The 72089-nt window shown below is 39.2% G+C and overlaps 1 protein-coding gene across 1 annotated transcript; it reads left to right on the forward strand.

Moving 5' to 3' along the window:
* Positions 1 to 16687: 16687 nt before the first annotated feature.
* On the forward strand, positions 16688 to 50776 carry SLC25A36 (solute carrier family 25 member 36). Its single transcript, XM_068406703.1, has 7 exons — positions 16688 to 16830; positions 27444 to 27614; positions 32213 to 32290; positions 35061 to 35161; positions 42744 to 42810; positions 45362 to 45651; positions 46396 to 50776. Exons 1-7 carry the CDS (start codon positions 16790 to 16792, stop codon positions 46587 to 46589), a joined length of 942 nt encoding a protein of 313 aa, XP_068262804.1. The 5' UTR covers positions 16688 to 16789; the 3' UTR covers positions 46590 to 50776.
* Positions 50777 to 72089: the final 21313 nt, after the last annotated feature.

The following is a 72089-nucleotide window of genomic DNA, read 5'->3' on the forward strand; positions in this document are numbered from 1 at the left end:
AAACTGAAGAGCTACCTCACACTTTATGTGGGGCGATAGTGCACATATTGGAAACTGTGGGTGGCAACAAACTGAGCAGCCTCTCTATGGAGAGGTAGTACGCAGGAGCATGCTACATTGGTGTTACTGGCATTCTCTGCTGTCAGTGCCTGCAGAGTGATTTCCAAAGAGCTAGTTTCTCCCACTGTCCCTATGAAGTTTGATCACTTAGTTGGCCTTCAGAGTATAATTCTGTCAAACATATTTCTGTTGAAGCATGCAAAGAGTACTGCAGGTGACATAACTGCTGACTGCAAATCTCCGAGTTGCTTGAATTCACCTACCTCCTTAAGCATAATTAAAAACTCCCATGACATTGTTGCAAATCTATTGCAATACATTTAGGCTGAAATATATTGTTCAGTGTTTTGAAAATGTTTCTTACTCTGCATCTCGTAGCTCTAGTTACTCTGCCTTTCCCATTCTTCTGGGCTGGCTCCAAGCAGGGGGCCTTGCTGCTGGTGCAACAGCTACTCAGCTCGGCTACCAGTAAGGCCAAGTGGGAACAAATATGACAGCTCTTCTGGCTCCTACTGTCACCACAGAACCACAGCGGTAAGCAAAAGGAAGCCAAAAGGGTAGAAAGCAAGAATAGAGGTAGGTGCCAAAATATCAGGTGTTCAGCCTCCTATCTTTTCTGTTACAGGCTAGAGTAAAGGGAATCATATCTTTTGCGTAAGTATCTCCCTACCAGCTCTTCTCCAGTAGTGAGAACTTCATATATCTAGAGAATTTATAGTATAGTCTCTATCTAATATTAGGCAATTTAAACAGTGCTTGACACATCCTGATTAGAAGTCAAGTCAGTTAATCTACCCACAGGGGTAATGCATCATTATATCTGGTCTCTTATCCTCAGAAGTACTTAGTAAATCATGTTACAGGATATAGTGAAAAAAAGAATCTAGCTTGCTGGTTCTCTAGGACAACACTGCAATGGAAGAAAGGGTCCCTACAACTCCCAAATCACCTAACACACCCAGTGTGTAATGTCACATAGCAGAATCTGTATTCTCGTATTTGTTCATTGGTTGTTGTTTCTAGTATGGCTGTGCCTGGAAGGAAGGCACAGCTAAACTGGGACGCCACTGCCTAATTCATCTGCCTGAACTGTGTCTCCACTTTTTAACAGTACTTACTAATAAGCTAGGTATGCTAATATTTACAGCCTACCTCAAATAATTTTCAACCTCTTATCTGGCCAGTAAGCTTTCTTGAACATGTTTTGCAATACAAGCAGAATCCCTCAGCCTATAGGATCCCTACTTTCAAGAATTATTTTTGCTGATAGCATTAATATCTATCCCTTGCAGACTAGCCTTAGCCAAGACAACACAGCCTGCTTTTTAGCAGTGCCAGTTATCTGCAGCTCTTCGATTTCAGCTTGAACTGAAGATATGTTTAGTATTTCTCAAGACTAACATCTCTTCAAGGAAGTGCATATGATACATGAGAGAAATAAAAACAAATTATAGATCATATGCATGTGATTTGTTCTAGGATTAATTATATAAGATAAAACATCTGTCCTCAAATGTTATATTCTTTTTAGACGTCACTTTGGAAATGACTGAATAGCCTAGGAATGGAAGCTTTACAATTATGATTACTGATAATTGGCTTTCTAAACTTTACTGTCGTCTCCCTCATGTGAAATTCTCTATGCTTGCTTTAACCCCAGCAGTGATTTTTCTTACTCATAAAAGGAAGAAATAGTAGTCCGGTACCTTAGGCTGACTGTAACAGGGGAGGGGGATTTGTTAGGAAGATCCAGATATGTATCTGCAAATTACCTTTGGTGCCCTCGACAGTTCCTAGCTGTATGCACTCTGGGAGCTCAGTTCTCCGCAGCACGGTTCTAATTTTATGTTGGCATAAGAGGCTGTTAATAGGGCTGAAACATGGACAAATCTTTTTAGTCCTATTGTCTCCAAAAAGACAAAAGATTAAAGAAGGAAGTTATAACAGAGAACAATTAATCTGAACACTTACTTTAAAAAAATCTACTTTATCTGACTCACACTGAAGACAGCACTCCTTTTGTACATGTTGGGTATGAGATGGCAGGTACTCTAGCTGTCCTGGGCAATACTGGCACTCCCTGATCCGCCTGCTTGTAGCCCTGACCAGCACCCAAGGGTACTGCTGACTGGAATCAGAGCACTGTTGAATAAACTTTCTTCCCTGTACTTGAGGTTACAGCAAACAAGTGGGAGCCTGGCTGGCGGCTGTTCTCTGCTTTCCTGCCTCCACAACTCTTCTGTGCTCTGATTGATCTAGGGGAGAAAAGAAGGCCCCACAAATAAACAAATAATTCATCCTCACATTCAGCTGACCTGAAGGCTCAGCACAGCAGCAGCTCTAATCTCTAATCTTGCAGAGCTTTTCAGTGCTGCAGCAAGTGAGAGAGGAAAAGAACGTGGCATCTCTTTTCACACTAGACTTTTCTAGGTGGTGATAGTGGCAAGGTGCCATTGGTTTTGGGGAGAAGGAGGAAGGTTGCACAGCCACCTCCAGTTTGGAAAAGAGAACACATACGTAAGTCATGCAATATTATTGAATTCAGACTCCTGACCAGAATAATCTCCAAGTACTTCTTCACTATTTACTACTTTGTAGACTTAAATGCAAGAAAAACTCTATTATAGTCAGAAAGTTAACACAAACCCAACCAATCACCCATACAATCCAAGTGAATTTATCTACAAATCCAGACATCTCTGTATGAATAACCTTTGGTATCATTCACTCAGCCTTATTCCTGACTGTAGCTCTGTACACAAACCTCCCTCTTGGGTGTGGAAACATATGTGGCTCCATCTGTCTCACAGTTGGCTATGCCTTCTTGCACAATAATTGTGCAGTATCAAAAACAATGTAAGAAATCACCATCAACTACCAGAGGGTGCTGCATTTTGGCTCACTTTTCTAATAAGATGCCTATAAGTTTTCTGAGCTACAGCCAAACGACCACATCTCTTGTGGAGCAGAACACAACCCCATAGAGCAAGCCCAAGACTACAAGCCCTTAGAATCAGAACAGCCAACCTACTTTCTAGTTTTGAGGACAAACTCACTGCCAAACCACTTCTCAACAGACATTCTCATTCAGCATATACTTTATCTGTTAAACAACAGCCTCAGTGATGGCGCCTCTGACTACTGACAGCATCATTGTTTGGGGCTTATAAAACAAGGCTGGGAACTAAAATATCGCATTTGCCCTAAAAAAAGTTACACACAACCAAGCCATATCTGAGGAAGATGAAACCATGGTATTTACCAAGTCTATTGGATTACAAGGCAGTGTAAGAATAAAAGGATATTTACATGAAACAGCCTGGATAATAAAGGTCAATGGATAAATATTGTAGTTTCACCCCACAGAAGAAATTATCATTGTTGACAAAGACACTTGGGAGATAGCACACTTAGGTTCCATTTAGAGCCTGAGGAACTGGAAGTGGCACATTGTTTGAGGATTGCTCAGTTTTATTCAAACTGAAGTATTTCCTTCACACATACGTGCATCACAACCAGTTTTCATTCTGAATGTTGAAGTCATGATGATATAATTGGAACAAACATTGGAAAGTGAACGAGATTGAAAAAACCACTGCTTTCTGTAAAGCAGGTTTGAACATTGATGTTTTCACTCAAAATCTACACTCTGCTTTCTATAAAACAAGTTTGAACACTGAAGTTTTCACTGGCCACGTCTGTGATATATTGGATGTAAACATAACCAATGACTTGGCAGCTTGCTCTAAAGCTAAATTCACACTCCCATTTGAGAAAGGAAAAGGCTATTGCACTGGAAGAAGCCTGATGTTTATCCTGTTTTTAATTGATGTCTCCATTATCTGACCTCTCAAAAAGACTACAAAAGCAAACATCAGTACATGTTTCTGACTTGCCTAATCTCTCCCTGTCCAGGCTGATTTATTGATTTCAGTTGAAGATTAGCCAACACTGAACTGTAACTGATAACATTCAGTGTGAATTAGGTTCCATGCAGAGTCTGAGGAACTGGAAGTGTCACATTGTTTGAGGATTGCTCAGTTTTATTAAAACTGAATTATTTCCTTCATACATACATGCATCACCTCCAACTCTGTGTGAGAAGTCGTGTGGTATAGCCAAAATCTGGGGTGTTTAGTGCCTGGCAAAAGATCATTAAAGTCAATTAAGTCAAGCCTGTATTGAGATTGCAACCCAAATTCCAACTACTGAAGTTCTCAGAAACTGTAGTCAAAATAGTGGATATGCTTATCTGACCTGTGGACATGCTTATCATAAGCCTGTCTTCTGAATAGTTTTTTTTACAGACTGCTGCCTAATTGCATAGTGTTGACATCACGGTACATGCTCCTTCACAGCATTCTACACCACTGTTGTTTAAACATATATGAGTAACATACTGTTTAAGCAATAATTTTTTTTCTTCTAAGCAGTGACAAAAATGAGGAAAAAATAGGATCTATATTTCTAAGTTATTCTTCTATCTATTTCTTTCTAGAACTAGGCTGAGATTGAAAATTAACTTCCATAACTACCCATTCTGACATCACAAGCAAAACTAAGTATGTTTCTGAAATGATATCAGCAGCTGACAATGCTGGAAAATTCTTCGTATACAAAGGTTTCAGGATATATTTGTCATGTGATTTTGAAAACACAGTTCCTCCTTTTAGAAAATCTCACTAATAACTACAAGCAGGAGAATGCAAAAAGCGCAGAAGAGTTGAGATTTCAATAAGTATATGTTGATATTTGCCATGACGTATCAACAACCCTTTGTTAGTTCCTCTATATGTTGTCTTTTAAAAGAAAGAGAAAAAGTCAAGTCTATCATCATCATTCACTGGCAATCCAGCAGTTTTCATGATTTATTTTCTGTAGTTTTTCATTATGTTTATAGAAGAAAGTTGCACATGCATAGAACAATTTATTTGCTGTTCTGTAAAATTCTTAAAGGAAGTGAAAAGTATCAGCATAGCCTCAGATCTCCAGTCCTTTCTAATATGGGACTAAGTTACAGGAAAAAAAAAAAAAGGTGTCTTAGACTCACTCTAGGATGGAATTCTTAAAGGCAACTCACAGAATTAGGGAACAAAAATCCCAGCTGTTCAAACTAAATATAAGTTAAGTGAAATTGCAAGTGTCACTTCTAACATTTAACATATGTTCAGATCTCAGGATTCCCACCCTCCACCCCCCCAAACAATTTCAATATATCACTGCAATTTGCTTTGGTAACTCTGTTGCATAATATGGAATGACTCTTTCCTGTAAATGCCACATACCTTTTTTCTTGTAATGCTCACCAGTATATTTTGAACTGCTTTTCACATATATTTGAAAGGTAGTTTGGACATACTCTTTATGAGGGTTACATCGATAGCTCTTTTATAGGGTCTCAGCCTGATAACTGTAGGGGAGTTGTATTATAACCTAGAAGGTTTGTTTCATTGTTTTTTTTTTAAATGACCGGCAAACAGCGTTCTTACTGTGATAAATCTTGTTACTTGCCAAGCTCTGAGAAACATACATTATTAAATTAAGTGTATGTTTACCTTAACGAAGAAGCAGATATCATAATCTTAGATCCAACTCACCATTAGCTTACTGTTCTGGAAATAATTGTTGCTGAATGGACAGTAACTTTTCCTCTAAACATTATGAATTCAGTTCTGTAAGAAGAAAGCCAACTACATGAGTACTGTTATTCAGTGCTTGTTCCTTAAAAAAAAAACACACTAGAATATAAACCCATTCAAAAGAGATCTTTACACATTGCTAAAATACAAACTGCCATTTTATTATTAACATTTATCTCAGAACAAAGTCAAAATGAGAATCCGCTGTTTATATTCTCCACCACCATCCAACAGATGCAAGGTCTACGTATAAATTTGACAGTTACTTGAACAAAGTTGTATGCTTCCCCCCTCCATCCTCCTTTACGTATCAGAACAGATCATATTGATTTCTGAGGTTGATTCTAACTTCCAGAATGATAGCATTCATCATTTGAGTATTCTTGACACCATAAAAATCAGTAAAAGACTGTGAAGGACAGTGGGATGAAGCCGTAAGAGCTGGGCTGCTCTCTAAGGGAAGGCTGGGGGGAGCAAAGGACAACCACAACACTGGCTGGGCAGCAAGCTCGCCACAGGGCACAGTCCCACAGCACCCAAGGTGGATGATGACAGGTCCTGTCAATGGTCCAGTGATTGTCAGGCAAAAGCAATGTAACAAATCAGATCCAAGGTCAAACTGGGAAATACAAACAATAACACATGAACAGGATGGGGAACAGGTACAATTATCTGTGGTGTAGCTCAGGCCAGGATTGAAGGCCCAGGTCTAAGCTTAAATAAGGCTTTTGGACCCCTGGGTAGGTGGTGGGTATGCCCTACAGCTATATCCATGCCGTCTCTTCTAGGACCTACTGCTGAAAACTCAAACTCATACTGGGTTCTCCAAACTTCAGCCTTTTCTCTGACATTCTTGTCCACCTCTAAATAAAATAAAGTTGCAGTACAGAGGCTGCTTTCACCCACTCTCATAAGTCTGTACCATTATTATAGTGGGGCTGTCCCTTCCTTTCTTTGCAATGATAGGTGGTTGTTATTTAGTAGAGCTTGATTTATAGTAACTGTTAGTAACTTACAAAAAAAGGATAATTCAAAACCTCTACTCGAACGGAAGAAAGATATAAACCTCAAGTTACACAGCAAACCTCCCATCAGACTCCACCTCATGTAAAAATATGGCCAGCTATCTCAGAACTTCGACCTTGTGCTCTAGTCTTGATAAAACACATTAACAGAAGAGGAACCAAACTTCTACTGATCTGTCCTCAAAACTTGAAGGACAACAGGAAACAAAGTCAGTACTGTACTACACATCTGGATTTAGGAACATTTGAATTCTGTTTGGACATGCTTGAAGCACATGTGTATTACATAATCACACACAGACCTGGCTTTGTGAACATATAACTGCTACTTTGCTCACATGGCAGACTCAAAATAAGAATCAAATGCAACTGGAAGAACATTGTGGGAAAGAATAAAGAGTATATTCTTAGCCAGAAATTCTTATCTTTTGGAAAATTTCATAGTGTAATTAAAAATAGGGGGGTTGAAATGTAGGTCACCAATCATGTGGGTTATACAGAATTTCTGTTTCATTTATGGGGAGAAATACATTCTGTTAGACATATGTTTTATCATGCAGTCAAGACAATCAATGAAATTTCCTCATCACTTTATGTCATAGATAAAAATTAAATACAATTCTTCCTACCACAGTTACTAACAACCTAACTCCAAATCCATTCAGGACTTGAAAGATGAATTTGTCAAAACCACCTCCCCATCAGATCTCACTGGTATCACATCACAAAACCCACTGCTGTTTCCACAAGGCTGATAAGACCAAATTCATCCAAGCTGTAATTTCACCAAGGCTAAGGAACTTATAGGACGATATGAATGCAGCTACTTGAGATTCGTTGTGTCTAAACTTACAAAAAATGTGCAAAATGTTTTCCAGAGTATTTTCAAAGAACTAGAGGAAGATAACTCATTTGATTGTTTGTTTTTTTTTTTATTAGAGAACAGATTAAAAAAAAAAAAGGTTTGTGCTCCACAGGAGAGGAAATAACAGCTCTGAGAAAGGAAGAGTCATGGGGGCTTTGTGTCTGGGGCTGTGATATATCCTCACAACTTACACAAGCCTACATGTGCTGTGTAAACTCCAGAACAAGTAACGAATTCATCTGTTTGACCTGATGCCCTGTCCCAGAGCTACTATTAATTGCTCATCATAATCTTGTTAAGATGTTCTCAAAGGTCAAGTAAATCAGTACTTCATAAAGTTTTGAATAAAATAGGTCAACTTGTAAGTTTCCTTTTTTGCACCGTTAATTAAACTGGCATTGCTTACACTATGAGTAGGTGCTCTAAATTTCTTATAAGTGCCTTTTCTAGGCAAAGGAATCACTCCCACATGTTGTTCAGGGGCAGAAAAATCAACTACAATCTGATAACATATCACTCTCTTTAAAGAAAACAAACTTTGTTCCCCTTGCCCCTCATTTCTGGAAGTAAATGAAGAGACTGTCAGAAGAATCTGGAACATGACAAGCCATTTCCATAGCCTACAGAAAATAATGAAAACTTCATATATTGAAAATAAAATTTGAAACAATATTTGCCTCATTAGGATAAACTACCTATTAACAATGCTCAACATCCTCCATTTGTAGCAACAGCTAATCTAACAGTTTTCATTTTAGTTGTGGTTGCTACACTTCAAAATTGAGGCTGTAACTGAGCTTTGTGTCATATGCATAATATCCAGGGTACAATCCAGGAAACAAAAAACTGTACTGTACAGCTACGCACCAAAACCTCAAATGCATTATCTCTTGAAAAAAAGCAAAGCCTCCTTGCAATGCTTCCTTAATTGGTTCATTAGCAATAATGAAGCTTAACTCCCTGATGTGCACCTGAGTCAGCAAATTCCTCATCCAGGCTTAGATAAACTAGAGATGTAACATCTCTTCCAGATGGAAATTAATTATTAAGCCACATTTATCAAGTGAGAGCAGCAAGGTGGCTGACTCCCTAGGCAACTGCTAGTGGCCTGAAAACACTTCTATAGCCTTCATGCACATCTAAGATGGCTGGATTTGCTCAGTTGTCCAAATCAGGCTGCTTCATTAAACTCTAAGGCCAACACACCACAGGGACCAACATGTGCTGCTCTGATCCCTTCTCTCCACTTACACCCAGCCTTTTCCAATAAACACAACAGTGAACCACACTACTACTGAGCTCCCTGGTTTTGCTTACTCCAGCTGTGCAAAACCTATGCAGTCACACATTCACCTTTTCTAAATGAGTTGTTCTTCCTTCTGCCTTTTGATGAAAAACTGCAGAGGCTATGCTTCATTCTATTTATGAGTAAATTTCTCAAATCTTTGAAAACTTTCACATCAGGAGACTCATTTCCAATCAATGGGATGTTGTTTACGCACCGCTCCCAAAGCTAAGGACCAGAAGCCTTTGGAAGTGGGCTGAAACAGAACCGCATGATGGATTCGCATCTTTCAAAAGCAGGATGCCTTGACAGGGTAACCTACCCATCTTCTCACAATTTGACACTCATCTGACTACAGGGTGCATACAGTACTTTAAATCTTCCATTCTAGACTGCAGGTGCTATAGAAAACCACATCACGGACTCTCACTTCTTATTCTCAACCTGAATTTATTCATGACCTCTGGTAACTCTGCTAATATTGACCTTTAGCTTATGTAGTATTTTACTTTTCTGGTCCCTGTAGTTTATTCCCTTGACGTATTTATAGGCAGTAATTATATCTTGTCTTAGCCTTTATTTACCCAGTCTAAACAAACCAAATCTTTTAAGTGTTCTCTGAGATAAGCCATCCGTTTTCCAGATAACCTAAATGGCTCTTCTGTACACCTGATTCAGTTTGAATATGCCTGTCTTGAAAACTGACAGCTTAAGTCATGCAAAGTGTTCTCCACAGCTCTCACAAGGGACAAGTACAATAGAATTAACTACCTCCTTGTCTCTCCAGAAAGTGTCTGGATGTTCTCAATTCTAAAATCCAATTTTCAACACATAGGCCTTATACCCTCCTTAACAAGCCCCTCCAGGTATTGATATGGCCTATCTGGTCTTCACTCTTTCTTTGCAAATGATCCTGCCTTCTGTTCTTCCTCAATCTTACATATACCACTCTCCCAGTCCTTGTTTCCATGCTATTGATACCCCCGCCACTTTTTTAAAGATCAGCTGCTCCTCTCTTCTTCTCTTCCTACATATTATCCTTCTTCCTTGTCCTTTTCTGCATTGTCTTCTGGATATTTCCAAAGAGATTCTGTAAGGTACAAACTTCAGATAAACAATCTGTGAGCAATAGGCATACAAGTATATGTGTCCTCAAGGAACACAGGCTGCTCCACTCTCAAGAAAAAGATTCTGTAAGGTACAAACTTCAGATAAACAATCTGTGAGCAATAGGCATACAAGTATATGTGTCCTCAAGGAACACAGGCTGCTCCACTCTCAAGAAAAAGAAGGCCTACACAACATGTACAGGAAGTTGTTTAACACAATGTCCCTGCTGGCTTTCTTGATCAAAAAGTTGTTTCTAAATTCATCAGTGATCTGTCCAATGATTTTGGTTAAAATCTGACTTGTCTCATTCTGCTTCATTATTTGTGAAATGGAGTTAAAAATATTTTCATACACAGATTGATAGAAGAGTATTAATAAAAATCACAGCATTTTTTTAATTTCTCAGAGTTAAGTGGTCAGCTTTTGCTAGGATGGAGTAGAGGTCCTCCAGCTATTGGACTTTGCACCATTACACCAATTCACTTCTACCATTTCAAAAGAGCAGTACTAACACACTCATTTTATTCACTTTCAGCTTCAGTACACTTTATGAGCTAAAAACATTCGTTGTAATGTCTTGTTACAATTCCAGACCCACAACTTAAAATATGCCCAACTCCCAGCAACAGAAAACCTATTCCTGTCATTTATGCTGATGGTATTTATCACTCAAGTCTGAGTCGCACAAGTCAGAAAATGAGTTTATAGGACAGTCTTAAGATTTTGGTTTTTGTATGTCTACAGTTCTTTCCTCTTCATTGAAAGGCTCTCTGAACATATTAGCAGAGCAAAAAGGAGCACTATGTGAAAGCACAACCATCATCTCCCTCCATTTTGAACAGTTTATGGAAACAAACTAGATAAAACATCAGGAAAATGGTATTTAAAAGAAAAAAACCTGTCTTGATCTCGTATCCCACATACTAAAGAAAGCCATCCAGTTTCTTCCCAGAGGCTTAGTTTACATCTAAATTTAACCCTTGTGCCAGGTCTTCATTAGTAGTAATGAAGCAGTTCAATTTCTCAGTGTCATTAATAAATGACAAGGTCAAGCCTCATTTCTCAGCCAGACTTACAGTGAAATTAATGATGACTGTTTAACAAGCTATACTTCATCCCCCCACAAATGTTGAATCAAATGACTTTTACAAACGCACTTCATAGAAAAGAATATGAAAACAGGAAGCCTTAGTCACCCACTATTCCTTTTCCAAAGCACAAAAGTTGTAATTGGAAGTCTCCTTTCTGACTTCCTTGTGAGAGCAGCTCAGAGTTTTCCCCCTTGGACTAACACTCCCCTCGCACTTTGTTGCTGCCAAGTCCTAGGGCTTTATCTCACTTAGTGTGCTTGTAACAGGGCCTCATCTGAGCTGCAGATGACCCTGCAGTACCAGCTACCTTTAGCCATTTTTGTTCCTCCTACCAGTTTCCTCCTTTGCTTTTAAGTAGCTTCTACTGTTTAGCATTTTACCATGCAGAACCGTCTACAGTCTCTGCCACCTTAATTGCTAAACTGTCTCCTTCACCTCCCTCTTCTCTTTGATCTAGGACTTTTGCACTCTAAGGCTCCAAGTTTATACTGAGCTTAGGGTGGACCCTTCCTCCACAAAGGAACTACTCAGTTTTTAAGTTCTGATACAAAGCTGATAAACCCTTTGTAGAAGCTGACAAAACCATGCCCAAACAGACCTCAATGGAAAACTCTTGAACACAATTCTTGTCTTTCATCTTCTACTTATAATTAATCTAGTTTGTAATCCTTACCTTGTGCTTTGCAATTCTTCACCTTACAGATGACTACTATTCACTTTAAATGAATTGAAAGTAAAGCAGGAAGGTAGCTGTTAAACATGCAGGTGATAAACATGAAGGGACCCCATGAGCTCAAGGGACCACTGAAAACTGACTGGATAGAAAAATTCATTCCTAACTTGCACAAAGACTTGCAAGAAAACAAGTTATCTGTTATTTTCACCAACAAGGCAGTGAAAATAGACTTGAATGTATATAAACCTTCAAGCCCATCTTAGCTCTCACTGATACACACTTTCATCCTACAAGATACTGGCTTTTTGCTTTGCCGAGCTGATTTCAAGGGTAGTTGGAGGAGGCAAGTAGGTAAGTACAGTGCTGGGGAATACCTTTTGGACATGCCTGCTCTGTGCTATATATGTTATAGTGAAAGGCAGGAGAATAACTCTGGGCCCAGAAATGCTATACATGATTGAAATTAAAATCTGTTGCATTCAGATGGAAGAATGAATACATCACAAATAACATTCCTGATCATATTACTGCTCAAAGCAGTAGAGATTCAGGCATAGCCTCCTTCTGTAATGACATCCACAAGAGGGGAACATTACCAAAGTTCAAATGTGAGGATTGCCTGATGGGGTATCTTCCCAATACTTAATCCCCTGGAAACCCTAAACCCAACATCTGTGATAGCTCTTCAGGCATAGACACATCGTAACTCTGCACTAACTCTGGCCCTGCAACAGAGTAGCTGTGGCTGCAAGCCCTGGAAAACTGTGCCTTTCAGCAGGCATATTCCTTTCCCACTCCCACCTCACTGTCTGTGCAGCGTGTGATACACTCAAATATTCCTTCTGAAAGAAATAAAGGAGAACCTCATGTATCCTCAGGACAGCCCACACCACGTGCAATTACATAAAGTATTAGTTTGTGAAATTTAAAGAAAATATGCTGTATGCTACCAAATGAAAAGTGCTCTGACAATTTCTCAAATCATATGGGTTGAGTTCCTAGAAATAAAAAATATTTTAAAAGGAGAATATTAAGTTAGTGGCCACAATTTTGTGAATAGTCTACGTTCATTCTTCTATATGCTCTTGAAATACTAGGAAGACTAAAGGAAGTGAACAAAAACTTAACTTTATAGGCTTGAATTCTGAGTATTCATAATTTTTAATTCTACACATCTTATCATTCCTGAATACATACATTTAAATGGAATACCTTAAGACATCTCCTCTAGCTTTTCATGATGATTGGAGAAAAACAGAGAACAGAGCATCGGATGGTCATTTGAAGAAGGCATAAAAGAGATCAGGAAATGGTAGTTCCTAGGAAGAAGAAATGCAGCATACAGCTGTGTCTCTCACCATGTTTTGAGTGACTTCTGTAGATTGCCTTGGTCAAGGGAAGTTAGTTTCTTCCATCTCACTACTCAACAGCTCAGGGCTGGCAAGTTGATAACATACATCGTGCTTCACGAGGCCTTGAAAGTGTGGTTGGCCTCTGCCTCCAGCTCACAGGAGCACCACAGGCCGTACACAGCATGCTTTATTCAAGTGAGATTCCCTGAGCCAGTGCTTTAGGTGAGATCTGTATCACTGTCTTCTGTTCCTCAACCTCAGTTCTCCATTCATCAACATAACAGGGGTTTTGTTTTCTGTTTATTTTTCATTCACACCAACTTGGGAAATTTGTCAGAGACTGAAGGATCTCACCCACTTTTTGAGTCCCCTGGGGATACAAGTTTCCCTCTCTCCACATGAGGATGTAATACATACATCCATTACAGCATGATATCAACAAACAATTTTATCCCACAGCAGGAGAATTTCATAGGAGAAGGACGTGGATTAAACTGGTTCAGAATCAAAATTCCCAGCTGAATAAACCTTGTTTTCACACTTCTTGAAGGAACAAAATCTATTTCTGTGAGCTTGGTCAGGAAAGGGAATAATGTATCACTTAGGTAAACAGAGCATCTAAGAAAATTAAATATTTTAAAATGGGTGGTTAAGTACAGATATTTCACAGGGGAGTTGTTTTCTATTGTTTTATGAGGGTTAACCTTGGCACTGGCAAAAGATAGCAAGTGCTTGCTTAAGAACACTAAAGGGCAAACAAAGCCATGACTGCACTAAATCTATGTTTCAAATGCAGAGTTATAATCTCATTTCCTTTATATTTTAAACTTGTGTAATGTGGTCATATAAATATTAGAAAAATAGAGGGTCATTATAACCCTAATAAGAGCAAGAATCCAACACAGTAGTTCAGAATAGAAAGAGAAATGCATTTTTTAGAAACCTAATTGAAAAATAGCAGTAGAAATTCTGCTGCATGGGAAAAATATATTATCCCACCTGAAGCTCCCATAAAAGAGCAGGAAAAAACAGCTGTATCAAGAAAGGTAGGAAAGTTTTTCTATTGCTCTTTTTTACACAGAAAGCTATTGATGAAGTTTAAGAAAGGGTGTTTTCTGTTCCAAGGCTACAAGAAGACAACTGCAGCACACGCTGTGTGGATGGTACTCTGAGAAAAATACAAAGCTAGAAAACATAGTAACAAGGGCTTAATTTTTTTGTCACACATTTTCCTCCTTATTGCAACTTTGTTGAGTCCTATTTCACACGTTAGTTACAGCAGACAGGAAAAGTAAGTCCAACACCCAACAGAACATACTTTTTTTTTATTATTATTTCTAAAGAATCAAGAGGCAACAATGACAGAGGATTCAGTAAGAGAGTTACTCAGATATTGCAATAAAAGTATGGAAAAAAAATAGAATCTTACAAAGAGTCAGATGAGTAAAGTCTTTTGAAAATGGGACCTCATGCAATTTGGATGCTTTTATTTATGTTCTGGGCCCTCAAGTGTGATCCCATGTGGTACTTCCTCTCCGCACTTACCTCTCCCTGATGGATGAAAGGGGAAACGCACTGTAAGAATCCATATCCATCAAACATTATGGGATATGCAGTCCAGCCAGAAAGTCCAACCTAGCAAGGAGAACAGAAGAAGCAGCAGTGTTAAAGACAGCTCTCAAAAAATGTTGCAAGATCATTTTGAATCAGAGTGCTTCAGACTCCTAATAAAAATTGAAAATATTTCAATTCGGGCCTTTTAAATGGGTCAATGGACTATCTGAAGTTTCTATAAAAAGATACAATTTTCTAAAAATTACAAAGTATCTAATAATGTAAATAAAATGTTTCAGTAGCTCTACTTATTCTCACTACACAATAAGGATTCATAAAAATAGTCAAATCACATTTTTTTCATTTGTCACAGTGCAAGTCATAAGTGCCAGATGAAGTTCATAGCTCCCAGACTAGGAGTTCACCTATACAGAGACAGAGTAAAGCAGAGTCTTAGTTTCTTCTTTTGAGTTTACTGGGACATGTGAACACTGGAATGCATTACATGGCCTGCAGAAAACCCATCTTCTGTTCCCTCTTAAACTACTGAGAAAATTGGGAAAAATTTGGACATATGACCTCAGATGAAGTATTTGGCATATGACCACCTTTCATACAGCATTTAATAAAATCACTGGTAAAGTTTTCCTGTACTCTCAAATGAATTTAACTGTTCTAATTAATCTGAATATATTTACTCTTTCCTACTTGACATGTTGTGCCAAGCTGCACATGATTCTTTCACTTCTTGAATGTTAACATCTCTCACATACATATACTACAGGTTTCTGAAAGTCTTGCCTGTTTTTCTATTTTGGAACAGTTCTCACTCATTTGTTCACTAGTTTCAACTACATACTGTGTGGAGGAGCAATGTAAAATCATTGTCCTACTTTTACTTGTCTCAGTTCACTGTAACAACTTTTTCCCCCAGCGTCTCCACATCTCATTTCTCCAAGCCTTCTTCCCACCCAACCTCCTCCTCAACTCCCACCACTGTTGCAGAATTCCACATTAAGCTTCTAGCTTATTTGTGTCTTACACATCAGCTCACCTTCTCAGAGGCTTTTTGTTCTAAGAAACGGCTGCTTCAAAATGCATGATTTTTTTAATTAATATAGAGATTAAGAGATGTTGTGCTATTACAAAATAGCTCTTTATATTTTGGAAAAATTCTATATTTATTATGTGGATATTCATGAAGATTTTAGCTAGACAGGTGCTTGGATTGTCAGAGTGTTGACTCAGACACCAGTTTTACACATAATGTTAAGAGTTTTCCTGTGTAGCATTATTTATCTTCCTTATCCATGTATTTTTTGAAGAAAACCAGCAGTCATCCAATAAGCCATAATACTCACTTCAGAAATGCTCTCCAAGGAGCCAGTGCTTGGGTGCCTCTTTGGGGAGATGCTTCAGTAGCTGAGGATATGACCCATAACACAAAAAGAAGAGGAAATAAAACTAAGGCCACAACATGCCTTGGTAATACCACTGCTTTTGGATACTGAGAGCACGGGGTGGTTTTTCATGTCTTTCTTCCCCACAGTTTCTGTGGCTGCTATAGGTGACCTTCCCTCAGGACCAGCACGCACCTCAGGAGGGCAGCCAGCAGTCGCCACGGGCTGTATACCTCACGGAGCTACGCGTAAAGCTCGCCCAAAGGAAGGCAGGGAGAGAGGAAGGAAGAAAGGGAGGGAGGCTCCCAAGGGAGACATTTGCAGCAGGGACCCCAGAGAGACAGACCGAGCCCGCTACAGCAGCGACACACAAACGCAGCCCCAGGGCACGCGGCAACCGCCTCCCCGCCCCAGCTTATGAGGGGAGCGCGCCGGTGACGTCACACGCCTTCAGCCAATAGCGGTCTATGTTTACTTCGAGGAGGGAACTCGTTGCATATTCATGAGGGCGGCCCCGAGCCTGTGGATGCCGCAGCGGCTCCGAGCGCGAGGCGGAGCCAGGCCGCCCGCCCCGGCCCCGGCCGCGCGGCGCGCCCCGCCCCCCCCGTCGCAGGAAGCCGCGCGGCCGCGGTGCGTATTTATGCGGAGCCGCGCAAGAAGCGGCTGGGCCGAGCGCGGGGTGAAGGCGCCCGGCACTGCTCCCTCCCCGCCGCCCGGGCGCAGGCGGCGAGAATGAGCCAGAGAGACACCCTGGTGCACCTCTTTGCCGGCGGGTAGGTGTAAGCCGCCGCCCGGCAGGGGAACGGTCACGGTACCGGTCACGGTACCGGTCCTGGCTCTTCCCCGCGGGCTGTCAGGTGGGGCTGCCCACCCCTCTTCCTTCCCCACAGGCTCCGCTGCCCTGGCCTGCGCGTGGTGTGGGCGCTCGGCGCTCGGACGCGGCCTGGAGCGACGGCCCGGTGGCGTCGGGAGGGGCAGGGCAGGAGGGCTGCACAGGCGCCCCCAGAGCGCTGCGAGGGGCTGCTGTCCCTCTGCTGTGCCTGAGGGGGCGCGGGGGAGGAGAGCGGGGGTCACCGCGGCGGGGCGGGGGGCGAGGCAGGCCGTGCTGAGGCGCTCCCGGCGCGCCGCTTCCCGCCCGCTGCCCCGAGGCCCTTCCGGGCCTGCCCCGGGCCGGCTGCGCGCGTTCGGGCCCAGCCCTGCGGGGGGCTCCGCATGCCCGGGCGGGCGCCGCGGGCCCTCTCCGGGAGCCTGGGCACGGCGCGGGCGTGTGGGGCCTGCCAGGCCCAGGCCCGGCCCCGGCTGTTGCCTTTTGTCACGGGTGGCGCGCGGGTGGTTCGTGGGCCCTTGGGGGAAGCGGGGGTGAAGGTTTCCCGTAAAAGTAGACCTTTCCCTCTAATCGCTGTTCCAGGAGTTTGTCCCTTAGCTGGTTATTCCGTGGAGAAACACGCTGTGTCCTCCGTGCATGGGCTCCCCCACCGCATCGGAGGGGCTGCCCGAATGTGCCGTGCTCAGCAGTCTAGAAACGACTAGCTGGTAACGCAGGCGTCAAAGGACTGCTGCGTTACCTGAATGCATTTCAACAGTCTGGTGTGTACTGTGTTTAGGTGTGGGGCTTGACACGGCCCTGTAGCTTTCTGCCCATGAAGACAGATGAAATCGCAGGGAAAAATATAGCTAGAAGTAAAGATGTGGCCCTTGTAGCCTTGGTTAGGTTTGAGGTAACTCTTGTGTCTCTGCAGGTATTAGTCTGTCTTCATCTTTTTAAGCTTTGTAATGCTGGGGATGTATGTGGTTACACAGCCTGTGGTCCCTCCAGGGATAGAGTGGGAAGAACCCCTAGCTTAAAAGAGAAAGCTGGGCATCCTGTTTGACTTAACTATAAAAGTGTATTTGGGTAGTGAGCATGGCTGAGCGGAACTGGGAGAAGTGGCAGATGGAGAACATTCTTTGCATCCCATGAGAGAGCTCGAAGCTTGGATTTCCATTTGTGCTCTTCCTTGCCAAAATGAACTTACTGCCTCTGGACTGGAGTGTTTGTGGTGCAAGAATAATGTGGTGTTTACTCTGAGCAGGTCTGGGTGAGTTGGATACACATGAGCACTTTCTCTGCTTCCAGCACACTTTGTACGTTATGCACATGATTTAGTGCTTATGTGGGTGCTTTTTCACCCCCTTAATTTCTGGCACTCCGTTTAAGAGGAGAGTGGTTATGCAGCAGGAGGCCCATGATGTAGTAGTGTGTGCTTTTTTTCCTTCAGACTTCACATCCTTATAAACATTCAGAAAAGTAGTAGAGGGACGGCTGCCTTATCGTAGCACTTTAACTTGATAGCTCTGCATAGGGGAGATTACTAGGCAGAATCGTGTGTAATGATAGAGACAGACCTGAAAGTTGAGACCGGATGAAGATTGCTCAGCTCAACTTGTTCATTCCTATTTTTGCAGAGGAGTCTGGTCTATGGCTAGCTGCTGGCCAGTTGGGTCAAGGGTTATATTGTGAGGAAAAGGCCGAACACCATTTCCTCCTCTGCCAGCCACGTGTTTCCTGTAACCTGAGTTCAGCAAATTGGGAGCTTAGTTCAGCAAAGCTAACAGTGTATATTTGGTCACATTCAGCAGTAGAGAAGTTATTCAGGGTCATCTCATATCTTCTTTGCGAAGATGGTGGGCTACAGATCACCTGAGTGATCTTTAGTCATGAAACTTAAAGAAAAAGGAAAGAAGCTTTGTTTTCCTTTAGGTTTCACTGGTGACTGTGTGGAAACAACATGATTATCTCAATCTGCTGGTCTTTTTTTTTCTTTTGTAGTGTCTAAGTTCAGTCTTCAGTTCCTGCTTTCTGTAATGAAACTGTAACTGATGACATGACTATTTTAGTAATGGAGGTGGGGCCATCCTGGGATTTTTCTGTAGCTGCCTAGGTTGTTGCATGACCAATTCAACAATAACTCAAACTGCAATACTTCTGGGCCATTAGAAGTTCATGTTGGGAGTTAGTTTCACATTTCTAATAATTTTTTTTCTCCCTCATTCCTTTTTTCCTATCTCTGCATCCCTTTCTAACAGGTTTGATAGGCTCTTAGCTGTGCTGGCCACTATGGCAGTGCTGGTGAGGGAATTACTCAGCAATTACTACTTGCTTTGTTTTTCTAAAATAATTCTTACTCAAGTAGTTTCATTTTTAAGAATCCCATCTCTATTTCATAACTGCATGTTAATGGTAAATACAACCAATATTTTGTGATAGACATACTAACTCTAAGTAAGAAATAATTTAGTACTCATTTTGGAATGGCTTTAATGTAGTTTCTAGCACCATCATTGAGTTGGTGTATTTTTTTCCTAGAAAAGAAAGCTCATCTAAATGATTTTGCTGGGCTAGTTCATGCATTAGCCAATACATCAACAAAGTACTACTTCATTTACATGCAACCCCCTCCATGTACTACTTGGACCTTCTTGACTTCCTTAAAATAGGATATTCTCTGAAGTTCTGTATGTAAAAGTAACAGCAGTAACATTTAGAAGTAGAAAATACAGAGCATGAGAAGAGCATCGCACTTACAAGAAAAAAGATAAGGTAGAAAAATAAAGAATTCCTTTTTAATGAAAAAAGGTTACTTTTAAGAACACGTTCCTTAAAAAAAAGGAGTTTTAACTGGTAGAATTTCTAAGCAATTGGTTCTGTGCAGTAACTTCACTGTCACCTAAAGGCACTTAAGCGTAGTTTTCTAGGTTATATTCAAAACTGCCACTGTGCACTCTGTAGTGAAGAGTAATTGCAGGGAGCATACCTGGATGGATCGATAGTGTACCTGGAGTTCAGTTTCATGCTGTGCCACATTTGAAATCACTTACTTGGCTCATATTTTGTCATGATGCCCCTATTTGTCAGGTTCTGTTTCCACAAACTGTGTAGTTACTACAGCTCCATTTGCTAATAGTATCTTGTCCTTGTGGGAGCAGGAACTAGCTGGATGCCTGTAGGGCTGGATCGTGGTATGAAACTGTGCTTCAGGTGAAACTCTTGATATTATTTTTTTTTTTTTTTTTTTTTTTCCTTCTGAGCTACTCAATTGCATTGCTCAGAACTCTTCTGTTTCAGGAAACAAACTGTAGATTTTTTTGCATATCTTCTGTTTTTCTATCTGCCAGTCAAATAGTAACTATTGTCACTGTAGACAGCATGTTGGTAGTATAAACTCAAGTGCTTTTATTCCAAACCAAGATGAAGAATCAATTGAACATTCTGCATCCTTAAATTACAAAGTCTTGTGATTGAAATGTAGGCTTTAGATGAACATTTTAGTTCAATTATGTAAGCTACACAGTTACATGGTTTTCTAGTTATTAGACTACTTAAAACAACAGAAAAAAGTAGTAGAAAGACCTGTATGTTTTGCTACATAGGGGAGATTACTATGTTTCGGATGTACCTGCTTGCTATCATAATTGGCACATAGAATGAAAATTCAGGTGTTGGCTACAAAAATAATTTCCAGGTTTTTGTGATTTATTCTTCGTTTCCAGAAAGCTTATGACAGTAATTCTGTATCATACAAACTTCCATCAGGGCATGGGAACTTGTCTGGGCTTTGTTTCCTCAGCAAAAAGGAAGGGACTGTTTCGAGTTAGGAGGTGGACAACTGCTTTTCTGAGTTTGGGGTTGGACAGTCTCAGGTTTACTTCTTAATTCTTTCTTTACTCTTGGTGTTTCTTGCAGAAAGTTGGCTGTTTTCTAATTTAATATGTGAGGGAGTATAGGAAGGAGTCTGTGTTTGTTTGTCCTGATTATAGAACTGTCTTACATTGATCTGTAATTTAAATCACTCTTTGTCTGACAGAGGTTCTTAGCAAATCCCTGCAATGGCTGAAATAGTTAAGACTCAGAAAATATACATAAGATAAACGCTTGAATTCTTCAGAAAGATCAGACGCTGTTGAAATGTATGAAGTAAAGGTGAAAGACCCCTGGGGTTTTTCTTTTTTGTTTAGGAAGATATTAGTTAATAATGTCGGAGGTAGTGTGATGATAGGGCCATAGAGAGTTGCCAAGTGCTTGGACTCCCCTCTACCCTAAAATGCATTCCTGGCATAACCCTGGCTGTCTTTCAGAACGAGTTCTTCCTGTTGTAAGGTGTAGAAGGCTAGTACCTTCCTGTCCAAACTTCAGGTTGTTTTTGTGTTCACATACTCTTCTGTGGGGAATAAGGCAGTGTTTGTTTAAAGCACAGAGCAGCTTGGGTTTTGCTCCATGAAGTTACCAAATTTCATGAAAATTGCTGCCAGTACTTGAGAAACTGTGAAGCTGGTGTGTTTCTCATATTTCTTTCTAGATGACTGATGTTTTCAGCTGGTTTTACTTAACACAAATGTTGTAAATATTTATTTACCCTGGTTCCTAATAGAAGCTGCACTGTACATGTTGTTTGTTTTGGCTAATGGAACCCAGTGATGCTTTTTCCCCTTGTGGTGTTTTTCCTGTTTTCACTTGTATGTTTCTATATTTCAGCACATCAGGGGAATTTGATTTTTACACTGTTAGAAATAGCAAGTTTGATTAGTATTTCTAGTTTAAGGATGTTAGCTTAACTTACACTTTCTAAGTTTCAGCAAAGAAACATAATCTGTGAATAAGGGGGTTAAGGGTTTCTGGCTGCAAGTACTCCTAGTTGTCAAATTAACACTGAAGATGGAAAGGTCTATAACCTGGAAAGGTTTAGCAGTACAATACCAGGAAAATGCTGAAAATTCAGGATTAATGAGATACATTCTTGCTGTTTCTGAAAGTTGTACTTGCTAAAGCCCTTAAATACCCTCAGAAGAGGGATACTGTAAACTTAATATCCAAACCTGCGACTCTATCTGTTGATGTGAAAGTTACTCATGTGCTGTAAGACAGCTCTATGAAATTGCTGATAAATTTAGGACGTGAATTTGCAGTAAGAGGTGAAGAGATTAGAAGGAGTTCTGTTTGCAAGTGGCTTGGGTTTTGTTTCTTTAGACAAGAGTTTTGAGCTCAATTTTCTTGCTGTTTCTCTTGGCAGACAGTATTTGCATGGAACTTTCATTTTCATACAGGAAAGAGAAACAGCTGGTAAAATACATGAATGAATGTAGACCCAAGATAACAGGGTCAAGGGTTATCTTTGAGGCTATGGTTACAAATACTGTGAAAGGAGAATCTGAGACTAGGACTATGCAGCCTTGTCTTTTATTTGTATAAAATACAGAATTATCTGAAGGAATTAAAAAAACTCTTGCACTGACAGTTTCATTTCTAGGTCAGCTGACACTGGCATTGGGCGTATTAATCTGCTTTGGAGCACTTACAGACAGTCCAGTGGCTGAAGTAGAGACCCTCATCTGTGATGGAGCTGTCTCTGCTTTTACTTGCAGGAGTGTAAGGTAACAGTAGAAGATATTCAACTGCTCTGGACAAAGGCAGTGTGATTTCTTAGCAGATGCCCCCAACTTGCGATAATAAAAGGTGGTTTTCTTGTGCAGCCATCTCTGGAAATAGAACCTGGGATTTGAATGCCAACCAGGATTAGGTTTTTGAAGCATGTGCGTATTTCTTTCCTTGCAGTGTCTCACAAATAATACAAGTTTATCTGGGGAAAATGCTTATCAATACTATGTCTGTGTTGAATTGCTAGCAGAGTTTAAAGCGCAAAAAGTTCCAGGTTTGTTTCTGTTAATCTGGTGAGGTGATGGGCTTCTAAATGCACATTAGGGATCAAATTGAATGTGTGGGGGGTTTTTTTGTGGGTGCTCTCTGGAATAAGCTCCAGCTTTGGAGAGCGTTGCCATCTTCCTACATTCTTCTGTCCAAGAGATGTCAAGTAGACAACTGTTCTTAATTTTACTGTTTTAAGTTTGTCACAATCCTTCAGGTTAGGTGATAACTACATGTCTCTCTATCTGTTTCACTGAGTGCAATGTCTCCTGTGTCGTCTTGTACAGTTTAAGCTGTGGATTTAATTCTCTAAATTGCCTGTGTTATCACTAGTGGGATTTTAATCTTTCTTTTCTCACCTGTGTGTTTATTTTTGTGGATTTAACTACTGATATTTGCTCTTCTGCCCTTCAGATTACTTGGGAACTACAGGTGGATTCTCATGCCCTTGTATGATCAGAAGTTTCTGCTGAAAGTCAGCTTTGCAAGTTTTTCTTATACTCACTTGGCAAAGCTGAAAAAGGCTTGTAGTAAACATTGATTAGAGGCAAATGTCAAACTTAGGATAGGTAAGATGAGCAAGTGGTCTTCTGAACAGCATTCATTAGAAACTGCTGTAAACATTGAGACACAGGAGTGGCTCAGGTTTTGCCCTTCTTCACTTCCAGTTTATACTTTGTCAGCAGGAGAGTGTTTGCTTACCTACTCACTCTACCAGGTGAAACTCATCTAATCCTGGAGAAAGAGTTACACATTAGTAAGTGTTCTCATGAGTTATTGGGGCCTAGTACATGACTAGAGATGCTGAAGCCCAGAATGGTTTTAGGTAGTAGAAATTTCTTAGAGTAGTTTACAAAATTCCACCTGTGTTATTGAGGAGAAGAAATCTAATAATTGTCTAAATATTAAAAAAATGTTTTTCCAAACTGTGCTACTCCCTAATTTGTGTTAAGCCACAAACTAAAAAAACTCCCATTAATTTGAGCTGGTGAGGAGGGTAGCAGGAATGGTGGCAGCAGTCTGCTGGCAATTTGTAGAACACTTTTGCTAAACTGGAGCTGGTGGCTGGCTGTTAATGGCCTGCCAGGACTTGGAGCACAAAGAAGTAGCTGTCTCTTTCACAGTATTTCTAGCAGTGTGTTAAATAAGCAAGGCCAGAAATACATTTCTAAGTAAAATACACTGTCATTGATGCTGGTGACAGAACAGCTGGTGTGCTTCTTAGAGCTGGCTTATTTTTACAGAGTGCATAGTTATTGAATTGTCTCTCTTCTTTGTTTACCTACAAGCTATGTTTACTGACAGTTTCTCATAAACAGATTTTTGTCAAGCCTTACAGTGTTTATCTAAAAGTTCAAGTGAACTAGATAAATCAGTATAGTTCCTGGATTATGCTTTCATTTAGTGGTTCAGTTCAAACTCAGTGGATCTTCTGACTACTGAGCCATGGTCTGGTTCCTTGACATTTGGGGACTTTTTCTTTCACTCCTTCAATGCCAGATGCATTCTCTTTTATATGGGGCTTTTTGAGGGCTGGAAGAGTGAGGTATTACATTTTGACAGAATTAGAAATTGGGGATTTTGCAAAGACTTGTTTGTGAGCAATACAGAATTACATAGCACTATAAAACTTCTCTGCTTTCTTCATTTGTAAGTAGCAATTTGAGATCTTGAAGATAGGGGACAGAGGAGAATTTTAATCCAAACTATCCATAGTCAGTGGAAAACATTTGAAATATTCTCAGGTTCAGTTGAGACATCTTAAACTTTAAAGAAAAAAAAAAAAAAACAAACCATCCAACAACACAACAGTAAGAAACTGCCAAGAGTGATGATTATTTGAAATGACTTGAATGGCAGAATGTGTTGGAGGTAGAGGGTGCACAGTTCTTAAAGGGAGGAAGGTGATCTGCTGCTTCCTTATGATGCATGTAAAAATAGTGCTGGCTGCTGTTACATCAGCTAGTTATCACTGAACAACGCTTGCTGTAGGCAGACTTAAACAGAAAAAGCACTGAGTAGCTGTATGTCTGTCCTCTCCCCTAGTAATCCATTGCTGAATGAAGTATTTCTAACCCATCCGCAGTAAGTGTCTGACAGAAGTGCTGTTGCAGTCAGGCATCCCTGGCGGTGACTGGGATGTGGTGCAGGGGAGCATGGAGGACACAAGCTCCAGGTCAGTGTTAATCTTCAACTTTGTAAAATTTTTCCAGTGCAATGTAGCTGTGGAACCAGTAGTATTAAAGGCTCCAAATTCCAAACCCCATTGAAGAATGCAGGCCAAGTTTTTTCCTCCTCCTTTCTTCCCCCTTCCATAGTATTTCTCTCGTTAATACAAACCGTACCACGTGCTTTCCCTTGCTATTACTCTTGCTTGAAAACAAGTCCTCATGTAACCTTTCCAAAATCAAATGCAGAAAGACCTTAAAGGGAGTAGGCTTGAAGGAATCAGAAACAGAGGGGTTGCAAGAAAGGAAATAACCTCTAAAGCCAACTTCCTACACTGCCTGCACAGGCACATTACCATACAGCAGTGTCTGCTGTTGAACTGCAGGAAACACAGTAATTTGCTGTCTGTCTTGAAGATGCTCAAGCTCTAAAGCTCCATCTCAAGTCATTTTGAGGGCTGGCTTACCTGTGGTTCTCGTGTGGTATTCATATTATGAACCTTAACATGTTACAGGCTCATTCTGCTTCCAACACTGGCTAAAATAAATATTAGCACATCTAGTCTGTCTCTTTCTGCAACTCTTATTTTAAAAAGTATAGTTGTAGCTTACCATTAGAAGAGTAAGCAAGTGAATTGCTCATTCAGAGATGTTTTAAACATGCTGCCTCTAAAAGCTGTGTCAATCTGTTACTGCATATGTACAGCACACTCTGGAAGACTGTCTTCCCTCTTCATGTGAGAACACTTTTTTCCAGACTGACAAAGAAACTTGATTTCTTTCCTCAGATAAAACTTGGAAGAGAGTAGACTTCAGTCTAATGTTGGAGTTAGGGGTGGGACAGGATGCCTTTAGGCTTAGTAATAGGATGCCTCTAGGTCACTAGGTTTAAATGGAGTGTTAAGTGAACATCATCAAACATTATCCTACTTTGCAGCTGTTTGGTATTGTCAGTTCAATTCATACAGTTTTTGTATTATATTAGTTTTTATCGTATTAGTTTTTTAGGATGCAGTGCTGTGCTAAGAACTACCATTACTTCTGGCATTCTCTGCAGTAGAAGAGAGTCAACAGACTAGAAGCTACCTTCATATCAAAGTTCATAGGAGATTGTGAGTCATGGCTATTACTCCTAATTTGTACTGAGCTCTCCTTTGCACTTGGGAAGACGTTATTTAAAAAAATACTATTGAAGAAGTCTTAAAGCTTTTTGAAGGTTTGAGGGATGTTTGAGCCTCTCATGTTAAAACAAAATAGCTGATAGCTATCTTGTCAGAATCAAACACCAGCTCCAGTTATTGCACCAGAAAAGTGAATGCTGGGGCCTTTGAATTTAGTATGAATTGTATTTATGTGCTAGTGGATTTCAGATTGAGTTATTAATAGCATTAATTAATACCCTAATTTAAATCTGGGTTTTGTTTTTGTTTTGTTGGGGTTTTTGGTGTGTGTGTTTGGTTTGGTTTGTTTGTTTGTTTGTTTTTTAAAAAGGGCACGTATAGTGTCCTGGTCATGCTTTTAAGAAGGATGTTTGACAGAGTTAAGAATACTGATCTCAGAAAAGGTTCAAGGGAATCAGTTTTTTTGTAATGGTAATGTCAAGGAATTTAAGGTTGTCTTTGGAATCAGAATTTGGGGGTTTGATATTTTTCCCTCAGAGGCTGTATGTGATCCTAATTCAACAGGTAGGAATGTAGATATTAATAAATTGGTTATGAACAAGAGCCAGAAGAGTCCTCTAAGCAGAGCTGCGGAAAAGTAGTGTGTTCTTGGCTGAGTTCTGCGCTGGCAGAATGGGAGTAACTGCTGTCAGCACAAATCATGCATGGCTTGCCTTGGCTTGCTCGCAGAAATGAGTGGCAGACTGAAGAAAAATCTGCAAGTGTTCACCTGGTTAGCTGCTTAAAGCTCTCTTGTCTTCCCAGGTTCTACTCTACTGCAGCTGGTCTGTCTTGCTGTAATGGGCAGAACTCAGGAAACACTCAGAGAATCGTTGCTTTCATGGTACAATGCCCAAAATACAAATTGAGCTTGGAAGGTGTCTTCATAAGTATTTTAATTTTATTAAATTGCCACACCGTATTTTTTACCAGTTTTTACATGTAGCCCTGTGTGCATAGTGCATAAATCTTTTCTACTGTTAAGGATTTTTGGCACCTTGTTTGTGGTCAGGAGCACACTAAACATTCAAAAAAAAGTTAAAATTTACCATAAGAAGTTAAACATTTCAGATACTGAGCTACTTTCCAGACCTGAACTGATTTGAACAGCATGTACTGAAGACTCTGCATCTTCACCACTTTGTGACACTTTATTTTTGTCTGTTTAAATTTTCACTCCCAAGTTGTGGGGTTAACAAACTGACTTAACAGTTTGCTTGCCTTCAAGGGCAGATAACTGCAGCATTGTCATGCGTCTTCCAGTTGTTTCTTCACCTTTTGCAATTTGAGACTGTGTTAAGTATAATGTTAATTATATGTGAATGTATCCTTTGGTTTCTTTGCAGTTAAGAATGTGATGATCCTATTTCTTTTGGCAGATGTGGAGGTACTGTTGGTGCAATTCTGACATGTCCACTGGAAGTTGTGAAAACACGATTACAGTCCTCCTCTGTGACTCTCTACATCTCTGAAGTCCATCTCAACACTGTGAATGGTGCTACTGTCAATCGAGTAACTAGAGTTTCTCCTGGACCTCTCCATTGTTTGAAGTCAGTGTACTGCTTTTGAGGTTTTTGGTTCATTTTGGGGAGGGAGGAGGAGAGAGGTGTGTTGGACAAATCCATATCAAAGATTCAGACTTTTCTGTCTGTTGTGATGCTACCGTGAAATGACTTTCCATATTTTGCCTTTTAACTGTAATTAAGTTTCACATTCCACTTTTCCGAATGTCCTTCATGCTTGAGTTTGTGCCTTGAATTAGTCAGAGCATATATACCCCATACAATTCACAGCTCCAAACTATGTCCCCAAAACTCACTGGGAGCATTGTAACGTTTGAGAGTCAGACTCTTTTCATCCTGAAAAAGCATTAGTATAAGACTTTTAAACTGTTTTGTCTCCAAGTCATAGATGTTGGTGAATATGGAGGCAAGAAGCCCCATGAAAATTAACTCAGCTTCTTAGTCTCACTCAACTTTCACCACCCTTCCTGCTTTTCGATATCTTCTGGTGGATGTGTGACTGGTAACACTTTTTTAGAGCTAGTAAGTGGTAGGTAAGGCCAGATTTTGCCATCATCTGGGACATTTTGTTTGCATAGCACCTCACTGAACAGGGACTGCTTTTCTTCTCCTTGCCACCAGTGCTTGTGATGTTCAGTAACCCGCAGGAAAGTTGTATGGCCACAGTTAAACTGCTAGTAGACCTTAGGCAGGGTTCATTTCACTCTGGGGGGACTCAAGCTAGCCAGTTATGGGGAGGTACCTTCAGTATTTGGGAATGAGGGGAGTTTTCCTCCAGAAAGGACTTGCTACTGCTTCTTGCATTAGAAAGAATTTGATAAGACTCAGACCAGCTGTCTTCTGTCTCCAATTAACCAGTGAGTAGTAGTTTGTAGAGAGCCCCTTCTGGCAGTTGCAGTGTAGGATTTAGCCTTAATGTGGTTAGAGGATAGGATTTGCTTAATTAGAGGTTGTATCCAAATAGCTCCTTGAATGGAAGATAGTTCTTACTGTGGAAGTTTTGATTCAGAGCCTTTTTACTATAAGAGTCTGATGAGTGAGCATGTTGGGAACAGGTATGTGGGAAGAAAGAGCTCAGATTGTAAAATGGAAATTGAGCCCTTCAGCTTCTTCCCTGAATATTTGGTTATGAATTTATCTTCTGTTTAGAAATGTATCTGAATGAATAGCAGGGTGAACAGATGTTTGTTTCTTATGCCCAGCTGCTAGAAGCCTGCTATGCTTTAAACTCATCCCTAAAACCTAAAATAACTTGGTCTTCCCAGGAAGCAAATTCAGACTGAGGTGGAGGTAGTCCATGATGAACTTTGGTAGGGTTTGTTTGATTTTTTTGTTAAATCTGCTTCTTAGACATGTTGCTTGTTTATCTGTGATACAAGAACGTGTATCTTCTGCTGCTTTTGTTCTTTGCTTAGATGTGTTTTCTTCCAAGTCAGTATCAAACAACTGAGATATCGAGTAACTTTTCTGGGTTTCAAGTTCTTTAAATACAGTAAATGTTAAAGTCACAAATGACATGGCAATGGACTGTGACAACAAAAATATGTGGGTGCAGGACATAATTATTCTTGATTAAGGGACTAGGGCTGTTTAGTGGAGAAAACAAACTGGATTCCTCTGTCACTCTCATGCCTTTACTGTCACTTGATATTTTCTGACTCGTAGGTGTCAGAGTTTGGTTGTCTCTTCTCATAACCAAATTCGGTGCAGTGCTCCAAGGTTCACAATATTCAGTCTAAAAGTAGGGTGAATCAGGCAAATGATGTCAGAATTTCAGTTAATTGACTGCTGTGGAATCACTTTGCATCTTAAGCATCCACAGAGGTGACTTCAAAGGTGTCTCTGTCAGGAAACAAACTCAGAAGAACTGGTACAGGTGTCTGCATTCTCTGGCAACAAAAGCAAATCCTTTATTCTTAAATACCTGTAGTATATATCGTATTGGAAATGCCTCTTATAACTAACCTTGCTGAGTTTAAACCTGAGGCCTTGATAATGGAAATCTGACCGGCCTTCCAATGCAGGCTTCCTCATGTGACACAGCAGGTCAGCTGAGGCCATACGGAGCATTTGTGCTGCTCTTCAAACCATGGTTTTGCCATTTACTGCTTTCAATAAAACAATGCAGGCTATGGGATCTGCTCTTTAATGCAAAAAGTTTGTGTCTTATTTTCAGTGTAGGCTCTGGAACTCCTCCAGCTGGTGTTGTGAATACAGAAGATCGTCACTAACTACCACCATTCTAATCCTGTCCGCTGCCACCTCTCTTTAACTCTTTTTTGCTCTGTCAAGTCTTGGAACACTGTAGATCCAGAAGAAACAAATAGGCCTGGTACACTTCACTCCTAAATTTCTCTTAAGACACTGAGGTTGCTGCTGCTTTGTATACATGCATATGTTATATGTGCATATATACATATGTGTAGCACATGATGTTGTGGTGGTAGTGATTTTTAAGTGGTGTTTTAAGTGGTGTTTTAAGTGGACACAGATCATGTTAACTGGATTCAGCTTTGCTGTAATCTGATGCTGTGCCCATGCTGAGATCTGGAATGCAGTAAGATTTTTTGAATAATTCCTTCTGTAAGTGTTGGAAATGCTTTCAGGATGACAGACATGTCAAAGTAATTTGTATTTCCAAAGTGCTTTCGAGTATGTGTTCAGTATTCCAGTTACTGCTGTGGAGCAGCACTACCCACATACTGAAATAATATGTAATTGTTATGGACATGAAGCTAAGAGGTTGCTGGACACGTTATATGCCAGCATTCCTAAATAGTGATGGTAACTGTGCAGAACTACTATTTTATTTTTGCTTACTGAAAGCAAATGTAAACTTTCACACAATCACAGAATGGTTAGGGTTGGAAGGGACCTCTAGAGATCATCAGTTTGATTTAGCATTAGAACTGTGGTGAACCAGCTGCTGGAAATCAGAACAGGTTGGCCATTTATACAAGGGTAATTTGCTTTATTGAGTAATTGACTTGTCATTAACCTGCATGTCTCTTTGAAGAAGAAATATACAGGAGAACTATTTGTGTGTATTGGCCAGTGTTTCTAAATCAATAAGCACGGAGTTCTGTTTTGCAACATCTAGTGAAGTAGTTAATTCTTAACTTTAAATCTGGTTCTAAAGCAATTGCTAGAGCAATGTGCAGTGATGGGATGCAGAATAGTCCTTGTTTCTCCTCCCATGTCCTACTATACTTTTAAAAATACCCTATCTGTCTAGCATCTAGATTGTTGGACAAACTGAGTTCATGAAGACTGAATATTAATGGATATACTCTTACTGTGCCAGTGTACCTTGCCGCATAATTGTTTTCAGCTCTTTCCAAAAACCAGTTACATGGGATAGGTATTTCAAACAGTTAAGTACTAGTAATGTCTCATTTGAGGTCTCGGTTCACTGCTCATATCCCTATGTTTCTCTATGTGTAAATCCCCCAAAGATGGAAGGTGACACCCCCCTGCCACCCAAGCACTCTTTCCAGAGCTGGGTTTATAGTGGACCTGGTACCACAAGATGTTAGGGCTGTACTGTGGCTGTGACTCTTTGCGTGGGTTACACTCCTTTTTCAGTTAATCTCAAACTTAAGTGAGTTACCTTGCATGAGGAGGTAAGGATTGTCTTTTCTGGAATGAGTCGAAAAGGAAAAAGCACTGGCTTCTCAGCCCAGCCAGCAGTGCTTGAGTAGGAGCACACAGGCAGCCTTTCAGAAATGACAGGAGGGAATCCATGCCAGCCTCAAGGAAGGGCCACTTCTCACATCAGAGGTTTCAATTTCCTTTTACTGTAGTCAAAATAATCACCATATCTTAAAGAATAAAGCTGAGAATGGGTTCCTAGTTGAATGCCTAGTGCATTTAAATTGTTTATGGGGATGGGGAAGGCAGGACTTTGTATCTGAAAGGCTACTTTCCTCTGACATGTAACTTAGTGTACTGTTAGGAGTCTTGTAGAATCAAACCAGGGTAGCACATGCAAAGCCGTGTTGAGGTTTCTGTCTTTTTGAGAAGAGCAGATAATAGATTGCAAAAGCTGTCCCTGGCCGGGCATGATAAGCAGTAGAGCTAACATCTTCCTGGGCTGCTCTCAGAAGGTGTAAGACTTGCTGTAACTGAACCTTCGTAAGTCTCTCTCCTTTCCTCCTCTCTTGCCCTTCACCTCCTGTCCCTCCCACCCAAAAAAGTTCCCAAACATTGGGAGCTAAAGGGTGATGAAAGGAATGTAGAATAGAATCAAATATTTTTGTCTCCTGAAACAGTGTACAACCTACAGGAATGTGAACATTTCCATGCTTAGTATTTTCTCCCTGATAAAAGGACACTTTCTTTAACTTCCTAATGGCAGATAACTCTATGTGTGCTTGTCTTTGAGGTGAGTCTGGTCATAAGGCTTTACTTCTGCATTTAGTTCCTGGATTTCTATGGCATGTCAAACAATAATGGAATTTATGCTGATTCTAGGAAATTACTAATTTTTTGTGGTCAGCACTGCATTGTCAGTTATTATAAAAGCTTTACACAGAGTAAAGCTTAAAATGATGTAGTTATGGTGGTCAGTGCATTTCTTAATTTTGATGTGAATGTTACAGTATTGTCACTTTTTTGTTTTCTAGGATGATCTTGCAAAACGAAGGTCCTCGTTCTCTGTTTAGGGGGCTGGGTCCTAATTTAGTAGGCGTTGCTCCTTCCAGGTAAATGCAAACGTGTACAGTAAATGAAATAACTTTAATGAAATTCAGGTTGCTGTACATTATTTAAGGGGTTTCAGGTTTATTCGAAGCAAGTTTTGCATCTGTAGTTGTAAATACTTACTAGCAAATAACCTTTGGTTCCTGGGGTAATTTTGTTGTCTGAGAAATTGGGCCACTCATGTACTCTGCAGCTCCAGTCCCACATCCCTGCACCAACTGTCTCAGCAAATACTATCCTATATGCTACTATAATAGTATTTACTATTGTGTACTATCTCTTATGCAGAGTTTTGTCCAGTTAAGAAGGAAAATGCTTAAGGAGTTGCACATGTAAACAAGAAGTTTGTATCTTTGAAAATACAGAGGTAGATTTAGCTTTCAGTTAATCCATCTTCAGGAAGCAATTGTGTGACTGTAGCCTCAAAACACTGGGTCTTTCTCCCTGAACTCTGGTGAAGCACAGACTACTGTCCCCATGCAGTAGGAGGCCTGTTCTGAAACTTCAAAAAGGGTGAGGCTGGGTAGGATGACACACTTACCAGCTGTCCCAGGGAAAGCAGATCCAGCAGTGGGCTGGACTCCAAAGGCTACTGGGGCAGTGTCAGAGAGTGCAGCAGTCGGGGATGTAAATCTGGTCTAATTGGGAGTGATATTGCTGCTGTCAGTTGTTCTGCATCAGCACAAATACTGTAGCTACTTGGCTGGTGCTGGCATTCAGAGCAAGGTGCTGAGTTTGAAATGGTACTTACATGCAAGTGTTACCCTAAGTTCAGTCCAAAAATAGGATAATATCTAAGGAAGAGTATGGAAACAAAGCTGTGTAAAACTAATATAACTACTTAACCCTGGATGAGGCTATAGTTGTTTTGTGGCCCATTTTTATTCCCTTCTATTCTGTTTAAGAGAAGAGTCTTTATGCAGAGGGAATATATTCCACAAAGGTTTTATTCTTCCCTTGACTTAGTGCCCTGCTTTTGGTTTGGGTTTTTTGGGGTTTTTTTTGGTCTAAAGAGAAGACATTCCTGTCTCTTGCAGACACAGTTGGAGAGTATCTTAACTTTTCTGGTTTAACGTCTTTGGGTGCTTCTGGAAAATTTTATTAAACTAGACTTTCCATTCAGCATTGATCTGTCTTCTGCTTAGATCTGACAGATGAAGTGGTGTTCTGTAGATCCTCTGCATGAATAAGAGAAAAAAAATTCAGGAATTGGAGTGCTTTTATTTTAGCAGATTTTTTTTTTAAGGAATTGGGAATACCTGAGGTATTTTCTGATCACTAGCATTGCTGTTTAGAGAAGCTGAAGTAATTCCAGTAGCTTTCTCTGTACTTGACACCTGTGGGGTATCAGCACTTCCTAATCTGAAGAGTATGTACTTTTGATAGTCCAGTCTGGTCTGAATGTTCAACATTGATATTGCTTTTTTAACAGCAATTTTTATACAGCAATGGATTCTATTTTATAAGTGACTATCCTCAATGAAAAATATCCTCAATTGCAAAAAACTTCCTTTTCAGTAAATTTTGTTAAATCTTCTAATACCCTTCCCTTCTTTGCCCAGATGAAATACTCAGCTTTTTCCCCCTCCCTGCCCCTACTAAAAATGTCAACTGGATATAATGTGTGAAGTCTTATAAATAAGCACATCCTCATCCCCCTCTGGCTGACTCGGTCTTCGTACAGTACTTCATTTCAATTAAGCATTAGCTAAGTGGATTTAACAGCAGCTCTTTGTTTAAATAAGCTGTAGAGAAGCATGTTTCATAACACATCCAGTATACTTAACTGAGTTCAGATTCCATTTTAGAAATTACACCCATGAAGCAAGCACTTTATCTTTTTTATAATACAGAAAAACAAGTTTGCACAGCAAATGAGGTTAATGTTCTGTTCATGAAAACTTGCATGTTCATTTTTTTTTTTGTCTTGTAGAGGGGTGTCTGTTAGTGTAAAAAAACTGAGTTACAACCTTAAATGTGGGTTTTAGATGTGCTTAAAATAAGTTTTTTAGCTTTAATGAGTGAAAAAAAAAATTTTCGTAATATATTGCATTGGCATGCTGACTGTTATGTCTGGCTTTTTGATACCAGCTCACAGACTTGAATGTAGTACAAGTTTACACATTTTTTTGTAGTGTATTCAGAGAAAAGAATGCGTCTATTCTAAATGCAGAACTAAAGAAACAAAATGTGGATCCCAGCTTCACAGCTGTTCTAACATTTAAAATATAAATATTTATAACTACAAGTTATAAAGTATAACCGCAAGTTATCAATATTTACCTCTTGAATGCTGGAATAATATTATAAATATTAAGTGTTCTGTTTGGTTTAAAAAAAAAAAGCTACATACTTGCTAGTTCTCTTGAAATTGTAATGCTATTGAAAGGAGTTTAGGTCCATTAGAACAAATCTGATCTGTTATTAAAGAAATACAGAATATTGTAACTTCAGTTCTCAGTTCAGCAATGTTTTCCTTCCCTGGCTAAACTTCCTAGTGTCACAAAAATCACTGCCATATTTCTAATTATCTATCCTTCCCCTCACTAAATGTTAATTGGAGCTGTTGTGGAAGAAAAAATTGTAAAGTATGATCTTCTTTTTATTTTCCATTCCTAGAATAGTCCCAGTACTTTGCAAGAGTTATTCCTTGAGTAGTTTTTTACTGAGGAAGACAGACTTGAACAAAGATCATCCTGAGTTAGTGAAGTTAATGGCACTGCTCGTATCGACACAAAACGTAACATAACTTGGATTTTGTTCTAATTTTAGAGCGATATATTTTGCTGCTTACTCAAACTGCAAGGAAAAATTGAACAATATTTTCAATCCAGATTCTACCCAGGTACACGTGATTTCAGCTGGTGTGGCAGGTAAGGATCTGTAACTTTTTAGCTTCATTCTAGAGTCATATTTACAAATGAGAGGTGGCAATAAATGTAGAAAAAAACAAAACAAAACAGAAAATGTTCAGTGATTGATCTCTTTTTGTAGTGGTTACCTTCTTTGGCCTCTCGTTAAACAAGTTACCTGGAGAATATGTGCATGAAACTTTGCACTTTCTGTTAATGAAGATCTTTAACTGTGTGTGTGAATAGTCTTTTCTGAGAAAACTTGCATGCTTGCTTTTTCACCTGTAAATTTGTGAAATGTAAAATGAAAACTTTCAAAACAGTAACTTTTTGCTATGCAAGCTATGAATAATATCGTTTGCACTGAATTCTGGTGTAATGCTTCTTAATAGTTTTTTTTTACCATCACTTTCTGTTACAGTTTTGTATATCTGACTTATTTTTGTCTTTCTGAAATACGCCTGCAGATATTTGTATAAATTACATGTAACACTCCCTCCTCCTTTGTTCAAATACCAGTCTGTGTGAAGTTTGCTCTACCACTAAAGTGACAGAGAAGAGCAGATTTCTGTAGTTTTCTTATTTTATTTTCACCTCTGAAAATAAAGTCCTGTGTTATATCTGCAGTGTAACTTTGGTATATTTGAGCAGCTACCAGTATTTGTTGCTTGATTTGTATGTTCTGTGCTTTGGGATCATTATCAAGGGGAGTTGAAGGCAGCTGAGCTGTTATGGTTGTGAACTTGTGCTGGGGAAAACAAAACTTGGGCTGGCAACACTTTACCTATTGTTGGCTGTGTCTTTCCTACACAAGAACAAAATTTCAAAAGTTTTTTTCTGTATAGGGCCATAGACACGTCAAAGATGAATTCTGACAATTTGAGGGTGGCCTGTTGATGTTTCTAATTCCTGACAAATTTTAGAACCAGTGAATATGATGTGAGTACTAGCAATCTGGAATGGACTGCCAAAGGCGATGTCAGAATAATGATTAGTTAGGATTATTAGAATTAGTTTATACTTACTAATACTTATACTATTTAATACTCGCTAATAATCTGATACAAAGAAATTTTTACATAGCATAGAAAATTTGGGTGACATTAGCTTTATGCTTAAATAACACACTAATGTGCATCTCTAGCACATGAGAAATGCAATGGCAGTTTTTAATGTTAGAGATGTAAGGAGAGACATTTTTTCTTAAATGGGCAAAATAAGGTGTTCAGATGATGCACTATTTTTTATCAGCTGGAAATGTGTTTTCTTTGTAGGTGAACAGCATGGGAAATGGGATGGAAGGGGATTTCATGAAAAGTTCATCCTAATCAGTTAATTGCTGCAAGAAAACTGAATTGTCTTCAGCTCTTTGTCAAAGGGGACAAAACATGTCTTTAAATTCGGGGCGTGAGGGAAGTATGGGTAATAGAAATAAGTCTATCCTCAGTTGAAGACAACTTGTGTGACTATGCAGTGCTGCAGACAAACGAAGGTTCAGTGTTCCTTATCTTCGGAAGTTACTGCCCTCATTCTGTAATGAAAAGAACATTTATGGAAATGTGCTGTAGTGACTTTTCCCGAGTGCTTGCAGACACAGACTGTGGTTTGTCAAGCAGTTCTGTATCTGCTTAGTAACTTGATTCCCTTCCAGAAGGTTGGTATTACACATTTGTACCTACAACTGTAGGAGACTGGAGTAAATGTATTTGAGCCTTAATTGCTGTTTGCCTTTTTTACATTTGTATACAAGTTTTAATAATTAACAACTTTTGTGGCTGTTAGCTTTCTCACTCTGAGAGTTCTGCAGTTGTATTTCTAAACCGTATAGCCAATGAAACTGAATGCCCAGTGCAGGTTCACACTACAGGTCACAGCTTACTTTGTCTTGAAATGTCTTGGCACTGAATACTACAGACGTTCTCTGGAAGACCTTTCAAAGAAGGTTCTATGACAAACAATTTCTCAATACTCAGTACTGGCAGTATTCTGATTTATGTGAAAAGGACTGTAGTTAAACTTAACAGTGCTTTCTTGGGAATGTGCTAACCTTGTTTTTGTAATTCTAGTATTTCAGAAAGTGCACTTAAACCAGCTATTAACAGTTTTACCTGCAAGGTTTGTATTGCTATATGATGCAAATCAACTTAAGGAAATGGCAAACAAGATTGAAAGTGAGCTCTTAATTTCGTTGACTTAAACAGGTTAACACAGATCACCATAATGTTTGCTTTGGAACTTAAGATTTCTAAATTGGCAAGGTGGATAAACACTTCTAATAATTAGCAAAAAATAATCAGTATTGGTTTTTTCTTTTGCAGCTGCCAGTGGTTTCAGTAAGGAATTGAGTAACTCAGTCTTAAATGAGGTGTTTTTTTTTTAATGACCTTTCTGTTACATAAAGGCTTCTAATAGCTAATGAGTGTGAGATGGTGGTTGCGCTTACAAAGCTTTTCTTGTAGGTTGCAAAATACAATAATGATGCAAAAATACAATTTAAAAAAAAGCTGTAACTTACTGTTTTATGGAAGTACTGTATGTTGTGAACTTTAGTCAACTTTAAATACTGTTACTTGTATCATATGTTAATATATAAGTATCTCAGGCTAGACTGATGTCATTGTTAAATAAGGATTATTTTATGCACATGGCATTTTTGGGAATGAGAAGCTGAAGTATGGTATTTTAAGCATTTTTGGTTTTCTAGGCCTGATTCTTCCTTCTCAAGATAAAGCATATATTTTTTTGTTTTAAGATTCTTTCAGTAAGTTTGTTTTATCCCAAGGAGGATGAATTATGCTACATATTAGTAACTGATGCCTTATGCAATTAGAAATTAATGTTTTTCCCTTGCTGTGTGCTAGCTTTCAGCATATAATTCACATCACCTTCATACCTAAAATATCTGTATTGACATAAATAAGTACTCAGCAATATTTTTTGCATACTACTTGGCATATCACGTGGTTCTCTTTTTGCAAACTTGGACAGTTAATATCTGAAGCATGTTACAAGGATGAGAGTGTTTGCTTGTGTGAAGGTAGCTTATCTCTGTACATTTCAAAGTTAGGCTAAATTCTCAGGTTCACTATAAACTCTGTCTTCTTGTTGCACTTACTCAACCTCTTTTGCCACAGAGAATAAAAACTGTAGAGAACTGAATGAGATGCTTGATTTCTGTGTGGCTTTCTGATTTGCCTTTTTAATGATTCATAGCCTCGTTCAGACAACATGGTTGCAAATCTGCTGCAAAACTACTTTGCCTTGTATGCTATTGCTGTTCTTCCTAGAACTCTACTGGCAAACCAACCCAAATGTAGATTTTTATTTATTTTTTTATTAAGAAAAATCAGGACCACTTTTTTACTTGCAGAGATACCATACTTTTGTAACTTTAGTAGTATGTACACAGTTAATACCAAATAAAATGCATATTTATTTCATTGATTACTGATACTAGAAAGTTTGATTTCATAAAGCACCTATCTCACTTTTTTGGTCCTAAGACAAGGCTAGCTTTTTTGAATGATATTTGGGAGGGAGTGGGGAAGGAGGAGGGTTCACTTGTAAATTTGATATATAGGTAAGTATTTGGAGATATAAAATTGAACTGCTGCAAATGAGCAGAAATTTCAGTACTCAGTGCATTTTACACAACTATTTTAATATCTGTGGCCTGTTCTGATTATTTTTCTTTCTTTTTTCCGAAACTTTTACCTGAAAACAGTTAGATCTCACAATAACTAATTCACAAATCCTTCCAATGGGATTCGATTTGTACACATGTGTCTGATGAGGTCACTGCTTGTTGTTATGATACAGAAAAGCCTGTGTCTATTTTAGGCATTTACTGTACATTTCTCCCGTGAAAAGAGTGAGATCGTGTCATCTCATGCTCCCCATCCGCAGGTCACTTCCTGCAGAAATATGGACTAACTTAAACCTCGTGAGTACTGAACTGAGCGTCTCTTGCAGCCTCTAGTGTAAGAACCACACATTGGGTTTGTAATATCTATTAAATAAACAAAATAAGGGGAATTCACTTTCATTATCTTGAACTCATATGATGTGCATTGTGCAAAGACATCACTTCTCCTTAACTCTGAGAGTTATTTTTTTTTCTGTGCAGTTCAGGGAAAGGTGGAAAATAACCTTTCACTGATAGCTGCTACTTTACTTAGCTCTGGCTAATTGAAAGTGCCTACTGGGTTATAAACAAGGCCTACTGTTTTTTTTTCCGTGTCCCAGAGCTGCCTTTAAAATGCTGCAGCTGATATTCTATGTTACCACATTATTTCAAAGACTTTTTTTCTTTTTCTTTTTAAATATGTATATAATCTCCTTTCTGTCTCTTTCTGTTTTCTCTTTTCATTTGTTTTTATTTTACTACTTTGGGTATTTAATTCAGCATTCCATATTCATGTGTGTCTGTATCAATTACATTGGCTTAGATTAAAAAAAAAACAAACAAACAAACCCTAACCTTTGAAATATGATGCATAATAGGAATACCTGGGATCTTACCTGTCAGTAGCTGGTATAGCTGAAAAAGTAGATCACGATAATTCTTTCTGTCTGAAACTGGGATACAATTTCATAGAAGAAAATAAAACATAGAAAAGTACAGGAGTTTCTGGTATTGCCAAATTGATCTACACTTCTAATGGATCTGGAATCTTTCTTGAGGATACAACACATTGATAAGCATTGTAAATCATTATAAAGTTCACTGAGAATCCTAAAAAGAAAAAGGAAACAATTGATAGAGCTTCATAGGAGTTGTTGAAAGCCCCCCACCTTTATTTTTTAACAAGTACTTTTGCTACAGATTTTCTGTATTTAAAAAGAAAAGCTTATTTTATCAAAGATCCCAAATGGTACGTTTCATGTTCTGGAGTGCTTTCCTTAGTGTCAGCATCACTCAACTCTTAATTTATTTTTCTTCTTCCACTATAGTATTTACTATATTACCTGTAAGAATAGAGCTGTAGTCTTTTCATCTTGAAATCCGAAGTATTGAAGGCTCTTTGATTTGAAAGCTTTGGTTTGAACTGGCACGCAATTTAGGCTTGTGACTGCCCTAGGGAAAAAAATTACCTATATTGCTAAGTGTCTGATCCTACTGTTAGAGGTGTACACTTAAATAATGTTTAGAGCAACCCAGGGAGTGTGAGTTTGGGCAGAATGAGCTGTGTCCCGTGCAGCCACCCTTCACTGACAATTTCCAGTATACTCTTCCCAGCCTGCCTAGAAGTATCAGGCTGCTGCTGTGGGTGAATGCAGTTGTTACTGCCTCTCAGACATGGTCCATGATCTCACCTATGTGTTTCCTGTTCCAGATTTAGGATCTACAGAGACCCTTTTTTGGGGTTGAATAGGAAAGAGAAAGGGCTGAGCAGGTAATGCTGTAACATACAGTCTAGCAGTAACAAAATTCCAAAGCATGCAACTTAAATAGGAGTGCAAAAGATTTTTTGGTCTTGCTGACTTATAGTTAAGAACTAGGAGAGACTTAAGAAATAATTTTAAGAACTAATTTTGTTTTTTTAGAGAGAAATTTTTCCTGGAAAATGTGCTGGTATGGGAAGTCAGTAATTTTTACTACCTTATTTCAAAGCCTTTGTTGCAGTCCTGTGCATTCCTAGTGCCCTTTGCTGCACTGTACATGTGGCAAGATTCTGATTTGAAGTAAAAGAAAATTAAAGCTTTCTTAGTGCTACTATAAAGAAATAATATTTCCTTTCAGTTTAGTTCAACCCAGGGCCAAGTGCTGTTGGAATCAGTGGAGTTTCTATGGCGTTAAGTGACAGGTCAGAAGGGCTCTGGTTAGTTGAACTACAGAACTTTTTTTGCAGATGTGGTTTAACAACATCCCGTGCCTTGTTATGGCAGAATAGTTCCCTGATGCTTTCAGTTTTTACATAATTATTTACCTACATGAAAAGCAGATATAAAACACTTTTGCCTTGTTAGGATTTCACTCCATCATATGAAGGGCTAGATATGTACCTAGACATAGAAAAAAAAATGAGTAGTGTATAAAAAAAAAAAAGCCAACCCCAAACCTTTATTGTATGCCACAGGAAGTTATTTGGTTAAGAGGTCTGAGTCAGTTTAAAAATCTATTTAATCAAAAGATTAAACTGAAACCTCTAACACGGTTTTGCTATTTTGGCACAGAAATATAGCTAAATCTTAGTAGCTGCTAAAGCTTGTAGTTTGTCTGTAGAACTGTAACTGAAAATCATAATGACCTATTTAAGATTTGGGGATGGGGGTAAAACAAACCTTAAAACAGTTAAGATCCCCTGGCATTTCTCTGAGTATTGCAGTCATTTGTGTGCAACGTAAACCTAGATTGTGATTGAACAGAAGTAACATGTATACAAGCGTTCTGCTAAATATATATATTTATGTAAGCTGTTAATGATCCCCATAAACAAGCTTATCAATAGCCTGTTTGTTGTATAAGTATTGTGCACCAGATATGCACTGAACAAGGTAACTCTTTGTTGCTTTCCCGCAACCCCAGTCCATTCTCTGGCAGGAGGGCAGCATGTCTGTGTAGTGATATACAAGTGATGTGTGTCACTTAGAAAGCAAGTGTCTAAATTTATCATCTCTTGCCTGGCCATATTCTAGCTCTTCCCTTTTCCTCTTCTCTCCTGCAGACATGACACCTCATTAATGGTGCATGTGTAGTATTACAACTCTAGATGGTTTTTTATTTTACTTTTTTTCCAGAGCTGCCTTTCACTCTGCTCTTTTTCTCCCCACGGTTGTGCAGAAGTAAGAGTGATTCTTACTTCATTTCTTTATTTTTTTTTGTAAATTTGTTTCCTTTTCTCTTTTTCTTCCTTTTCTTTTTCTTTAGTGGACTGAAAATCAAAGCTTTAACCCTTAGCCCTCATGCAAACCTGAATAGTTGTCTGTCTGGATAGTTAGAAGTCATACTATTTACTTTAACAATTTAAACACTCATATGCTTGTAAAAATATTCATAGGAAAACCAACAATCTCTGCTTTGAATACTAAATAAAACATTAGCACTCAAATTTAACTGTTCTTTATAGTTCAGTTTTAAAAAGTCTCTTCACTTACAATAATACATGCCTCTTAACTGCACCAAAAGTAGTATTTATTCAGTCTGCATGCTTTTAAACTCGGATTGTATTTCAGGTAGCAAAGTAAATTGACACAATGTTTTATACAGTCTCAAATTGTGATAGCTGTACCTGCAATGCATTCTTATTGACGTTTGCCAAATTGGCTAATACTAGTCTAGCTAGCTTTGCTGTTCTGTGGTGTCAGAACAGGGTTGGTATGATTAGATAGGTAGAGAAATGTACACAATTGGGCTTATTTTATATGGGACGTCTCTTGCTAAGAATCAAACTTACTCAATGTAAAATTTAAAAATAAGCTAAATGTTTATTGGCTGTACGGATTCATAAGATATTAGTAAAGGGTTACAATGGGTACTTTCTAAAAATCAGTATAGTCCGAGTTTTTGCATCCACTGTACCTCACTGTGTGCATTTTGAACTTAGATGCAGTTGCTCTTGTGATGCGATCTCATCTAACTTTTCTTTTTAAATATTTTTAGGTTTTACTGCAATCACAACAACTAATCCCATTTGGCTAGTAAAGACACGATTACAGCTTGATGCAAGGTATGGTGACACGGGAAAATCTCACTGCTGTGATAAGATTTTGCTTAAATGTTGTAAATCTGTCCTGCATCCCAAAATGGAATGATTCTTTAGCCAACATTTCAAATCAGGAAACTGATGCTGTTCTGTCTACAAGTTACACTATCATTTTTCTCTATTTTAATCTCTGTGTTCTGAGGCATGCTTGAGGCACTACAGTAGACTGACCAGCAAATTTGAAATGAATTACAAGGTGAACAGTCTCATTAAAATAATGTTCCACCAACCATATGCTTACATTTTTCTTCAGTAATACATTCTCTTTGTTTTTAGGTGTTCAGCTAAACTTTCCTGAAATAAGGATATAAGTATTTTAACGACAGTTTAGAAAAATGCCTGAAACATCCTGCTTTTCATTTTTTACATACAATGAGCTCTAGCTTAAAAAAAGGGGAAGACTCAGGGATAGAAACATGGGAATTGTCCTAATGCCAGATAGTCAATAGAAGTTGTTTGGACTTATTACAGAATCGATTACAGAAACTGTTTGTTATTACAAAACTTGTAATGATGTAGAATTTTATGCAAATAGGGAGGAAGAGAGACCTTTATGTTCCCATCTATTTAAAACTGTAGGGAGAGACTGATATGATGCAAGTGTCTCAATGCAACTGTCTCATTCATTTTATCGACTTTCTTACTGAAAACTTAGCATGAAATATAAAATTCTTTCTTCAGCCATCTTAAATGCATTAATGAGCCACATATTCCTATTTTGGAGATCTGTTGGACTTTCTGTATTAAGTGCATATTAGCATTTTTCTTCTTAGCAGGCATATTGTCAGCTGCAAGGTGACCATAGTAAATATATCCCAGAACTAGTTTTACTGTGAGATTTCTTGTGATGCCATCATATGATTGGGGTGATCTGATGGCATCTTATGTCTCTGCTTGGTTTTTTTACTGATTAATCAGCTAAATTGCTTAAACTATAGGACTTTAAGGAAATTAGGGAAAATTATGGATTTCTTGTGCACATTATTTCTGTACATCATATCAAGCACATTGTTCATGTGGGAGGCCTGAAGAAGAAGGACCTTCTAACTTTGTGTAGGACACTACAATTATGTGGACTAGTCTAGCATATACTGCATTCTCAGCTCTTTGAATTCAGTTATTACTAGAGGCATAAAAACACTTGGGCTGTGGGATTATCCTGGCCTGATCTTGCTTCTGTTGATGTTCTTCTCAAAAATTCCTCTCATCCCAGTAAGAGCTGGAGAAAGCATATGACTTATTTCCAAAGTGAAATTGCTTTGGCCTTCAAGACAATGTTGTGCATCTTGTGCAGACCAGACTCTTAGAGCAGTTGGTGTTAGTGTGCCTGTCCAGACATGTGGGGACTGGGGCTGCCCCTGGAGCTGAAGCTTTAGGTCCAGCTGCTCTTCTCACCAGTTGTTCTTTGATTCTTTTCTCTTACCTGTCAGCAAATCAGTGCCAGCCCCCCGGTTCTCTGCAGCATCTGCCACCTAGCTTACTCAAGATCTGATTTGTGTGCCCACTTTCTCTTAATTGTGCTTGGTACCTTGTTTCATTGCTGTCTGACATTGCAGGTTCAAACCATCAGGACTTAAATTCTGTCACTGAGTGAGGCCTGAGACTGCTGAGATAATAGCTGTTGCCACTGTCTGTCTTGCTTTGACAGTATCTGTATGAGTTATGGTAACTTCTTACAAGGTTATTTGCTGTTTTATTCTGAGTTGCTCACTCAGGAGACCTCTGCTGGCAGAATCCGTGTGCTTCAAGTGCCTGCACTCGCTGCTGCAATGAAGCATATTTTATGCAGTATTGTAATGGTTTCGCATAGCTGTGTACAGTATGCTAAGTATTTCAATATGCACAACTCAATTCAGTAAGCAAGCTAAAAATGGGAATAAGATTTTATTTACCAGATATTTCTTGATACAGTCATGTCTAATGAGCATTTTCCTTGACATCAGCAGTGGCTTAGTTGAATCAAATAATAGCTACCTGTGTTGTATTGGTTGGTATGCTCCCTTTGGATATACTAGTTGTTTGCTGATAGCTGTGATGCTGTGAACCCTGCTGTTTGTACTCTTAGCCACTGGAATTGCCATGCTATGGAGATGTTTATTTGAGGCAAAATTTAGGGGAAATCCACTCTTGTTATGCAGAAGAAAATGGTCATTTTTTTCATGAATTGCTGACATCAACAGTTGATTTGGGAGGCTGTTTTCAAGCAATTTAGTCCTTTATTCCATAAGACTTGGGGGAGGCCTAGAGCTATTCAACTTGTTTATGGGATACTTTTTCTTTAGTCACCATATGAAGTTCATCTGGATTCAGTGTAATGCTTTACCCGTGTTTAGTGCTGAAGGCCTTTGAGACTTTCACTTTAAGTTCTGTGTATTCTTAAATGTATCCAAATTGGAGCCTCTCAGTGTAAGTGTGAGATGTTTCCTAAGTCCTCCTGTCACTCAAGCTAAACTGTTCAATTATTTTTGCAGTCTCAAGTTGCACCAGCTTGATGTCTGTCTTCTCTCCTTTTTAGGAATCGTGGAGAAAAGCGAATGAGTGCTTTTGAATGTGTCCGAAAAGTTTATCGATCAGATGGTGTTAAAGGCTTTTACAGAGGAATGTCGGCATCCTATGCAGGCATATCTGAGACTGTTATTCATTTTGTTATTTATGAGAGTATTAAGAGAAAACTACTGGAATATAAGACTGCTTCTGCCATGGACAATGAGGATGAATCGGCAAAAGAAGCTTCGGACTTTGTTGGAATGATGATGGCTGCTGCCACTTCCAAAACTTGTGCAACATCAATAGCATATCCCCATGGTAAGTGGGGCATGTACAGCTGAGAGCCTGAATCAAACTGATCAAAGGAAGTCTTTTCAGTGATATTTGTAGCAGACTGGCTCACTTGCTCGAGAACTATTACTTTGTCTAAAGCTTTTTGCATCAGATTCAGTGAGTCAGCATGAGTATAGTATTCAGAAATGGAAATATTTTTAAGTGGATGTCTAGCATGGCCTTTTCTTAGGGAATGTTTATTTTTCCAAAGGACTTGCCAGAGTATGGCCCAAAGTACTTAAGGAGAAGGTCCTTTTTCACTTGGAATCTCTCTATGTACTCAGCATTTTCACATAATTTGCCAGCAAGTTCTTGTCCTCCTTCTAGGAAAACAGGCTGTCTAGTTTGGTTTTCAGTTGCACTTAATTTTCCTGCCAACTAGTTGTGTATTCATTAAGTCTGTTAATGGATTGAGTACTTCATTAGTGGCAACTTCCAAGCTAAAATGTAAGCCCAAACAACAGTCCTCTTTTGAATTCTAACAAAGCAAATGAACTTTCCTTGCATAGTTAGATATCTAATACTGGCAAAAATTTAACTTGTTTTCCTCTTACACATACTTGGTTTGCTTCTCTGTTTGTCTTCCTCCTCCTTTTTTAAAGAGTTCTTCTGAGATTGAGAACTTGGGGAGGGGGAAAAGATTGCATTTTAATGTAAAATCACTAATTGGTTTCTGGGAAAGATGATGAAAAGTGGTGAACATAACCACATGTGGTTTTCTTTGTACAGAGGTTGTACGAACAAGACTAAGAGAAGAGGGAACAAAATACAGATCTTTCTTCCAGACGCTATCTTTGCTTGTGCGAGAAGAAGGGTATGGATCCCTCTACCGAGGTTTAACTACACATCTGATCAGACAGATTCCAAACACGGCTATCATGATGTCAACCTATGAAGTGGTAGTCTACTTGCTGGATGGATAGCAGTGTGACAAGGCTTCCTAGAAGAAGGTGGAAGATTGCAAGATGAGTGGACCTCTGCATGTCAATGCCAATATGGTGGGCAAAAGGAGAGTTATATCAGGAACATGCAGCTGTGGACAAAACGGAAGGTTGATTGTGGGCAACTATGAATAATTTTGCTGCCTTATTGTATGGTCTCTTGGCAATGTGACAAATGGGAACTGCCTCTTAGGGAATGCCTTTATACATCTCTCAATTCAAAATTGTTACTTTCTTTTCATCTGTTAATCTAGACGAGGCCATTCAGTCATCTTCAGAGACCTGATGTGGGTGAGGGAGGGGGCCGTAAAACATATCCTTGGGTAGCCTTATTCACTTCTCTTAGTGATTGCTCTCAACTACATACTTTTTGTTCTGTTTTACTGCACAGTAACCTGTTGGAAGATTGGGGAAGACAGTACTTATATACCTTACCGTACCTGAAACTTCCATTCAGTTGCTCTGAAGATTCATAAAGAGGCTGAGGTAGTAGTTGGTGTGTAAACTTTTCCATGTTGCTACCTCAAGACAAAATATGGCGCAGGGACCCAGAACAGAGTTATTTCTCCACTATAAAAGGTGATACTTGGGATTTTTTTTTTTACGTTTGAGCAGTGTTGTAGGTTAGTGAGAGAGAATCTGATTGTTGAACTCTTCAGTTTATCAATCTGTTAATATTGGTGTATGTGGATTTTTAGTTCTGCTGCATCATCCTTTTTATTTTCTGGAACTTTTCTTAAGTAAGAGAGACCTATGAAATGTTCTCCTATATCATCACTTTTCCTTGCCAACCTGTCAGGTCACTCACAAAGCTAAGGAAGAACTTGCTGAATGCTACTTCATAGCCTTTTTAAGGATTCTTGATGTGATGAGAAATCTCAACTTGTCCAGCCTACCATTTGTGAAGACAGGATTCACTCAAATAGTTTCATGCTACCTGAGAACAAGCTGTATTACCCTAAAATGTCTGGCAAATCCTGACTTGGATTACCAATATCTATAGGGGCGTATGGGGGAGAATACGTATCACCATGGCTAAGGTGACCAGATAGCAGAAAGCAGTTGAAGTTGTGATAGATCTTTTTAGTGCAGATAGCCTCTGTGCAGAATGAAGGAGAAAACTGTAATTGAGATTTGCTTGGTAACTGCTGTATCACTTCTTCCAACTTGAGCCTGTGTACTGAACTGCAGCTAACAGTATCCTCCAAATTGTCTGAATATTCAGGCGTTGTTTTTGTTGTTCTATAAGCCAATTGCAAAACAATGTGTTGGATTCAGCAGTGAGGCTTGGCTAGTTTATTCTGTCATAATTTACAGGGTTTTCCAAAACCATATAGCTGAAGTGTCAAAATCAGAAGCTTAATGTTACAAGAACTTGTACAGCTTTCCAAACAGGTATCTTTCATCTGCACCTTGAGTTCTTCTCAGTTTGCATCTATGATCCTTATGAGGAAGATGATCATTATAAATTGGGGGCAATAGCTTTCTACATATAAATGCTGCTACACTGGTATGGACAGAACTGTGCTATGAGCTCTTCCAGTGTGGTACTTCAGTACACTTAAACTGTGCATTGTGTGCAATGGCTTTATTTTATGAATGACTTCTTATGCACTTTGTGGCCTTCTTAAGGCTTATGACTTTTCTTCCTCTTACTGGTTATCTGTAGTCAAACTGTGTTCAAAACATGCAGTTTGGTTTTAAACAAAGCATGTTGTTTGATTTCCATGTAAGCTGTGCAGGATAAAACATTTTATGCTGTAGATCCATAGCATCTCTGTTGCAGTAGTTCTGTAGGCTGTATGTAAAAGCTTGAAGCTTACAGAACAATCAGTCAGGGTTTTTCTCATTTGCTTTCCTTTATTTTGACCATTGTCGTGTTCCCCACACAGTGTCAAAGTATTTGAGTATTTCACGTAATTCGCTGTACTAACTGCTCATCCTTCTAAAAGCCACCTATAGTATGTACAGCGACCTTGCAGCGGAGGCTTAGCTGTATTGACTTCCTTCTCCTTGGAAAATGTTATCCTACCCTTTTAAAGACAGATAGCATGGTCTGTGATGTGACCAAAGGTGAAGTTGATTGTTTTAAAGAAGTGAGGGAAGTGCTTAAATGTGTGTTCTACAGTGGGCTTTTTCTAGTGATCTCTCTAGGAAAAGTCTGGAGTATTCATGACTCTGACCTAAGTCTCGCTGTGGTGCCATTGTTCAAATAACTAAGTGCAGGAATAGCTACATACTATAACTTTTGTTCTGTAGAAAGTGGATTACTCTTCAGGCTATCCAGATTATTCAGTCATAGACAAAATTTAAATTGGCAAAGACAATATTCAGCTTTGGAGTTCATGAATACAATTAGCACTTGGATTAGCCTAGGCTTCATGAGAGTTACTCTCCTCTGTTTATTGGATATGTTCTCCCTTGGCGACATGTTCATCTCCCGTTAATTCACAGGGTGCCATGTGTGTGCCTTGTCTGGGTGAGAACAGACCCACTGGAGTTGATAAATAGAAAATGTTAACAAGGACAATTGAATATGGGAGGCAACAGCTGAAAATAGACAATCAGCTTTTTATTATTCCACCTTTTTAATGAGTGTTTAAGCAATGTTTTAAACTTCAGGGGTGATCTTCTTTTTGGCTTGCTTTACATAACAAAACAAACCAAAAGTTTCTTGGGATTTTTTGTTAGGTTTTAAACTACCAGTATGTACAAAGTTACCTCTGAAATAGTTTCCAAAGATCTTTAAATTATTTATATAGTTTTCTTCATATTTATTATAGAAACTCAAAGGGAATAAGAAGATGCTACATTCAGTAATATCTTTAACCTACAGAACTGAAAGGAGGGCACTTAGACTTTCTTGTAACTTAGATGGTCATCTTGGTTTATATTTGAATGTAGTGTATTTATGTCACACTTTTCTTTGCTAGAGGCAAAGGTCATGGATACCTGAAAAACTCTCAGTAATTAATTAATTTCCTCATATTTCCCTTACCTAGATGAAACTTAAATGTTATTGCAAGCTGTTAATTTTGACTTGGCAACCAGTTAGATTTGGGCAACACTGTGAGACTGCAGTTTCCTGAACCAGTCAAAAGATGGCACTGGAGCATGCATTCATCAGGGGACAAGGGGCTCCTCTGCCAGGGCCTGGCCAGCTCCGTGTGTTACAGTGCAGTGGTTGTCACTGAGGTGTCTTGGTATGGTGGAGGGACATGACAAGGTGGCCCGAGTTTGGAAAGCCATTAAAAAAATAGATTTCATGAATACAGTCACATTTCTCAGCCCCTCTATTCATTTGGTCCCTGTAGAGCTGTGTGAAAACAGGTGAGTTGTGGTGTGTTGCAGAGGGCTGAGCCCAGCCTTTAAACTGACTGATAGATCTGCTGTTTCTGTTTGAATTTCTGATCTGCTAGCCTATGTTGTTTTAAGTAGGTTTACACTAGGGATTTGTGGAGTTTTCTGGTTATTTTAATTGTAACTGAAACATCAGCCTGTCCACTTGTATATTGACATTGCACCTGTCTAGTTCCCTGTTTACATAATGCACTCCATATATTTCCTTTCTGATTGAGATGTTTGTTAATGACAGTTTCTGTTATTCTGTTTTTGTTTTTATGACATTTGTAACATTCCTCAGACTGTAGCATTTTAAAAGAATGCTTCCAGAGACAAAAGATTCGAGAGCCTTTATAGATGTTGCTTCCTGTTTAAACTGTTTAAATTCGGAAAACAAGCTGAACACTGAAGTGTGCCTGGGTAAATGTACTACTTTTTTCAACTTTCTGTCAAGACTCAGTTATGTAAGTTTTCAGTTCTTCTATTTAAGAGTCTGCCTACCCTGCATATGTGAACATAATTATGCCCTTGGAGTCATAGCTAACGCCTCACAAATGACAGTTTGAGAATACTTCAGTGTGAGGTTTGCTATTATTCTTGCATACATGTAGTTGGCTGTAAACTATGTGCATTTACTCTGTATTTATATAGTTAACTTTTTTGTTTGGATTGCTTTAAACTTCAAAGCAAATTAAAGTGATGTGCTTCTATTCAAATGTTGCCTTCTGTGCTAAGCTGTACACTATTTTTAACATTTTAATTTTTCTATTATTGGTATATACCAGTGCCTGGACAGTTGTGATTAAAAAAAGAGCAATTTATTAGGAGATCCCAGTGAATCATTTTATCTTTTGCCATTTTATAGTATCTGAAAATAATGTATCTGTATTGTACCTACAATATGTTCTTCTTGGAGGGGTTCATGGATGACTTAAACTAGTTGGATGTGTTCTTGCAATTGGATTTGAATAGTTACCTCTGCAGAACTAAGTGTTACCGTCTGTGAACTGAGATCAAGTAACTAGTGATCAGAAAACTCGTGTCCGTGTAAAGTGCCAGCTAGCACAAACCACTGCTGACAGAAGTGAAGGGTAGTAATTCCTTAAAATATTCAGAATTAATTGCATGTGCAGTTATAACCAAGTCCTTAAATTTGAAACATTTATTAGATATTGTTTCTCTTAACAAGTAGGCGTTTGATCTGAAGTCTGTCCTCTGAACTTCCTCAGAAACCATTCCGCAAATGTGTGTGTAGGCTGCGTTTGGTGACTGTGTGCTGCATTTTTCCCTTCAGTGTGTGTTCTGGGACTGAATCCTTTGCAGCCTTTCATATGGAGCCAGGCTTGATGTCTGATTTGATTATTTCGGATATTCAGAACTATTTCAAAACTTGCATTAAAACAACGTATCTGTGATAACATTTCTTTTTCTTTCAGTAGGTGTTAATGTGAATTGACCTACCTTGCTGTGCTGCTGAGACTTTCTAGCTTCCAGCTCAGCCAGGCTTAGAGGTGATCAGTCTTCTGGAATCAGTACAGGCAACCAGTGTGCTTATCCCTGACACATCTGGAATTATGCCTCTAACTGGCATAATTGTAATTGTAATTAAGCTTTCACTTTAACTCTCCAGAAGAGGCACATTGGCAGGGCAGAGCTTAGGTGAAGTGTTTGGGGATGTTTTGACATTCATGCTGCTTTACAGCCCCTTCTGCTGGAGGGCTTGTATTAAGCTTGCCCTGGACAAAAAAACATATATAAAATGAAGGTATATTTAGAGTCCTAATTAAGCCATGCCTTGGCATTAATGCAGTAATGTAGTCTGACACAGATGCAACCTAAAAGCATGTCAGGTGTTTAATAATGATATCTTTCACAAAAAAAAGCCCTTGAATTTTATAATGCACTTAACTCTAAAATAAGGTACTTCTGAAGGCAAATACTTCTCTCATCTTCTATGTGCTGTTGCCAGCCAGTGTGCTTTGTGCTGACTTGGAACATCATTATCTTCTAGCACAGCTTCTGTCAAAGGCAGGAAATGCCAGGACAGGAATCTAGTTCTCATGAGCAAATTGATGTCAAAAAAAAAAAAAAAAAAAAAAAAAAAGAAATGTGTATTGAACGGTGGAAGATCTATTGGAGAGGAGGAGCTTCTGTTTTTGTAGATGGAATATTTCAAGGGATGCTCTTAAGACTGGTTTCACTAATGCGGAGATACTTGTTAATGATAGGATTGTGTGAAGTTAACTAGAAGCTTTCAAAGACAAGCTCCAGATGGTGAAACTTACTGCTAATTCTGGATAGATTTCTACCCAAGGGAGCGTTTCCTCCCTTAACTGTGGCTGTTTAGAAGTTGGTATCTTTTCCTAATCCTGCTCCTGCAGCAGACACTTGGGATGGGACTGAGGATGTAAATGTTGAAATTGTCTGGAGTGTAAACAAAATTCAAAGCAATCTGTTCTGAGACTTGATCATCCATCCGAAATTCTGAAAACAGGTATGCAACATGCAAGTGTGGCAGCAAATGTTTTAAGGATTCTGTTAATTTAGGACTGTCACCATATAATTAGAGACTAGATAATGTAGAACCAATATTTAAAAGGGAAAACAATTAAATGAGGGAACTACAGGCTCGTGTCTGTAGCAAGCAGAGCTCGAAGAACATCCCTCTTCTGCAAAGTAGGTTACAGACATTAAGGTAACTGGACAGCAAGCAAGAATTGATTATGATAAAATAAGCTGATGATTATTTGTGGTCATCTGTATTTTAGATGAAGTAAATGCAGGAGATCCAATCCGTACGTTTTTTTGTGGAACTTGTGATGTGGAGCCACAAAGGAAATCTCTAGATTATTCCAACATGGGTAAGATCCTAGCTAAAGAGAAAGTGTTTTGTAATGGGAACTGTTGGATTGGTGGTGAATACTGTGAGTACTTGATGACCTTTGAAGACTTTTGCAAGAATTGGTCTTGGTATTGTATTTATGTCTGTCAGTGGTTTTGGCAGAAAAACTTGGGCTACATTAGTGTGATTTGTGGGTGATCAATGTGAAACAATTTGCAGTGCACTGTTTTGAATATGATTTAAAAAAAAATTGCTTTGACTAGCAAAGTAAGATTAAATAACAGTGCAAAATGCATATTCAATCAGCTACAAAATACTAATGAGAATTTTTGCTATAGGCCAGGAGTGTCACTTTCTCAGTTGGAAAGGAGAGAAGAAAACGACTCCAGGTATAGTCTGTTCAACAATAATTACTGTTATTCACCTATTTAAAAAAAAAATACAGTTCCAAGATGCTAAAGGGAAGCATTAACAGCACTGTATGTACAAATCTTGGGCTGACCTAACCTGGCATACATGCACAGCTCTGGTTCATCACAGCTATAAAAACGAGAAGGTTATAAAAATGATTGGGGAAAGAAGTGTGTGTTTCCTGTCAGGGCATAAAACTGTAGCTTAATCAGATAGAATCTGAAAATGGATATGGTGGTTTTACATAAGAAAAAAAACTCAGGATAAGTACTATGGGTGAAAGTATTAAGTTATAAGACCTGCTACTACAAAATGAAGAACTGTTTGGCTGTTATTTTATCTAGCCTGAATGTAAGAAAGCTTTTAATGATCAATGCAAAACAGTCTTAAATAGTAGTGAGAGCAAGAAGGCAGGCGGCACTTCGGAGTGCCTGAGCAGCATGTGAAAGATATGCCATGATGTGGTGACCTGCAATAGCACAGACCTAAATGATCTGTTCTGTGTGTTTAATAGGGATTAGGCTCTCTGTTTATGATGGAGTTAATCACTCTGTGCTTGTGGGGTGCATGTGGCTTGTTTCAGGAGGATTTATAGAAAATATGAACTAGGGCTCATCTTTTTTTTTTTTCCCCCCCTCTCTCCTTCTCCCTTAGAATCAACCAATCCCAAGAATTTGTCTTTCCAACATCCACCTTCATACATGTATCTTTAAGCAGTTTATCACTTTAACTGAACAATATAATATATTTTGTTGTTGATTTGGATTTTTCCTGATGTTATGCCACATGTTGCTTTTCTGCAAGCGTTGTATTTTTGTCAGTGTCTGAGGAATGACACTGTTGTATGCTAAGGTATTGGGAAAGAATATGGTACTTTCTCACAGACCATGCAAGGAATCAGGGAGATTCCTGGTGTAAATCTACTTCAGTTGTCCTAAACCAGGACTGAAATTTGCTAATTCTTATACTAATATGAATAATTTGATCCTTGTTTATTACTTTGTTCCTGCTACATCTAGTTGTATTGGTTCCTGGTCCCTACTTAATGAGTTCATACAGTATGTTCCAAACTAATCAGTTAAGTACAAATCACCTATCAGTCTGTCCACTTTTCCATTTCTTTTAATATTATTGATTATTGTTTTGACTTAGGATAAATGTTACAGGGAACGTCCCTCTGGGCTGGTTCAACTTAGTGCATTCCTGTTCCATACAGTTCTTTTCCTCCAGTTTCCTAGGGAAAGGATTTTGTAGATTTAAAATGGATTGTGACAGTGAACATGTCACGTCTTCTTTAGAAACAGCCATCCCACATCCATGAGGTCCAGCCAGACTCCCATGAAATCATTCTCTGCTCACTCAGGTTAGGCTTTGGCTAAAGGTAAAATGAAGGAGTGTTGCAGCAACAGGTACAAAAGGAAAATCCAGCACTTCCAAGGTGACATCTAATTCAGCCTGTATGCAATCTGTATATGTAGTGAGGGCAAGTTTCTTCATTAAGCAAGGATTTGAGAATATTGAATGGGGTATGAGTGGGGGTGTTGTAAAAGTTTCAAGGGAACTTGTTGGTGAGAAGCTGTTCTTTCCAAGTTATGGGTTAAGAATTTCTCTGGAAAGCATAAAAATCTGGAAGTTACTTTGGCATATCTGAGTGAGAGCAAGAGCAAGTAGTGTCCTTGCCATAACAACAAGAAACATGTAAAAATGGACTGGAAGGAATGAGGCAATGTGATTGGTTTTATTTTTATTATTGTTTTCATGATCTGAGGTTAGATGTGTAACAGTGTTATTAAAATAATGGAAGAAGTGGTCCCCTTTGGCAGCAATTCCCACCTAACAGAATAAAGGTCTCCAAGTACAGCTTTGTAGAATTTTTATCCCAATTTAGCTGTGCCAGATTCCTCCATTGGGAAGGTAATAATATGAATACTTTTCAGGGCTACATCTGGCTTTGTGCTCTCTCTAGCTCCTCAACATCTCCAGAAGACTGTCCAAAGAAATGTTTCTGTGGACTCAGATTGCCATCCTCTAAAGAGAGGAGACCAGTTCTCATAGGACTGTTCAATATTCACTCAAGGTAGACTTTGGCTAAAATGAGTATCAGTGAGAGCCTTTTGGATACAGATACTGAAGGGATAGCATACTTCTTGAGAGAAAATTCTCCCCAGTTTCTCTAGTTTATTCTTTGGATAGAAAAAGGAAGTGAATGCTGTAAAAAAAGTAACTCTGTTCTTACTAAGAAACCCCAGCAAGTGTGAATCTGTTCCCAGAGGTGGGACAGTCTGCAAGGAATTCTGTGGGAAGACACAATGGATTTCCCTAGGCATTCCCTGTTTTCAGCTGTATCCAGGAGCAAGGTCTTCTGGGGAAGAAATTGGGGTTTCCTTCTTCATCCTCTGGAAATAGCTAAAGGCATGTATCCTGTTGTTACTCCTTTCACTGTCCACAAATACTGTTTCCTGCAGAAAATTCTTTCTGATGTGCAAATAATTTCTTTCCTCTGGCTGCTAAAGGCAGGCAAACAGAACTTGTTTCTAAGCTGGTAAATTTTCATGATAGTTCTCAGGTGCTTTCATTCTGTCATTCCTTGAGGTATTTGTTTCCTTTCTGTCTCTTCTGAAATGCAGCTATTGCTAAAAGTTTACAGAGTTTATATTATCTTGCTCTGCCACTACAAATGTTTCCTGGCCTTTGCAGTGATTGAATGACTTGCAGGTTGCTTTGGGGAGCTCCAGCTGGATTCGTGCTGAATATGTTTAAAGACTTGGGAATATGGTTTGAATTACTTGAAACAAGAATGATCTATTATCATTCACACATTTTCCTAAGAGACTAGTTGAGGGGAAATACTGAAAAACAACAACCATCCAGCTATGCTTGTAGGGTGGTCCAATATTATTCCCTAATTCATTCAGGCAATAGACAAAGATTTAAAGTGCTTTCTTTGCAATACTAAAAAAATCACAAAGCCAGTATAAAAAAATATTGACCTTTCCCCATTAGAGAGAATATCTGCACTAGTCCCTAACTGTTATAAACCAAGGGGACTATTGCCAAAACTTTATAGCTTGGATGTAAATGGAATATTACCTCTCAAGCAACAGCAGCTTAGAGCTGTTAAAACCACACACACTGAAATGCCTTAACCATGCAGGGGTGAACCAGTTTGAGCTTACAGTTCCCCATAGCTCAGTTCAGCCAGAACTATACTTCCTTCCCATCACCTTTCCCAGGGTAAAAAATTGTTTCCTTATGGCAGGGCAGGGACACTGGAGTGGTCCTCAGACATGATGGGATATTTCTGTGGGACAGCATTCTGATAATTCTCAGGATCTGAGCTTTTTACTTGGGCTGTCACTTACCTCACCCTTCCTCCATCCCTGAAAAGGTGTGCAGAATTAATTTGGGAGATGACAGACATGAAAAGACACTGAAAGATAAGTAGAAGTGTGAGGGTTTTGGCTTACTGGAAAAGACCAAAAGACATAACCACCCTCCCTTCCCAAGTATCTCAAGAAAGACAAATCTTTGAGAAACTTAGAGCTTATTCCTCGCTAGCTGTGAAAAGACACCTTTCATTATTCAAATGGAGAGTTGGCAGTATCTGCCAAGCTTCCTGTTCCTTCCTAAAGGTGAAATAACATTGGGATTCAGTGCTGTAAATCCCTTCCTAAAGAAGGATACAGGCAAAGAGACAGTATCTGGTGGAAACAGGGAGTTGCTGTGATTTTTGAACTGCTTATTTGAGTCCCTGGGATGAATGAGACTCTGAACTGAAATCTGTATTCAATGTTACATACTGTATGTACCTTACTCAATTATCTTCAGTCTTTCTTATTTGCATGTTCTGGGGAATGAGTAGAGTCTTTCCTAATATCTGGTTTCTCCTCAGCCTTGTGACCAAATGCAACTTTGATGGGAGATGGAATAAAGCTGCAGCAATTCCTAGGCCTGTTCGTGCACTCAGTGTCACCCCTCTTTGCTCCAGCCAGATATAAAAGTAAGCTGGAGAAGGGGTTGGGTTTAAACTGTTAACAAGGAACAAAGAAACTGCCTAGGCCTCCTCCTGATTTGACTTTGCATCTATTTACTAGATGCTTATTTCCTTGTGTGGTCATACAGTTTTTCTTTGAGTTGCAGACTTCTGGTGTTAAAAGCGGTAGTGGATGGAGAAAGCAGGATTACCTAAGTACATTAGTTTTTCTACAAGAAAACTAAAGTCAGCATTGCAAAAAAATGCTTCTAACAGTAACATCTACAAACATCCTGAGCGGACAGACTAAACAGCATTCTTGTGACTGAGCAAGAAGCCTGGTAGTCCCTGCTAAAAGCAGGGTAAGAGCAGAATGTCAGCAGAGTCACCCTGAAAAAAATGAGGTGGGCTATATGTAGGAGAAGACTGAATTATTTTCATACTGAACCTGGTTAATTCACTCCATTACATGAAATTAAGGCCAAGACAAAAGGAAAAAAAAAATGAGGTATTAGTCAGTGAAGCTTTGCATAAGGAAAAATGAACTCTCAGCTCACTCCAGAGCAGGGAATAGTCTTAACAGTCATGTTCTCAAAATGGCTTATTATGCCTAAATAGGTTTAGGGATGAAGTTGTGTGTTGTTTATTTGGAAGTCAAAGAGCAGATTTGCACTGAACTGAGAATATTGCTGTATGCAGTAGACACTAGCACATAGACCAGAGCCTTTTCACTTGCAGTATGTCAGTATTAGCTGTCTACTGGAATGTTTGGATGAAGGCACCACTGAATAGACTGATTAATGTTGCAGTTTTTCTTGACCTGTGATGTTTGCATTCAGGCTTCAGCATGTACCAAACTTGCAGCATTTTGTTACCAATTTGGTGATACTGCAGCATATCATGATGATGCAGCATTAAGTCTTCATGATAGTAGTGTCTGTTTCCTGGAAGACTGCAAATGAGAAACTTTACTCGTTCTCTTCTCCCCATGTCTGAAGTTGCCTGTACTACATCAAAATGATTAAGTGCAGCTTCTAATGGTTGATTTAAGAAGAATCCCTTATTCTTTCATTTTATATGAAAATGAAGAGCTTGGTTAACTTAGCTTCACGTAATTTGCATGCCCAGATTCACTTGTACTTGATGGAACAAGATGCAGAAGATGGAGGAGCCTTGCCTTGCTATTCTGATAGCATTGGGAAGAGCTTGTTTCTCAGAGGAGCATGTCAGCCCTTAGTAACTTGGGAGCTGGAGAGCTTCCTTTGTAGCATAAGCACTGAAGCTGAGATATTTGCAGGCATCACAGACCAGAGAGAAGATAATTATGCAAAAGCATAAGGCTTTGTAGTTGATGGATTTCAGATGGCTAAATGCCCAGTGCTGTAACCAAAGCTGAAAATTTACTGACAGACATTTTTGTGATAAGTCTTATGTACTCTACAAGTTGTTGCTATCAGCACATCATTCAACATGAGTAGAAAGCACCACAACAGGGTAGTTGTGGAAAACCAGAGATACCTCCTTATGATGCAGCATAGGTAAAATCTACAGTTAACCTCTCTTCTACTTAATCTTAAAAGTTTAGGGATTGAAGAGGACCTATCTGAACGTGTGAATGCTATAGACTAAAAAGGACTTGGGTGTGTAGAGTGAGACTTAGGCACTTAGGTTTCACCAAAGAGCCCTTGCTGCTTTGTCCTGAAGGCAGATGAACTGCAGAAATCCCCAAGCATTTTATTTTGCCAAACATCTGGAAATTATTCTCTGCTTATAGCCACAGATGCCTCAGTGGGACAGGAACATGCAGCTCAGCCCTAAGTTCAACTGAGATTCTGAAACTTAGCATTCCTTTTTTCAGGTGCCTTAAGGAACTTGGCCTGGAAATAGGTATGAAATAAAATGCAAGGAATGACTTGCTTTCCTTACTGATATGGCTGGTGTCATTCTACTTGAGTGGGGTTCTTTTCTGCTTTACGAAAATAAAATAAAGGCAAGAGTGCTCAGGGAAGGCAGAGGAGATGTGGATTTAAATTCCTTCTCTGTCTAGAAGATTGTTGCCTTTCAAAAGTGTGTGACAGGCTGTTCCTGGTTCAGAGGAACATTTCCCGCTTCTCTTTCTAGCATGCATCACAGCTCTAAAGAATCCAGGAAACTTGAAGAAGGAGGGAGAGACAGGTATTATGCTGGCTGGTTCTGGCCTCTTTTCTCAGGTCACTGGCAAAAATGGAGCACAAAGAACAAAATCATGGCTTTGCTCCCAAAGATTGGTTTGTCTTTTGCCAAGAAGTTTATTTTCCTTCTTACACTTTTTGACTTCCCTTCTCCAAAGATTTTTTGTTTTCTGCACACAACTCCACTTTAGCACTGGAAACTGAGACTCTCTCTCCCAAGACAGGTGAGCTTATATGCATTTGAATTTCCTCTAGTGAAGGAGAGACTTTGATTTGCTGTGCCACTTCCTGTGGCAGAAAGCAGTCTGCCTTGCTTGGGGTTCTTTGAAAGAAAGTGCATCCAGTCTCCCAGTTGAGTTCTTGGCTGTTGTATTGACTGGATGGATAGTGCTTTCTGTTTCAATGGTCTCCTAAGGTTTGGAGGTTATGGCCTTGCCTCGGTATTTGCTCTCCCTTTGTTCTATACAGATATATGTGAATATGCAGAATTTTGATGGGTTTAGTCTACATTTGGATTGTGAGATCTTGTACTGTCCATACCTGTACACTGACCACACGGGCCCTCAGGAGCTTCACTTTGAATTCATGGTCCATCCTTAGGACAGGAAACCAGCAAAGCAGCAAACTAACTTACCGGCACTTAAGTCCTTTACTGTGCCTGATACAAGTAGTTTGTCCTTCTGTTAGCTTTGGTCCATAGTAATGTTCTGTCAATCAGAGTTTTAAGATCTCTATTCTGCTGCATTTTGTCTGGTTCCTTATACTGTGGTCTTAACTACTTTTGCAGGTATAGGACATGATAAACTTCAACTAGTGTATGTGAAAACCCCAACTAAAGAGGACTCCACATAGAGAAAAGACTATATTGCAGTGGGAAAACACCAGCACCTAGTTCAACTCTATTCTGCCAGAGCGCTCTGTGAGCATGTATCAAGATTGTGCCAAAGTGCTTAAAGGTAGTACACAACAGAAGGAAACACACAGGGGCAGGGAGGATGTGGTAAGAATGCTACATGTGTTTTTACCTTATGCAAACCTTCATTTACTCTCTTCCTGGCATTATTGATTGATTTTATTGGTAGAAATCACTGCAGCATGCAGGGGTGCAGCTGCATCTCTGTCAGCCTCTATAAAGAAATAATTACTTGCTATCCCCAAATTGAAAAGCCCCAAACTGCCACTGGTCAAAAAAAATTTAAGATATTGCTGTAGTTCAAGAACACAACTGTCAGCCTAATAGTTAGCACTTTCGGATGAGCACAAATCAAATTTAAAAAAAAAATCCAACCCACTGAGGTATTTTGCAACCCTTGAGAACCTTACTGAGGAGGCCTGCTGGAGTGAATGTTGGTGGTTCACCTCCATATTATTTTTTTTCTGTTGAGTTTCTACAGAAAGGACTGATGAGGTGACCATAATATGAGATTATTTAAAAACTCACTAAGTCAGCTAGAGTCTCTTATTGAATTGTGTTGAGGGAATTTGGATTATGATGAATATTATTATCCTGACATTGAAGAGTGTTAGTCATGGATCAGGACCTCTTTGTGTAACCCACAGACGCACACCTTTTGAGGAATGTCAGTTACCTTATAAGCAGGCCTCAATTAATGTAGAATATTTTAGGTTACTACTAACAGATGCAAATTAATTTTCTGCAAACTAAGTCAGGTAAATGGTGTAGTCAAACTAATTCTTGATTTAGCTTCCTCTTGGTTTAGTTTTCAAAAGTTTAGGAGTCTTAGTGGGAAGAAAAGCATTTTCACCTGTAATAATCTGAGTTTATTTAACAGAGCTGGTATTTAGCATGTTAATTGGAAGTGTGACAAAGTGGTTCATTGTGAAAAAGCAGTGTAACTCCAGGAGACCTAGAAGGACAAGGGAAAAGATACCTATTTTTGTAAAAGGTCATTCTGAACTTTTGACTCTGAAAGTGGGGGCTTGTTCTTGACCTTGCGATTTCTGGTCCCTGGGCAATCGTGATTGAGAATATTGAAAACAGAGCTATAGAAAACTACCAGTTTTCACTTAGTATGAAAACTGATAGTTTGCAAGTATGTGAAAATTTGATCCAGTGTATAGTTTTCTCTTTCTGCCAGCCAGCACTCCTATTCGTGGTGTAAATGACTAAACTTCTCCCTCTGGGCAAAATGGTGAATTTGTTCAGGCGCAAATAGGTCTTTTCATGATGAAATTTTATCCCCCTTCTATCAAAAGCAGCTTTTTATACAGAAACATGGTTTTCCCCACTGTTTTTCTAGTCATAAGAATTTCTGTGCAGAAACAGTGGTATGGTCTTATGGGAATTGCATACCAGCTAAAGCAATTCCAGTCATTGTTCTCTAAGCAGTATTTCTACCCCTCCACACACCCCCACTTAAACTTTTTCAGGTTACTAGGAAGTCAGTAAGACAGAATTAATGCAGGCAAAATTACATGTATGCCTAAAAGATTAATTTACTCTGATTATTTCCTTGTTTACAGGCAATCAAATATCTTCTAACGTGAATATAAGGTATATAACAGGACAAAAAGCCCAAGACTGTCTAAGAAAGCACTTTGAAGGTGAAAGACAATGGTAATATCATCTTGCAGTCAAAATTATAGGCAGCACAGGTAGGGTCACCAAACAGTAAATCTTGAATGTGTCATAACACTTACAGAAGTACCACATAAATTCACATTCATAAATAGCATCTTTCCTGTCCCACAGAACTGAAAGTAGTATGTATGAGCTTTCTTATCTTTTCCCTCAGTATATGAAACTATGGCAATTATTTCTTATTTAGGGTGGCTGAGTGTAAAGAGATGTACTTATAAATCAGTAAGTTCAAGTTTTTAGGGTTGGATTTTAACTTTTCATTGAGCTTTTTATAATGGAGGGTTCATTCTGTATTCCTAGTTTCTGATTGCTAATTAGGTTGCCATAATCAAAAAAGCTTCACCTATACTACTTAAGGAAAAAAAAAAAGCATTGTAGTTATTTGGCACTAAACAGCAAGTTTTAGAATTAACAAGTGAACTATCAAGTGAACTATCTACTCTACTTCTTGCTGAATCAATTTGCACAGCTATCTGTCTGAAATGTCCCTGCTCTGCAGAGATGAAGGCATAAGACTCTGGAAAGACATGAAGTTGTTTAATATAACTATTCAATATGCAAGCATGATTCAGACTAAGAATTCTAAGAAAAGGCAACAAAGCCAAGACCCAGGTCTCAGTGGAGCTCAGGTATCAGCATAGTATGGTATTGTACATTGGCTTCAGTAGCATGGATAGAGCTTGAATACATCAGTGTATAAAGATGTTAGCACTTTTTTTTTTTACATGACTGATAAACATTTGGAAGTGGATGTACGAGTTGAAAGAGATCTCTAGTAGGAGCCTTGATATAGGTGCAGAAGAGAAGAATTTGCATTTTTTTGTCTCACTTTAGTAAAGTTTTATTGTTGATATTTTGCTACAGGTTGATATTAAGGAGAATTTTTGTAGTTGGTAAACCTTGTAGATTCTAGTAATTTAGTAAGTTGTTTGAGATGAAACCATCTCGCACCTTGTCATACAGTCCTGTGGCACTGCTCTTTATATAGATCGTCATACCTCTCCCAAGGATTTATAAAACATTCAGAAATGGGACCTTAATGTGTAGGAGTAGTATTACTACCAAGAAACAGTGTAATTTGCAGGCCTTTTATGATTTAAAGGTGTCCTGGGAATGGTGACAGCAGACTACCTAGTAAAAGCTTAGAAAAGAAGATTGAAAAGGTAAATAATTCATGTAGTCCAGAAATACCCTTGCCCAGCTCTTCAGAAGGGGCTTGCCACTCTGTTAGCCTGGTGTAAACCTGCCTAATGACTGTTTTCTGTGACTTCAGTGGAAGGGCTGAGTAGCAGCCATAGCACTCTACAGGCACATAACAAGAAACTAGTCCCCACTTTCTTAGCAATGCAGGACGAAAAGGGGGTTCTTGTGTGATTAAATCCAGCTCCTTGTTATGGGAGCTTGTGGCCTATAATAACATTCATAAATCTACCAGGCTTCATCTTTAAACTAATTAGGTTACTTGTTCTACTGGGAGGTTGCCTCAAAACCTGACTTTCTTGTGTTGAAACTGTGCTCTAATTTACTGTCCTAGCAACAGTCTATAGAAATTGATACAACCAGTAGCAGTAAGTTCAGACAGCCTTCTAAAGAGTCACTTCTGTCATATGCTGTTTATATTTGAGACAAGCCGTTTCCTTGATTCCCTTTTTTCTCAGCACACTTCCCTGTTATGTTTCTCTAGGTCAGACACTGTTTTAAGCACATATGCTGTGCAGGAAAATGAATGGGTATGTGGTTGGGCTATTTGAGAGTGAGAAGCAATCAGAAATATTTGAAAGACATTATGCCTGGTCTTGAGATAGGACAACTTGGCAGATTGGACTTGGAATGGACTTTCAGGGATAGGGGCAACAGCTGAATTTATTAGTATTTAGACTATTTATAGGCTTGCTTCCAAATCTTAGTTGGAAGGCTGACTTTCTTCCTAAATCTTAGTGAAACTATCTGATCAGCTGTATTTCTTGTAAGGATTTTTATTAATAGAACTTTTGGAAAGATTTTTGGTTTCTTGTGTCAAAATGTAAAGAACTGTCACCACAACGTTAAATGAAAAGCAGGCTTTTTTAAAGTCACCACACAAAAATCAAATGGTTCTGAAATCAAAATATAAGTAGATCCAGATAACAAGTACAAAAATGCATGAGTTTTGTTGCATCAAGCATGCTGTTCTGAAGGGAGGTTGTGAATTCAGCTTTGAATATTGTCTTGTCATAGGGGCTGTTGTGTCCTTCACGGTAATGAAGGGGCATGAACTGTAGACTCAAGGGAACAGGGATTTCTTTTTCTTTCATGAGTGTTTCGAGTTTTCAGCTCTCTAGTTTTCGGCCTTGGATGCTGTGTTTGACCATTCTGCACACAGCTCTGACTGCTCTGAAAGAGGTGTTCCTGGGGCTCACTGTTCCCCTGGCCTAGAAGCAGCTGTGCAGAAATGAAGCTGTATTTGGGTGTGCTTCTTCCCCGGCCAGCTTGAAGAGATGATTTTCCAGCATGGTCCATCTGCTTGTTACCATTCCCTGTTGGAGGAATTTTCCTCCTAGGTGTGCTAGCCTGTGTATCTTGATGAAGCTGCTTTATAACACAAATCATTCAGAATAATATGAACTATGTTTTTACTATACTAGGTTTTTTAAATTGATCATTTTGTCAGGAAAACATTAGAGTATTATTATATATAGTGTCATACTGCAGCAAAAGCAAGGGATGGGGCAAGCAGCTGAGAAGGGATTTGGAGTAATAATGTGTTTCAATGGTCCAGACGGAACAGCCTGACCACCTCCTGAGGTGTACGGCAAGAGCTACCGCACCTGCAGCAGGGTATCTTTTACTGTGCTTTACTTGTACGTGTTACATTTTCTTTTTTCTACATAAATAGTAGTTAAATACTTGGTTCCCATTGAAAGTCATCCTGAAAGTCAGGAGCTGGATGTTTAACTTCCATTTGTGTCTTTGAAAATCTCCCCTTTTATTTTGCCAAGGTACAACAGCATTAAAGTCCAGCGGGCTCAGCTAATTTTGAGATACTTAACGTAAGAAAAAAATTTATGGTGTGAAAACACTGTTAAATTTTACAAACCTGCTTTGCAATGCAAAACTCATTCATAGCAAAGAAGTTGAATCAAAGGCTCACTGCTGCTGACTAATTATTTAACGTTCTCTAGCTAACGTTGTTATGCTGCCAAAAATGTGTGCTCCCATCTCTTTTTTTTTTTCTTTTCTCATTAGGAAGATAAGCTGATAAATTATTTTTCTGCCTGAGTTGTTTGATTTGCACTAAATTTTCTTTTGTGAAACTAAATGTCTGTTCCCTCTCTTCACCAGCAAACTTGGAAAAATGGTATATCATGTTTGCTTCTGAATCTAGAAGTAAATACACTTTTAATTGGGTTTTATCACACTTTTCAAACAAAGGATATTAAAAAATTTTTATTAATACATGAGAATCCAGAAACCAAAATGAATACATAACTCCTTGTCTGCAAAGCTTTGAATACAATGATACAAAATAAGATGGTTGGTAGGTTGCTTGCCAAAGATTTGAGATTTGCCTTTAGTTCACTGCTGTTGTAAACAGTTACAGGTACTGTAAGATTGCTGGCAAGTAGTTTTATCTTTGATCATCTGTAAAAAGATGACACTCAAACAAGTGTCAAGAGGAGAAACACTGGAATTCAGGTGCAGATCAAAGGTGTTCAGATACCAGGGTAAAGCAGGTAGTTTAAAAACCTGACACAGAGCACCCCACAATACCACCCCTACCAACTCAGGGCAATTTTCTGTATGCCATTACCAAATACAGATTGGCATTCTGTCCATTTAAGTCAGTGGGAAACTTGCTGTTGATGTGAGTGCAGGTAGGATCCCCTGTGTAATTCTTCAGTTTGATCATAAAGTAAATTCACACTAAATATTTACGTCTCCTTGTTGCAATATCGGAAAATAAGCATTTTCTAGTACAGGTTTGTTTTTCCGATACGGCAGCTCGTAGCTGTCCCATCTGGAGCTGTCCCATCCCTTGCAAACAAAGCATATTTCAGTCTGGTTCAGAGGCTGAGAAGGAAACCCAGGATGTTAGTGTTTTGATTTAGTGAATAGTGCTGTCCTCCTGTTTCAGTGCTAAATTGTGCATCCCTCAAAATGGACAGAACATTTGTTGGATTAAATACCATTGGAGTCTGGGATTTCCCGATGATATGTATTCACACGCAATCACTTGTTGCGTTGAGATCTTGATGGGATATCCGTGACTGACAAGTACCCCCTGAGGCACCGTGGTGAAGCTTGCCAGCCAAGACGTTCTGTGCGAGAATTCAAGAAACGCTTGCTGACCAGATTCCCAGCTTTAATTATCACTGCACCCTGGCTTTGTCCTCTGAGTCTTGCATCCAGATACTGACTAGCCCCTATGTTAAGCTTATAGGCTCTCTGGAGATCGCAGGTGAGAAGAATACCTCTGTAAGGCACGTTTACAGGTTTCTTGTGCAGTATTTAAGTGGCAACAGGGCACAACAGTGCAATGGTTGTAGACAAGGGCAGATCACCCAGGGGAAGATAGGAGAAATTTCAGTTTTCATCAAAACAGGTAGTGATCTCTTACGTACGCTTAGTGCAGAGACAGCTTGCAATTACCATTTGAAAGTAATACTGCAGTTCAGCTAAAGCAAACCTGAATTTATTGAAATAGAGCTGCTTCCACAAATATAAAGCATTTGTATTTGTTTTATGGAGAAGTAGAGCCAGCAGGAGGTCCCTTTGGGCTTGCAGTCAAGGTTTGAGATCTTCAAACTGAGGCCTCATGACAACACGTTTCTAAAAATGTCTAAATAATCAATCTGTCAGATTTTTGGCAGAGCTTTTGCTTGTGTCTCCATAGTGATCCTGAGAGTCTTAGTGCATGGAACTGGTCAGTCAGAGTAGTAATTGAGGCATTAAACTATTATACCCCAAGATATCTCAAATCTCTCATACCTGCATTCTTATTGGCTAAATTTAGCAGAAAACAGGCTATGGAAATAAATGTCTTTAAAGCCAGCCTGGAAAATGGAACTAAGGGAGAGTTGGAGGCTTTGGTGGTGGTTAAAGGATTTGAAAGCAGAAGCTGGCAGAGCTGTATTAGAAGCTTGGATTTAGCAGATCTATTTCAGCAAATGGATGCGTGAGACAGTCCTCTAAATGCTAGAATTTCATTAGGGATAAGGTGAAAAGAGACTACTTAATGCTGAATGTCTGTAGACAGGGATGTGCCTTTAGGTCTCAGCTGACTTCACACATTGTGGTGATCCAGTGGCAGTCTAAAGCATGGCAAGGAATATCAGATTATGAGCTAAATCCCAGTCCTAATGAAGGCAAGAGTAGGTTTTTTTGTTGGTTTCACTGGGTTTTGGATTTACCCATTTTATGGCTTCTGAACAATTTATTTGCACAATATGTTTGACCTCATGCTACGTAGAATGTATAAATCGTGTTCCTAAGAGTCCTTGGTTCTCTGATGTGAATGCTTGGTTGGGGTTCATTGTAGTACAAAAGGGGAAAAAAAAAAGTTACAGACATTTAAGACAGTAAGTTAATTTTTATGTGAAAATTTCAGTGTATATCATGGGCAACCTTAAAGGCCATATGCACACCACCTGCATATTTTGTGCCTTACTCAGGCCTCAAAACTATGGTGTCGTGATGGTGATTCAGATGGCCTTTGCCCAAGCCTGTTGAATGCTGTCTCTTTAGGGCATTGCAAAAGCAGTCACAGCACCCCGGAGAGGAACTTGAGTAGCCTGAGTACAATCCTAAATCATTATAAAAGCCTCCTGGCAGTATGGCACAGACCTGGGGTCTGGATCTGTTGTTCTCAGGTCTCTGTGTTCAATATCCTAAGCCATCTTCTGAGCTGGAACTACACAGGCTTTTTAATAGAGAAAAACAATAGAAAATACTCAAAGTGGTAAAAATGTTTAGCTGCTTTCAGAGAGAGCTGAGCTTGCCATCTTTAACCATGGTCCTGCAGGCATCTAAATATGTCTGTCTGGTCGGGAGGGATTGATCAGTGCCTGCATATAGACTTGCTCCCACTTAAGTTCCTCGTATTATGAGGTTCTGTGCAAGTTCTGATCTTCATGAAGCTTGTGGCAGTTGAGGTGACCTGTAGGGTGAAGCAATTGGGAAATTTGGCTCAGTAAAACTGCAACCTCATGTACACTTGTATCAGCATGGATGTGTAGATGTACTCACTAAAAAAGAAGAGACAAACTCCCTTTGTGTCCTTTCAGTTCACTTGTCACAGTTTAACTGCCATCTTCTTCCTCTGCATCTCCAGGACAACCTTTCCATTGCAGTGGTCATGTCAATATCTAACAAGCTGGTGAATGAATCAAAAGGTTTCTGTACAGTGGATATTACACAGTCTATGCACAAGGCAGTAAGTGCCCACTTAACCACTCAGAAGGCTTAAGTCTACAAATAATTTTTAGAGGAGCTGTGGTAAAATCATTCCCAAGTCAGAGCTGTTGTATTTGCTGTCCCAAGGTTCTCCTGCTGCAGCTCAGATACTCTACTTGCTCTAGGAAGAAAGAAGAGTGAGGACAGTCAAGAAGCCAAGATAAGGATGCAGAAATGTGCCTATGAGATGGTGTCACTCCTCGTGACCTACACAGTGCCTGGCATTGTTTTCTCACTACTATTCCAGCTTGTAGCGTGTTTCCCTGAGCTGGTCCTCCTTCCTGGATGGTGACTAATGAAATAATGTTCTGAGCGGTACCACCATATGGCTCAGCGATGCTGTCTTTGCGCTAGAACCCACCATCTGGGTCAGTAACGGTTCAAAAGTAGCTACGAATATAACAAGGCATTTCCTATCAGTGTGAGGAGTACTCGCGTAACTGTATCCCTGATAAGCTGCTGTGAACATACTCCCCATTCTGAGTTGTGATTTAAACTTACAGAAGCATCTAAATTTGTAATGAAGAATGGCTACCTTCCATTGATTTTACTACATAACTGTGTCCCATCTGTCTGCCTGCCTCCCAACGGCAAGGCCAGCACAATCCCTAGATTGTTTCCATGCATGCTAATTCTTAAGGGCAAAATCCACACTGCTGAAGACAGCCAACATAAAATTTGGACATGCACAGCACACAGCAACCTTCCAGGTCAGGCTCAGATACTTGTAGCACTTGGAAATCTTTTGTTTCCTCCCAATTGAGAACCAAGTAAGTGAGTGAAAATATTGAGTTGCTCTATCAATTCAATTCTTGCATTTGTTTGCTGTATCTTGGAAATAGGCTTGTGGAATTTATTGCTAGTCTTACTTTTTCATTAGCAAATGCCATCTGTATAGAAGAAGCTAGTTTGAAAATGCAGAAAAAAAAACATGCTTTAAAAAGTAGTTCAGAAATCATTGCGGAGGTAACTACAAGAGTTTTATTTTCTAAACTGCATGTTTTATTATAAAATGCAGCCAAGTATTGATTATGGTCTTAAAAAATCCAAAGGACAGAGAACCTAAGTCAGGGACAGGATATTAATAGGTGTGTTACCAGGTAAATATAACAACTAATGTTTGGGGAGGGAGGGCGTTTTCCTGTTAGTTCACAAAATGCCCTATAAGCAATACATTAGACTAGTCTCTCCCGTTCTCTTGGCTTTCAGTTTTGCCAAGTGTATCTCTCCCTGGTGCGGCTTTGGAAGACGATGTAAGGCAGAAATAGCTGTAGGGTTTGCACCAAACCCCTTTGTACCCTTGACACCTTTTGTTTAAAATTTGTTCTGTAGTGTTTGCCAGATATGACAGTCTGGGTAACATAATAATGTGTGCTGTACTTAAAGGTAAATTTACCTGCTCTCTGTGTCATTTATAACAAGTTAGCATGAGAGCCTCAGATTGTGCTAGTGCAGGCAGTTTCAAATTGTTTAATAGTGTGGCTTGCATGGTAAGAAATTGTCCTGCTGGGACCTGCCAGTGAACCTGCTCCACTGCAGTCGCTCACATGGAGGTGTTTAACCTGGTTTTCAGCTCTCCCTTGATGTATACTAACAGGTAGATACTACAAAGAGATCCAGTGTCATGGACTGTCCATTCTCTATAGGCACCAAATGGCTTCTGATCACAAAATGGGAACCTCTGCTAAAATCGTTATGGTAACATAACAAGTTAGTACAGGTACAGATCTTTCCAGTGTAGCCTTTTTAACATGTGTGTAGGTGCTCAGTCTTGTGAAGGTATACAGTATAGCTTAGTTCTCTTATGCAAAGATTTGTAAGGAAGCAGTGCTCCTTCGGAAGAGCTGTCTGGACAGTTTGTTCTCTGATCTCTTAACTAGTCCTTTCTTCAGGCAACCTTGCTTTCTGGGAGGGGTTTGCTTGTACCAAGCAGAGATTTCTACAGAAGATCTGATACATCTTGATGTGCTGAAGCACAATCGCTTAAAATTGAAAGATAACACACCTGAGGTTTTATTTAACTGAATGCAATTTGAAGCATAATCCAAAACTGACATGAGCCAAGTTTAGGATAGTGGCATAGACTAAAGTGTCAAGGTCAAGAGCTGAGTGGGTCCATTAAGGGACTGTGAAAACTTGCAAATGGCTTTTTCCCTGCTGATAACGCAGATGGTGCTACTTTAAAGCTATTCTGTTTGACAATACTGCAGTGGATGGTGATGAAAAAGGATTATGCTAAAACAAAGGGCATATGTTATCTAATTAACATAATATATATTTTTTTATTCTCTGGATTTCCAGTGATTGAAAAGTTTGGCAACATTTTCAAGTTCTTTTTATGTTAAATTAACTGTAGCTATCTTACTCTTTAGAATTATTCACACTCATTTTCCCTTACAAAGCTTGTGCGTTGTCTTAGCCAAGAAAAATACGTTTGTACAGACTGAAAACTCCTTCTGAACTGAATGGGAGTTTTATCTTTGGAAAGACAGTGCATAACACAGAGAGCATTTTTGCAGGGAAGTGTCAGAATGTTTCATTTCTGTGGGCAATCTTTCATGAAAATGTATCCTGGATAATGTCTTTGCTTAGGTTAAAGCTGGAGCTTAGAATGGGCTTTCAGAAAAGGGCTTGAGAATCTGCAGCCTGTGTTGCATTCTCTGTATCTCAAAGACTTTTAACTTGTCTGTGCCAGCGTGCACCCCTAACTTACACTTTACCTCTGGTATTAGCTGGTTTTTTATTGTTGTGGTTGTAGTTTCACAGCATAGAGATACATAACACAGGGTTCTGGCTAGCTTGTGTGCAGAGTTCTGTGCTAGGATGAGTAGATGGTGTAGAAGGTCCTACTTTGCATCTAAATTTAGGTCTGGAGTTTGGTCAGGGCTGGGTTTTTTTTCTCCAAAAGCATTTTTAAGAACTTCAGTTTTACTGGATTATGCTCTTCCCTAAATTTAGGGGATGATGCCAGGTCTACATAGAATTTTGGGGAGGTATTTGTGGTTGGGTAGTTAAGTCTACTGTAAGGGTTAGGATTTAGGAAAAAAACAGCAGAATCTCCTAGGTTGCTGTTGAATCATTTGTGTTCCTCTAGTGTAGAATAAGTCAGGGTATTAAGCCTATGCCTTGCATCATAGTTTCACTGTAGATATTGGTCACCTGGGAACGGGGTTTGGATTAGGGTCTGGCTTTTAAAAATGAAGGAACAGTTAGCCCAGTCTTAGATGGGCTTGGAGACCCAGGATGAGAGCTGGTGTCAGCACAGTTCAGCTTTGATGAAAGAGGTGGCTATGTGCTTTTATTTCCAACTAAGTCTTATGGAAAGTTCAGTCAGAAAAGGACTGAAAACTCTTGCTACTTTTTGCTCAGTTCTATTTGGCTCAGAGATTAAGAGCAACAGCTGCAGTCATCAGGGTCCCTGTCCTTGTTTTTCTTCAGTACTGGTGACATGGCTTCATCAGTGACTGGCTGCTTCGTTACTAGGCCCAGCTTACAAGGTAAGTGGGGAGTGATACAGCAATACTTCTTTGTAGCACGTGAACTGTATGCTCCCTCCATAGCATGTTTTTCTTCTACTTTTTTTTAATCACAGCTGACAAATGGCAAGCACTTCACGTCCTCAGAAAAGAGAAAAATCAAACCCTTGGAGTTTCATTTTCTTGCCTTCAAGACTTGCCAGCTGATATTCTTCCTGGGACATTCTTGTTCC

The sequence above is a fragment of the Nyctibius grandis genome, chromosome 8 (genome assembly GCF_013368605.1).
Source record: "Nyctibius grandis isolate bNycGra1 chromosome 8, bNycGra1.pri, whole genome shotgun sequence".
NCBI lineage: Eukaryota > Metazoa > Chordata > Aves > Nyctibiiformes > Nyctibiidae > Nyctibius > Nyctibius grandis.

What these genes read in the sequence shown, in the direction of transcription:
- SLC25A36 (XM_068406703.1), top strand. Translation starts at nt 16,790, where the DNA reads ATGAGCCAGAGAGACACCCTGGTGCACCTCTTTGCCGGCGG. An exon ending in GTGCACCTCTTTGCCGGCGG is followed by an intron (nt 16,831 to 27,443) that starts GTAGGTGTAAGC and finishes TTCTTTTGGCAG; the next exon opens with ATGTGGAGGTACTGTTGGTG. An exon ending in GGACCTCTCCATTGTTTGAA is followed by an intron (nt 27,615 to 32,212) that starts GTCAGTGTACTG and finishes TTTGTTTTCTAG; the next exon opens with GATGATCTTGCAAAACGAAG.